The 72,089-nt window shown below is 41.5% G+C and overlaps 1 protein-coding gene across 1 annotated transcript; it reads right to left on the reverse strand.

Annotated features, from left to right (window-relative positions):
* Window positions 1-9,286: 9,286 nt before the first annotated feature.
* TCF20 (transcription factor 20) lies at window positions 9,287-52,566 on the reverse strand. The gene is made up of 5 exons (XM_074168365.1): window positions 46,969-52,566; window positions 23,533-23,626; window positions 16,671-16,720; window positions 13,568-13,695; window positions 9,287-9,665 (listed from the first exon to the last, which is right to left on the reverse strand). The coding sequence occupies exons 1-4, from the start codon at window positions 52,564-52,566 to the stop codon at window positions 13,612-13,614; spliced, it is 5,826 nt and encodes a 1,941-aa protein (XP_074024466.1). The 3' UTR covers window positions 9,287-9,665; window positions 13,568-13,611.
* Window positions 52,567-72,089: the final 19,523 nt, after the last annotated feature.

The raw sequence follows: 72,089 nt of genomic DNA on the forward strand, positions 1-72,089 counted from the left end.
CTCAGGCCTCCAGAGAGTATCCACCTGAACACCAGCTTTGCTAGAAAGCAGAAAAAAAAGTAAGTGGGGAAGAAGGGGGGAGTTTCAATCAGAAGCTGCATTGGAATCTCCAGGAAGAAGTAAGGCTTTGAAGACAGAGTCTTCTGATACGTCTTTTCCAAAAGCTTCGCACAGGCAGTGGTCCACGCTCCCCTTTCCTCCTGGCTGTGGAGAGAGGAATCACAGCACAGTTCCCTGCAGGATTGGGATCCAGAATAACCACCGGCAGCTGCTGCAGCTCCCCAGGCTGCTCTGGACAGTCCTGCTAAAGCCCTACAGCTCTGCTGGATTTTGGGATTAAAACCACTGCTAAGTATTTTCAGGGATCCACGCAGCCCGACTGCTCTAACTTCTCATACCACCATGAACTGTTGCATTTATAAGTGGGATGGAGCCAGACTTCTCTAAACCGCACGGCAACAGGGCAAGAGGCAACGGTCATAAGCTGCAGCAGCAGGAATTGTAGAGAGGAACCACTGCTCCAGGAGAATGGCTCAGCACAGGGGTCCAGAGAGGGTGCTGAGCCTCCACCCTGAGTGTGCAAAGTCCTGAGCAACCTAGTCTAGTTCTGAGGTTGGCCTTCACTGAGCCACAGGTTGCACCAGAGACCCTGAGATGTCCCTTCCAGTCTGCTCTTTAACAGGATTTCTCTTTAAAACGTGAATGTGGATCACAGGTAAAATGTTCACGTGTGTCCTTTTCATAACAATCACAGTTGTTGGCCGGGATTCCTGATCATAGACACAATTTGAATTCTTCCTTAACTCTTAATCTACAGCAGGTACACCTTACCTTTGTGAAGGTTTGGGCAAATAAAAAGCAAAGCTGAAGAAGTCTGAAATCAATTATCAATTTACTGATTCTATTAAAAAAAAAAAAGAGAGAAGAAAAAAGAAGAGAAGAATTTCAAGATTTGTGACTTGCCTGGGCGATGAGGACAGGTGATGGGCCAAACACCCAACTGGAGAAGCTGCTGAAGTGTAACAGCACTGAAATAGTTGCTGGTTACGAGGGGAGTGACTTCTGAGTGAGCCTGGGGGTGCTGGGGCTTTCTGTGCCCCAGAAGGGAGACCAGATGCCCCTGGGTCACACCTCAGGGGGAGAAGGAGGGCTGGGAAATGTGAGCTCCTGCATCCCAGATCCTTTGGGCAACAACTCCAAACCACAATCCTCCAGTGACTCCAAGATGAATTATGAAAAATGAGTTACGTGCAAGCAACACAGACGTGCAACACACAAATTACCTGAAAGTAACATAAACGATGGAGAAACGAAACAGAACAGTCTTTACAAAGAGTGCTGTAATCAACGGAAACGAGGATGAAAACATCTCTGCCCGCTTATGCCTGGTATGAACCCTCGAGTGCTTTTTGAATCTTCATGCCACGAGGCTTTTCAAGAACAACCAGGGACACTTGTCTGCTCTGGCAACTACAACAGCCCGAGCTGCAAAGGCTGCAGTAGAAATTAAGCTCAAACACCCGCTGTGAGTTGAGGCAGAAGCAAAAACAAAGGGGAAATAACAGGAGTTAGCAGCTTTTGTGCCCTTTTTGTGTGGCTGTTACAAGCTCATTTCAAGGACGGGTGCTTAGGAAGTTGTGGTTTCAAGGTCCAAAGCCTGCTCACTGCAAGGAAAGATTTCTTTCTTTCATGAATGCTGCCCGTTTGGCTCTGCAGAGGCAGAGTGCCTCCTGGGAGGCTTTGAATTGCCGCATTTAAGTTGCCAAAGTGCCCCCTGAACTCAGGACAGACCTCCGCTGCGGTTTCTACCACTCCCACCCAAGGTCAATGACCATAAACATTTTTCCCTCAGCGATTGAACACTTGTACTCAGCTATTTCCAGACATACGTCTACGCTTCCAGATTAAAAAAAGTACATGTATTCTTAAAACCCGCCAATCAGTATATCCTTAATGCACCTACGTGAAGAAAAAGCTGGGTCAGAGGGCTGTGGCAAATGGCCAGATGAAAAGGCTGCTCAGACAAGCCCCAGACCGGTCTTTTCTCTTGCATTGTAAAAGACAAGAAAGGAAAGTTCCCCCAGGCCCTTCACTGAACACTTGACTGGGCGCTGGGAAGGGATGTCTGGGTTTTTGATCACCTACTCTCAAAGTCCAAGTAACTCCAACAAATGCTTAAAAATATGGGGTGAATTTCTTTCTCTGCAGAAACGGTAAATACAGAGTTCTGGTGTCAACCTGTCTGAAGCAGCTCTTTTAATTGGCTCAAATGAAACCCTAAAAATCGAACATCAGCCTTCAATGTTCCACAGTTTCTGTGGGTTGCTGTTGACTGGAGATAGAAAACCAAGATAAACTATGTGCGATTTGAAGAGGAACAAGCCAACCCAGGTGACTTGGCCAACGCTGCCTTTTTTAAGCACAACAGAGATCATCCTGTATTTGGAACCACCATTTAGATGCCAAAAGGTTGTTCTACGTTAAAGAATTATTTCAGGGCTTGTTCTTGTTTAGTATAATAAATGGCACAGGAGGAGCTTGGTATGGTACCTACCTAGACTGTTCTTCCAACAGTCTTCCAACTCACACATGCGCAACTTCACACAGAAAAGGTCAGCAGGAACAGCCACTGCCACCTCCACCAGTGAGGACTTCAGGTGCCTTTCTGGTGGTCTCAGGTCTCCTCCGTTCATGTCTTAGCATTCCCTAAAAGGAGCCCCAAGAATAAACCTTCTGTGACTTTTTCTACTGGCCTGTTACTTCTCCATGGCTCTTTCACAGCATCAGGCCACTTGTAAAAGGTGTTCTCACCTCCTCATATTTTTGAGAGGAACTTTGGGCCACAAAGCTGCACTGCTGGCCCTTAGCTCAGGGATGACTCCATCAAATGTGGGTGTTGGGTGCTGTTTGAGACCAATGTTTGAGGCCAATTCTCCAATGCAGAATTCATCCCAGTTAGTGGCAGCTCACAGACACTGTTGCCAATTATTAGGGATTGGAATTAGTCCTAGCGATTTCCACTTCTAATTTCTTCATCTTCTAAGACTACAACAATTCTGTGCAGTCCAAAAGATGCACCTTCTCTCCCTCTTTGTCTGAAGCAACAAACCACAAAGTCCACGTTTGCTCAGTCCATCTTTCATATTCGTCATAAAGAACGCTTACATTTTTGCTGTAACAGCATCTTTTCCAAGTCTTTTGTGTTCCCGTGGCAACATGCTGCTGCTGCTGTTTTTAATAAAAATGCGTTTTGTGGCTGAAGCAGGCCACGATGACCGCAGCAGCCACCAATGCCCTCTTTAAGGCTGCAAATGCCCACTTCCATCTCAGGGCTCTGGAAACTGTTTCTTCTCCTGGCACATTTTCCTGCCCGGCGAAGCCAAGAACGTTTCATACTTGGAGCAGAACCGAACACAATGCTGGAAATCTGCTTAGAGTCTGCAAAATTGGTGCATTTTGTATGGCCTCTGCTTTTGGTTGCTGGAAATGTCTTCCTCAGGGGCATTGCTTATTTTTTTTTGCAGAGTGAAGCTCTTTGTTCTGGTTATACACACGGTCCTTTCTTGCCTCTTCAAGATCTACTTCCACTTGCCAATTCCTAATTTCATCATCCAACACTGAACAAGAATTTGTCTGCTTTTCTGTATTTCTTTTCTTCCAACTATAAATGGGAACTGTGAGACTTGTCTTACTCGTAAGGTATTTCGACACCAGCTGATTAAAAGGTGCATGAGAAGAAGTAGATACTGTTATGCCCCATAATCCAGGTCAAATATCTATTCATGGTTATTCCAAAAGTCCCCAAAATAATGTCCTCAAAATAATCTACAATTTGTAAGAATCTAATGATTCGATTTCTCTTCTGAGGGGGAAATGCAGCTCAGGTGCAGGAACTCAGGTGGAAGTCCAATTACATTTTCCTAATAGAAATGCTATAAAATGTACAGACTTCTTTTTTCATGAAACCATTAGATGTGGTGATGCTTCTTTAATTAATTGGTTTCAGCTCATGGGACTCTCGCTATACAATGCAGACTTATCTTTACAACACTAGACTTTAGTGTAAATGCAGAGCATCTCCCAGCTCCTGCCCTGAAAATTTCTCTGCTGTTTTTCACTGCTCCCCACTAAAAGACGTGTCCCTGAAAATAAATAATTTCAATAGAAGTCAGAAAACCATTGTTGTGGTATACCTCAAAGCCAGGGAGCACTGATCTCCAAACCCACTGCGACCTCCAAGTTGGGTTGTTAGCAGGTCTAGCTGCAACCCAAAAGCCACCAATGTAATGCAGGTGGTGTCTGCATGTGACCTGCAGGTGTTCGTATTCAGCAGTACGTGTGTGCAGGTTTTATGGCGCAGAGAATCCAGGTTCCCCAGCCAGAACGGAACATTTCCTTCACAGGAGGTTTGCTATGAGCCAAAACAGTACTCTTCTTTTTCAAATCATTTGGATGGCAGGTAAGCCTCTCTAGAGCTGCCAAGAAACATCAGCATTTCTAACGCTAGCCAGGTAAGGTCAAAAACCTGAAACCATGGCATTAAAACTGAGTTAAGCAATAAATTACAAGAAACCTCTAGAGGACAAGGAGGAAAGGGAAGCGATCCTGGCTCTCAATACAGCCCTATGAAAGAAGCCACCAAACAAGCAACGCTTTCCCTCTAATTCAGGCTCCCTTTTGTAGAGGTATCAACTAGGATATAGGTCTCAATAAATTCCTACAAAAAGACTCTGTGAGCAAGCACCCTGTTCACTTTACAGCTGGATGACAGAGTGAGTCTTTTTGGATCCAACCGAAAGTACAGGCAGAGCCAAAAATTAAATACTCACAAATTGAGATAATGACAGCAACTCTTTCATCGACCTTTACGCTTTAAGGAAAACCTCATTCTATCCTTTACAGCTTTACCTAAGAATTTCTAGCTGAATAGCACAGGTCAGTTTGGGAGCTATTGATAGCACAGGGTACCCGTATGGAGGGGATTTTTCATTTGCCAGACTCTCCTTGGCGTGCAGCAACACCACCGAGAAAGCGCCGGAGAGTTACTGGCTTCCCACAATTCTCTAATAATCACTTTTGCTCTCTATCTTTATTGACTAAATTCTGTCTCACAATATACTGCAGTAGCTCTATCTTAAAAAACCAAACAAACCAACCCCTCAGAAAACTAAATATTTCTGTTTTGTTAGAAATATTCCACAGCCAAACAAGAGTCTCATCACGTTTCACAACAGAGATTTCTAACCCAAAACTAAGATTGTAACTACACTTTCAATTTCTCATAGGAAAGTCAGTAGAGCCACAAAACATTGGCCACATCTTTGTATTTTCTAGACCTTTAACTGAACCTGGATTATCTGTCTTCTGTTTTCACACAACTTTTAATCACTAAAAAAAAAAAAAAAATAATCCAGACCAATGATGACTTATTTGTCCTCGACCATCCAGATATCCTGCTTCCCTTCCAAAGGTCTGATATTTAAACTCAATTTTCTATGTCTTTAGATAGAGGACAGCTTCTTCCAGTCATTCTGATAAGCCAGGGACTAGGTCAGACAAACCGATTCCATGTCCCTCTACCAAGTATTTCTACCCACAACCACTGCACTTAAGATACCCTAGGTAATTCCTGATGTACTAACACTGTTATTAGGCATGATAATTTGGAAAGTTTATATGTAACTCAGCCCCAAAATGTTCTTCTTGCAACTGTATAATTAAAGGTAGTATCTTTCCTCATGTATATTCTTATGCACATTACAGTTCATACTGCACATTAAACAGTCAAAATAGCAGAGCTGTCATTTAGTTGCCTGTATCTTGACAAGCTACTATTTAAAAAAAAACAAACGCATGTCTCACCAAAAATGTTGTTCTTCAGCTTGCCATTAGCTGGACTCCGTGAACTAGATGTACGTTTTTTGGCAGATACTCTGCCTTGAATCCCTTAATTTTTTTAATTTTTTTTTTTTTTTTTAAATTTTAGTACCGTTATACATAATCGGTTTGTCTTGTTCTAAGACCAATTCAAAGCGTTCAAGAAATCACAACCCCGGGTAAGATCCCCACCCATACCTATGTGATGCACAGATTAGCGAGGCTGCCACCACCTTCTGCAGAGGCAGCTAAGACTGCTTTCTCCTGTGCTGCACAACCTTGCAGCAAGCTCCACAGCACTCTATCCCTTGGATTTCCAAGTGTAGATTTCACCTACAATAAAATTCCATGATGAATATATTGATCAGCAGCTCCTGGTATTGAGATGCACTTGCTGTACGTATCCCAGGGCCTCCATTGGTTCCTGCAGGAGGAGTTCCTTTATCCTCATCTCCAGCTGAACATGGATCAGCTCATATCGATAGACATCCTTTGCACGTTGAATCCATTGTATATCCTTTATGGAAAAACATTCTCTTTGACTTCGTTCATTGGTGTTGACTCACTCAGGTTAGTTGTTCCCTTTTCAATGGCAACCCACACTTTGGGAATTCTGTTAAACCATCACGTACATTTCCCGGGAAGCAGGTGCAAGTCTCTTTCCTTTCAGAGATCCTGATGGGAGTCAGACAGTGTGGAGAAACGCTTTGAAAATGAGCTGCATTATCCAAACTCTCATTAGTTCATTCCTCATCCCAACAGGTAATTCCCAAGTGGCTGGCAGGCCACTCATTTTCTTCTTGACACGCTATCCATGTTTTAATGTTCTGCCGCAGGCCATTTCTGCTCCACAAATTCTAAATTAGACACAATTTCCAAACCTTTTCTTTCTTTCAAGTTTTGGGCATCCATGGTATCAAGCTGTTAATTGATTTTGCAGGATGGAGCTGGTAAACATTTTGTACAACGGCTTTCAGAATCCACTCAGGCACTTTATATCTTATGAGCCAAAAGAAATTGTTATTTCCAACTGGATTTTATGACTGCTCCGGATCATTTCCAGGTTGTCCCAAGAAGCCATTACACGTTGTTTTAGATTCCTCCTGGCTTGAGTTTAGAGACTCGCGGTACCTCTGGTTTCTGTAAAGACTTGACCAACAAAGATGACCAACTTGTGAGACCTCTCTCAAATAGACAGCACACTCCTTACCTCTGACAACAGCGCTGACGAGGGGCCAAGCGGCAGCTGATTTGAAGGGTTTTAAGCACCCCCCACCAAGAAATATTCCTCATGGAATCAAGTGTGGAGCCATTTATTTATTTGCTCTACATGACTCCCACTAGTTTCCAACCACGGTGCACAAGGAGCAATGGAATCTCCATAACAATTGCCTCAAGCACCCACAAAACCTCCGAGACTCCCTCCCAGCTTCCCAAAAACCTTCTCCCTCTGCTGCGTGACACCACGCTGATGAGCCAAAAGTACCAAATTCAGCAGTTTCACCACAGGGTCCTCTGCTGTCATAGTACTACAAAGCTGATTCTTCACCAACATAAATCAATGCACTAACAGCAACTCTTTTTTTTTTTTTTTTTTTTTCAGAACAGGTAGAATAGAACAGACACTAGGAAAAAAAAAAAACAATTTTTATTCAGTTGAAAAGAAGTCATTTACTCAATCACATTAACTATGCTAAAAATGATTTTTTTTTCTGACTACACCAGCAGTTAAATATTTTCAGCACCAATTCAGGACACATTAGTGACATTTATCACAACAGGTCTATTTCTTAATGTAGAAGGACATACTAACTTCAGTAGCTGCTACTGGGAAAGGAGTAAGCAGAAGACTGCCCTTTCTTTCCAAATACTTATCAGTGAGAGTAGCAACTTCTAGAAATAAATAACTGCCAAATTATCTCCCAAATCTTTAAATCCATCTTTTAAAAATAGAGTTAAAATAGATATCTTAATATGAGCTATCATAGATTTTATTTTTTTTATGTGCTGAATACTCCAAAATGCGAGTAGTTGAGCAAGCATCCAGTACATAACTTTTTAAAATAGTTCTTCCCTCCCCACAATACCAACCCCAGTTGCTTTTGTTTTTTTGTTTTGTTTTTTTTTATCCAAGTCATGCTGGTTAGATCCCTATCTCTAGTGACTTCCCAGTAAACACCACGCTGTTTGATATCGCTAGGATACGCTACCATCCTATGAGTGAAAGAAGTCAGTGACCTGGCGAAATACCACCGACTCACACGAACAGAGAATTCATCCAGTCATTGGCTCGTTGTCTCTGAACATCAAACAAATCCTAAGCTTTAAATTTTAAAAGCTTTTGTGGTCTTCCTCTTGCTGGGCCAGTTCAGAAGGTCATCACTGAAGGCAGAACTGATGAAGGCAAAGGAACCAAAAAAGTAGCAGATAGTACTGTCTCTCTGTCCTTTTAAACAAATCAAGTTCGCACAAAACAAAAGGAGACAAGGTTAAAATGAAGTTTATTAGTTTTTTTGGTTTTTTTAAGCTTTTTTTATATAAAACTGTTTGTGAAACAGCTATTTTATTCCCATGGCAGAGTGACCCCTGAAAGATGCACTAACCCCTTTCTTAAGGCCTTAACAAGAAAAAAATTATGATTTTTTTTTTTGTTGTTGTTGTTCCTTAAACCCAAATGTTTTAAAATTACACAATTTACAAAAAAAACCTACCCCAAATAACCATATAGTGTAGGCTGTTACACTGACATTCTCTCTTCCTTCCTTAGGAAAAGCAAAACGTAAAATTAAAAAAAAAAAAAAAAAAGCTAAGTGGATTTTCCTGATCAGTTTGAAGATCCATTGACTCCACCAACATTCAGACTTCCTTCCCAGTTTCCCTATCTGGCAGGTAAACCATCTCTCCCTCTCACCTGCCTTCAAAACTGAAGGCAGCTTCCTGGAATGATCTGGGGGGGGGGGATGGGGGGTGTTGTTGCCACAAAGGGCAGAGACTCCTTTCCCCTGCATGGTACAGATGTTCCCACACGAACAAGGACGTGGCCAGCAGCAGCTACCTCTTACTTCATGAGTCTCAGGACCTAAGAGTCTTCAGATGTTTTTGAAGCTCCCACTACTAATATATAGTGTTTCTCAAAAACAATAACCTCCCCACCCCACCATATGGACACTCCATCACCTGCAACCATCCAAGCCTTCCTCCTGCACCCTAAAACCAATTTCTCATTCTTTTGTTTGTCTTTTAAAATTGAACTTCCTTGGATGTTGTGAGAAAGAAAGCAAGGGGAAGGGAGACAAGTCCTGTTTGGAGTACTCCCAGTTCCGCTGTTCTTTCCCGCAAAATGTTAGGCTCCGTGGGCCTTGCTTTGATTTTGGATTGAGTATTTACTTTAGCTACAGTTTTCTTTTTTAATTTATATGGGTTTTTGTTAATTTTAGTCAAAAGCATCAAAAGGGATATAGCGCACCTTTCATTTAAAACAAAGTCTTTCGAGACTAAAAAATAGATCTTTATATATATATATATTTATCCCTCCCTCTTTAATTCCCCCCACCTGTTTCCTTTTCCCCCTCCCCTTCCCACTGTCACTATGGAGATTGTGTCCATGGAAACAGCTGGTTCAGACTCCTTGGTCAGATTCTGTGATGTCATCAGTCTTGAGTGTGATGTAAGAATTTATGAAGGAAGTGCTGGCATTGGCAGGCACGTCGAGAGGGGGCATGGCTGCACAGTGGGAGAGATTCCATTCAGTCACGAATGTCCACCGCTTTTTATCTCAACAGCCTAACCTGGAAAACAAAGCGAAACAGTAACATCGGAATGGCTCCTTCCCTCTGTCTGCCAACAAGCCCCGCCTCCTCCAGCTTCGGAATAACCCGCTCAGCAGCCGGCCACAGCACTAACACCAAGAGCTCTTTAGTTTTGTGGACTGAAAACGGATGGAAGCCCGACGGTGAGTAGTTCATAAGAGCAACTCCATGTGATAAAAAGTACTAGTTAAACAACCAGCAGAAGATGAAATAAACCCAGCTACAGAGGAGGTCCAGGATGACAGCATGACCTGTGCCATGACAAGGGCACGGCACTCTTACAGAACAGCTACCTCCAGCAGCCAGAAAGGAGCTCATTTACCTTTTACCTCACGTTCACTCCTCATCTTGACTATGAAAACTGGAAACAGAGAGGACCAAGCACATTCAAATGCGATGACAGCTTCTGGGATGCCACACTCACTGCCCCTCAGGGACTGGACCCAAGTCCTTTCACACACTACCATCCACCAGTAGTTTCCAGTAAGTATGTAGCAGATAGTGAAACCGGTATCAAAATTACAGGATTCCAACTGCAGGAACCAAATCTGGGAAATTACTAGATTTCACAAGCTAAAGGTAAAGCTGCAATTAAACTAATTGGAGGGCAGGTAATATTTCTTTCTGTTGCTTTTTGTTCTAATTGCCAGATTACGGTGGTGGCGACAGTTCACGGAAGGACTAAGCTCATGATGTCTTTCAACATCCAAGTGCTTGGCATGCTTGTTCTCCCTGTCCAGAAATTCTCTAAGGTGAGAGAATGAACTTCAGGCGTTTGCTAAGTTGGTGGAGGCTCAGTTCAAAAAAGAAACTGCAAAGTTCAAATTTCATTTCTCTAAGCTACCGTTCTCATTCTTAATCTGCACAGCCGAGAAAGCAAAGCTTGAAACAATCTATTTCTTTCTTCCCTCTCCCATAACACAAGCAAGCCCAGAAGCAATTTGTTTATTTAGTAAGGTTACTTACTTTGATATAACTTAGATAAATCCCTCCCCACCGGCTAGTGAGCTTGGGAAAAGGAAAAAAGCTCACAATGTAAGCAACGCATATGGAGAACAGTTAACGGCACTAGAGGTGCACCTGGGAACGAAGGAACGCCCATGTTCATTCATAGCTGGCAATTAAACTCCAGGAACCCTAAGTGTGATACAGAAGTCACTGCTGTTCCCATTATCAGCACACCAATTAGATTACATCCCAGCAAGGCTACCTCTTGGCTGCAACTACCCTCTCACCCAGGGGTGCCAGGCTAAGAGCGAAGACGGAGTGTATGAAAAACAGACGGGTAAGCCCTGGGGCTACAGCTGGAAGGGGAAAGGAGGGAGGTTCCTAGAGAGTTCAGGCAGCTGACCTCGGCAGTACTCATTACGGTGCAACTGCGAGCCCTCGCTGAAGGAGTGTCAAGGCCGCGTTGCTGTCTCTGGCTCCCGTACAACTGCAGCTTGCCCATGCCTGGAACGGGTCCAGAGCATTAGGCACTGGCTCCAGGAGGAAACGGGCTCACCGCGCAGAGAGAGTCCTTCGCCACTCCTGGACAGGATCCAGAGCACCAGACTCACTCCCACAGTCACTCTCCAGATCTGGATTTGATCCAAATGTTCTAGAGGCAACTGGCTCAGGGAGAGAGAAGCAACAGAGACAGAATACACCGACTTGCCTGGACGTTATCCAACAGGCAGGATTTTTCTTAACTTGCTGGGCCCAGGAGTAAACCAGGACTACACTAGCCCAATAATCTGACAGCTGAGGGCCCATTCTATCTTAACACTAAGGCCAGCAGAAGGGCTGCTCCTGTACTACCAGCACTGCTACAGAATTCCTCTAAACTTCTTTAATTACCACAGTAACACAGCAATTTTCTTCTTTTTTTTTTTTTTTTTTTTTTTTTCTTTTTTAAGTAATTGGATCTTTTAGATTTGCATGTGTTTTATTTCGGGATTCAAGGTCATGCTGGAGAACTTCATCTTTAAGACATTCTCAGAAACCAAATGGGGAGGGCTAAATAGGACCTTCAGATAACTACTTGAGGGAAAAGTGGATTTGGAAATAAATGATGCCTTAGAGAAATGTCTAGAGCACACAGTAAACATGGTGCAGAGACTCCACAGCCTGCAAGGTCTTAAGCTAATGCATTCCTAGGATATATTAAAAAAAAAAAGAGTTAGCATTGGACAATAATGCAGAAAACAAAGCTATGTAAAGGTCTCTGGGACGTAGTAATGTTCACTAGCACCTTAAAGAAATGGCCCAAAAAATCGTCACTGAGAAGACTTCTCTAGTGTGAAACAGTTGTAACACAGCCCTGTCTGTGAGACTATCATCCTGTTTTAACATTATGAATTATATTGCCTTTTACGCTTTAAGGAAAAGAGAAAAGCTTAAAAGAATCCCAATGATATTTACCATGGAAGGAAAAAAGTTACTCAAATAATGAACTTTAAATACTGTTTGCATGGTAACTGTTTTAACAACTCCAAAGCCAAGAAAGAATGCTTAAAAATGAAAAATCACAGAACACAGCAGAGCTACAGCAAGTCAGGAGTCAGTCTATGAAGTGTTCATATGAAACACTACCTGTCTTCTGCTACTGCACTAAAAACCAGAATTGTCCGATTAATCTCGCATCCTTCACAGAAAACACCATTAAAAGCACTTCACAATTACTTAACTCAAGAAACAGGTAAGATTTCAAAGTAAGGGAGGTGCCTGGGGAGCAAGGGAACGACGGTGCGGGACAGGGATTGTTATAATCAGCTCAGAGAACAGACATGGAAGAGCAACTTTACCTGCATAATTGCAAGAAAGAGAAGCAACTAGCTGGAGTAAGAAATGCAACTCAGCAGCGAAATGAAGGCAAGAGACCTTCTTAGGCTGCAGTTTATGGGAAAGGGTGCAAATAAGTATTAACTTGAAACCAAACACTTATTTCATTTAGACCTCCCTGTTGCCAGCGAACGGCAATGCACTCGGTGGAAACGAAATAAATCCCAATCTCATCGCATTCCCTGGGTGCCAACTCCCACCCCTGGGCTACTACCTCCTTGTGCCTGGATATTTGCCCAGCCACACAGTGAACCAGATGAGGAAAACAACCCAACTCAGATGCTAACATGAGAAAAAGTAGTTTCAGACAAATCGAATTCCCCACCCAGGCACAAGAGCACAACTGCTGCTTCCCACAGCACTGCTCACGCCAACTCACAGAAACTACAGCCCACCCTGGATTCAGAGCCAGGGACCAGAGTAAACACTACAAACTTAGGCAACTGTGGCCACTTGTAGATATAGTTCCACCTTCTATCACTCATCTCTGTTTGCAAAATAGAGGAAAATGCTGGTCTGAAAGAAATGTAATGGGCTCCTGATAAGATTAATTTATTTGTCCCTGTATTTACATTTCCAGAAAAAAGCGGAATGAAGATTACAATAATCTTGAACTCATCAGTATTATTAATTCTTCCTTACATATACAATTTAAGAGACTTTGATGAATTTATTTATTTATATGGAAGCTTACTATTACTCTGAGACTTATGGAAAAAACCTTTCAGATCTTATGGATGTGATGATGGCAATATGAAAGGAGATTTCTGCCACTGGTTTAGCTGGGAGAATAATAAGGCAGTTGTAAACAGTTAACGAGCTTTGCCTCTCACCGCTAAACAGAAGGAACTGCTGCAGAAATACAAGAAAAGTCAAGTCACTAGCCTAAACAGAGTGGTAGCAGGGAAAAAACAACAACCAAAACCAACTAAACAGTTACTGCAAATTTTCTGAATGTACACCAGAGCACCTTGACTTCTCACAGAAACGGTGAAGGCACTGGAGGTAAGGAGCCACAGAAAGCGGCTGGTGGAAACTGGGAACTCTCCCCAACTCACCTGTGCTTGCTTTTATTTCCATTCCCAGGAGTACACTTCCCCCCTCACCCCCGTTCCGACTGCTCTGTGCTGAGGCTGCCTTTCACCATCTTGTTCTGCAAGGAGGGAAGAGAGCAAGGAAGGAGGGGCTGACAAACCAGCAAGCCAAAAGGAGGAGGAGGAAAAAGAAAATGAGGGAGAAAGGGAAGACAGGGGTAGGGAAAGTGAACATACAGAAAGTGAGAGAGAGAAAAAGAAGTCAGTATTGGAACCAGACATAGATTTTTCAGACAGAGTTTTCCCTGTGACAAAAGCAGGCAATTCCACAAAAGTAAAGAGTTTGGGATATGAAAGCCTGGTTAATTTTAAGAAACACAGAATTTAACACAAAAAGGTAGAACAAGCTGAGAAACCGCTTAAAATCGTTGCACAGATGGCTTAAGACAATCTAAGACAGCAGTGCCACCAAAAGGTGAGGTATCCCATCCCCTTTATATCCGCTTCAGTGCCTCGGCATCCTTATCACTTCTGCTGCAATAGCACTGGCTGTGATGCAGACACACAGCTATAGTTGGATTTGCGAGAGGAAGCTAACCCTTCAAAAGATGATTAGTTTTCAGACAGCGTTTTCCCTGTGATAAAAGCTGCTATTTTGCAAAAGTAGCACATTCAGGACATGGATGGTTGAAGCATCAATGCTGACAGAAGGAAATGGGAAAGCTCACTGGGGAGCACAGGCAAAGGCAGGACCAGTCCCTCTGGACTCAGCCTGCTTATGCCTGAAGTGTCAAGCGCAGTTAATGAGGCAAGAAGCACCTTTGCTCTCCAGGAGCCACTTATTATGATGAGGTGTATTTACCGATGTGAGGCATGGACTGAAAAAGGATAAGAGGCACTATAATGGGGGAGTTACACACTGCTAGAGGATTTATACAGTTAGTTCTTCCAACCATTAACTACAGAACAGAAGAATGAGGTATTAGACAGCCACTAATTAGCTACTAATGTTAAACTGGTGTTATGTAAAAGCATAGGTTTTAAATGGTCTAATCTAAAGTCTTTCTTCCTCTCAATTGCTCATGTTCATATCATGCAAAAAATTGATGCAATTTGTTCTCCAGTCATTCTAGAGCAACGGTTTTCAACCTTCCTGTTCCTGCCTCGCAAACTGGCTGGAACTCGCCTTTCCAGCCACGGCAATGGAAGGAGCAAGATGATCCTATAATTCTGCCTTGCAGAAGGATTTGGAACAAACCAGTAATGATCACTGAACCACAGGGCAAGGGCAGAGTCACAGCCAAGCAAATAAAACTCTGCTTGACTTCAAATAAATGATTCATTAGCTTTACTAAGCAAAAGCCAGCAAACTTCAGTGTCAGAGAATGGCTGCTGGCATTGAATTTCCATTTTCGACGCAACACAGAAAATGATCTGCAGTGGGATAGTTTTGAATAAAACTCAAAATTTTATTGCCTCACGAAGCACCTTTATCAACTTAATTGGCAGTTTTCCCCCTCTCGTCCTCCAAGATTACTTTAGAAACCAATGTGCCTGCTCAGTATCTTCTCCAGGAGGCTGGATTCTGTAAAATGGTTGTTTCTTTTCATAGTTTGAGCACCATCACTGCACGTACTCACACACAGCAGCAGTGACCCAAGCCAGCTATGAAAAGCTTTGACACTATGTTTCCTGTAATACTTCAGGCAGTGGGGCAGCAAAAATTAAACAGGCTTCAAAGATGTAACCTTCCTATTCTCTTTAGTCAAATATCCAAAGTTGCATTCCACAATAAGGGGAGCTCATCCTTCCCATTTTTGTTTGACAAGATCTGCAGGTTCGTGTAGCATTAATGTATCAATTTAAGCTTGCTGTACATTTCCAATATTATTCCACAATTGTGCAGAGTAATTTATTTTCTTTTATGATGAAAAGTAGGCCAGTTCTGGATAACAGCCTGAATGCCCCCAGAATCTTCCAGCACATTTTAAATACGTGTGTATAAATACATCATATTGTGATAGAACATCCAGAAAGGAACATGAGACTAATTCTTGTATGTTTACAAAAGACAGATTAAAGATAATCTGTGAAGACAAAAGACCACCAGATGTCAGTCTAATTCTAGGCAGAGAAGAGATATGCAGACAAGGACTAAATGGAGACTAATCCCTGCTAGAAAGCAACACAATTCTTCCCTATTTATCATTTCCTTTCCAGCATATGCCACCCACACTCTTGCACAATTCCTGGTGTATCCAACTGGCCACAAGAATAGCCATTTTTCTGGATACTTCTGAGCATTTAGAACCGGTGGACTGGTATCCACAGCCTCCCAGAGATGTATCCTCCCTTATGAGTTGGGAGGGATATTCCCAGCACTGTATCACGTTGCTTGTATGTACCCTCTGCCTCGTCTCCTCCTTCCATACAGACAGAGCAACAGCAGCCCAGCTCTGAGCACCACTGTGTCTGAAGGCTCCAGGGACACTCCGTTAAGGATGTCCAAACCCTAGGCAGAAGCAGCATGCTGAATCCACCACCAAAAACTCAAAATGATGATGGGTCCTCTGAAGAATTCAAAGATCTACTGAACAACTGAACAGATAGATTTATTGAAGGCTGAGTGGCAGGACTCAGTCTAGTTACTACCACTAAACTAGAACAAGGTGTTTCAAGTTAATCACTACACTGGTTCATCACGTAGTCGAAATGTTTCCAAAAACAGGTTGAAACTTTTCCCTGAGCCATTTTAATTCCTCCTTCCATCCTCAGTAAATCCAACGAGAAAAACCACTGCCTGTTTCAATGTAGCACTCAGAAACAGTGAGCAGTGTACTGATTCTATCACAGAAGACAGGAAATGAAGGTGGGCTTTCTAAAGAGTCATCCAGGATCTAAAGAACTGAATAGATAGGGCAAAAAGCTGATTTACCTTCTTAAACTCTCTGTATTCTTCTCAAGTCGATGTTTGCCCCCAGAATATACCACAAGCACACATCACAGAAGAATTCATCTAAGAGCATCTCTGACTACAGATGTTATCCAGGTATAAAATTACTAATCCAAATTCAGATACCAGAAGAGGGCAGCAAAAAACAGGTCTAATCCAAGAGAGGATTCTTACCTTGTGCTTGGGGCACCTCACTGAGAAGTTCTCTTCGTTTAGTAAACAATCTACAGAAAGAGAAGACAGCAATTTATTAGTTTTTTAATAAAACCCAACTTGAATAATACATCACGTGTTCATCTTGCCTCACGGGTATATCTTCCGCTCAAAGATCTCTTATAGGAATACTATCTTATTAGCAGGTTCATCCCTTCCACCCAAAAAGTTTTAGCAAATAATATTACTAAACAGCCCAAGTGACAATGTTGCCTGGATTACCGAGCCAAGTCCAAGCATCTCCAGTCTCCCCGATCTGCTGTAGAGAATGGGAATCACGACAGCAAGTCTACAAATCCTGTATCCCAACCCCCTTCAGCTATTCCAGCTTCCTTGCTACAGCACAAGGAAGGGGAATGCATTCATCCAATCTGAACAGACGGTCCCTGCTTTATATTTCATAGGAAAATTGTTGCCTTTCATCCTTACCCCAAGGCCCTGCCAACATCAGGGGGAGAAGGGGTGTGTGTCTCTAGGTATGGGTGTATATGACAGTTTATTTGCAATCCCAAATCCTGGTGATCAGTTTACATTTTGACACTACAGTAGTCAGGTCACTCATGTTGCTCTTGAATCTGCTTCCATGACTTGTATATGTGAAGCTTCTATGATCTAAGAAATAGTTTAATTAATGATTTAAACCTATTACAGGAAGTGGGGCACCAATGTAGAAGTGCTTATTTAGGAACAAATTAAGCAATACTGTTGTTTGAAGAGCATTTCTTTACTGGCACTGCCAGTGTAAGTGTTGCTTCCTCTCTCACCCTCCCTCCCAGAGGATGCCGCTATGGTATGCTGAGTCTACAGCTCCAGGAACTGCAGTGCTATGCCCACTCCAGGAGCACCACCGTCCAGCTCTGTGCCTTCCAGATACCCTGTATTTCACCCTCACAGCCAAGCGAACAAGCAGCACTCTCCCAAGAGAATTCAGCTGCCTCCCTTGGGCACCCTGAACTGCAGGGCCAGCTCTCAACCTGCCCAAACTCCTGACTTTGTTCTTTCCAATTGCCTCATGCACCGAAGGCAGGCTGTCCGAGCACCATCAACACCCTCAGTGTGACCAACCCCGTGAGAATTCAGCAAGGTGCTAGTGACCTCCTGCCTGCTCCAACCTACTCAAACAGCTAGCAAGTAAAGATGCACAATGGTAAATAGAATGTGCTAATTTAAAACGCTCTTAAGTATTAGCATAACCAGTGCTACCTGCTGTTTCAATCTGCTGGAAGAGTTTAGCAGACAGCAGGAGACTGCAACTAAAGCTTGAGGGAAAAGCTTTCTAGACACCCAAGCTTTGGCAGAGCATCCCTCTGCTATGAAACGCTTATGTTTCAACATGAACGCCTCTGGCCCAAATGAAAGGGAAACAGCATGCAATAGGCTAAGTTACTTGAGAGATTTTAGCAAAGGGGAGTAAAACCCTTAATCCTGCCACAGATAACAATTTCAAATGCAGTATTAGCAAATAACAGGAAATAAATAAAGTGTTGTCTCATTATAAATGTAAAATTCCTTCCCTTAGAGTACAGCATGAATTATCACTGCATAATACAGCAATCATCAAAAATATACAGAGCAATCATCAAAAACGTAAACAGTATGGTAGACCAGGATGGAGATTTCTTCTTTCTTGGAAACCCAACATGGGTAACGAATGCACTTCTCTAGCTCGTACATCAGAAAGGAAGATTGTACAAGGATCAGGAAGAACTGTCAGAAACCTCGTACTTCATGTCTGATCTGCACATGGAGCTCAGCTTCTTACTAGGGTTGGTATTTGTGTTGCAAATACTAATATCGGATAAAATTAATAGCTATTTTTTTGTTTCTCTTAAGGAAAAACTATGAAAAATTTCGTCAGCTTGCTGTAGAAAATCAGCTGAATACCAATAAGGCAAAACTTGTTCATCATTACAAAGCTGGCCTGGATTTCAGTTAGCAGTTCCAAGTATTTTATATCACAGATTACAATCCATCATGAAGTCACTAGACACATAGCTATGATCAGTTCATTGTGGCAGAAAGGGAAAAAGAACCGAGCCTCGTCCTTGTTTGTGCAGATTTTTCTCCATAAAGAAGTCAAGGAAAACCTAAAACATTTTTAATAGAAGCAATTATTCTTCTGTAAGCTTCACACTTTGTCTCACCCTCTGTGTTCTGCTTGTTACTCATCTTTAATGATACTTGTGAAGACACAGGATTTCTGTTCTCTGAAAATTAATTTCATTTTGCTGCTAGTCTTTTCCTCATTCACAGTCAAAAATCTTTTGTATGTGAAACTGCCTACAACATGTTGTAGGGGACAAGTGTGCTCCAACAATCAGGATCTAACTCCAGGTGGGGAGGAACAAGCAGAGGGAGCGGATACAAAATTTCAGAAAACAAAGATCCTGTTTCCATGGAGACGTCCCTAAGACTAAGTTATCTTGAGACATCAGAGGCTCTTCATAAATTTGGACAGACGAAAGCCAAACACAGACAATGTTAACCACAGTCATTTCCATATAAAAATTACTTAAGTGGCACTACTGATCTTGATTTTTATGCAAATAGCTAGGAGGAGTTCAGCTCTCTTGCATCCTATATTGCCAAAGATTACTTTGTATGAAAAGAGATAAAAAGGAAGGCTGGATTAGGCTCTATAAAAGCATCCATATGTAGGAACTGGCAGCTTACGAAGCCACGTGCCTTGCATAGCAGCCAATTAGCAACAGCGGTGCAAAACCTGGCTCCTCACCAGGGTGGGACTGGAAGCCGGCCATCGGTGCAGAAGCCAGAGCCCAGGTCACACCGCAGGGCCAGCCTTCAGCACTGCAAGTAACTGAAGTTGTTTTGAGATATTTCACCCTCCAGACCTTTAAAACTAAAACCGTACTGCCTTTCAAATGAGGCACAGTAACTGACATGGTACCAACTACTAATCCACACCAATCCAAAGGTAAAACCATGCTCACAATGCAACTGCCCAGGAGTATGACTTTGTCTCGGCTAAGGCATGGTCACTTCAGGGATGCTACAGTAACTCAGTAAAAGAACAAGTGTTTATGACTCAACATACTCTACAAAAACACTCCAGCAAGGCTTTTTTTACACCCATCTTTTTTAAAGGTACAGTACTAATCATCATATTCCAAAAGTCTGAGGGCCCTTATAAATGTGAGAGAAATTTCCGAGGATTCAGAACTGATCTGTCCCAGATCCTCAATAAAGCAAGGCAGCACCATCCTATGAAGCAGTATAGACTCATAGAATTGTCTAGATTGGAAGGCACCTTTAATGGTCACCTTCAAATGAAACTACCACAGAGCTCAAGGAAACTTAGAAATATCCACATTCGATTCACTACAGGAAGGACAGCAGCACTGCATAACCATAAAAAGGGTTTACAGGCAGACAGCAAGCTGAGGAAAGAGAAGAGAAAAGAATGCTGATTTGCTTCTCAAGGAAGCCTACATTTTCTGCTTGGGCATAAACGAAAAATCAAGTCCTGTTCCATTAGCTTGCTTATTTCCTTTATACAGATTTATTGGAAGAGCGGCTACAGATTAAGACAGCTTGATTACATCCACAGATAAAAGCAATTGCAAGCAGGGTCTTTTACTGTCATACCATCAAGCTGAAATTTTGAATACTGAGGTTCTACTTCAAGCTCGGCTCTTTTATTTGTTTTGGTTGAAAACTTCAGCTAAAGCAGCCTAACAATTTCCTTAAAACTCTTCCTTGGAAAAAAGTTATTCTGCCCATGTTAAACATGCCAGCAAATATTTTCTGAAAAGTTCCCATATACCCTGATTTTCACTAGGACCTGATTTTTAGCCAAGGTATGGTCTTGAGAGCTTACCACAAAATCAGCAAATATAACTCTGAAAGGAGGAATGTGAATTTTAATCTGCACATCCTCAGGACAGGCTTTTTAGATTTTAGTTGCTAGATCCTTTGAAATTTCCACCAAAAATACTTCCATTTGGAGGTGAGCACGTCTTTCCTATAAATGAACCTCTGGCCTCAGATTTAAGCACTGGACCCAAAAGCACTGAAGCTGTTAGGGGACATTTCTAAGGCTCAGGGAGCCTGAAGGAAGAAGGTGACCATTTCAAAACTGCAAAATGGGAAGCACTGGTCCAGAAGGCAGAAGTGAAAATGTGGGATAAGGCACAGAAAGGTGAGTCACAGAACTGTAATTGGTTGGAGGGGACCTTCGGAGATCATCTAGTCCAAGTCCCCTGCCAAAGCAGGTTCACCTACAACAGGTTGCACAGGAATGCATCCAGGCAGGTTTTCAGTAGGCTCCACAGCCTCTCTGGGCAGCCTAAAGATCAAGGGCAATATACAACAGGAACTAGCAGGGTTGAGTGTAACACGGAGATAAGTAAGGAGAATCAAACAGGATTAAGAAGCTCCAAGGTGAAAAACGGAGCTAGGAGAAAGAAAGGAGAAGAGGAGGTGATCTAAGAGCAGAGAGGAGGAAGCCAGAATGACAGCTAGAAAACTGGGCAAAGGAAAAGCTGGGAAGGAGTAGGGAGAATTGGGTCTTACAAAGAAACTGGGATAAGAAATTTGAGAAGAGGAATCAGAGACCAACTAGATAAAGAGTCTGTGGCTGGTATGAAGAGCTGGAAGAATGGAGAACATATCAGACACATACAGAATGAACAGGAAGGAACAGAAAGGAAAATGTATAAAGAAACAAAGAAAAATCTTTGTTCTCGCTAAATCATACTCTACCCTGAGTGAAATCAGAGATTCACCAGTTATACCATCATTCTGCTACTATTTAAATGTGTTTGTGAAACTCACAAAGTACCCCATCTCCATGCAGCTCTAGCCCACTAAGTGGCTTGCAATTTATTACTGCTGTATTACTCAAAGGAGGGAAATTAGCTTGGAATGTGCACTCTGACAGATGGCCACATGACAACGTGATGTCTCTTAAGAAAATTAAAAGAGAATGAAGTAAGAATAGCCTTGCAACTTGAACACAAAAAGCTACTCTAAAAAAACCTCAAAGGTTGCAAAGTCAAGACAAATGTGAGGAAAAGCCAAATTTAATGTAGCCCGCTTTGACACATTATATGGTAGACATATTACATTTAATATGGACTAAACAGTATTATTATATACTGGTTTTTGTACAGGACACTGCCTCTTCCATGCATAACACAGAACTTCTCTTGGGAATCAGTCATGATTGTTCAGTAAATTTGTCATCTGGAGGATCCTACCGCATTTACTGAAGTGGAGTAGAGTTAATGAGGAAGATATATCTGAAGAAAAAGGACAATATCTTAATTTTTATACCTGTGTTTAGAACATAGAAAATGTTACATACTGTACCTAGTAAGATGAGAATTCAAATTAACCACCCCAAACTATTGGGAACATTCCCTATAATTTCTTTTGGTTTTTCATGGTATTGAAAAGGGCAGGTCAGAAAGCCAGAAACAAATTACTAAATGCAATATGAACACAAATCTGATTATTCTGTCTCTCAAATGTACTGTTAATAAAAAGTTTGTTAATGTTCATGAAACTCTTAGGCATGACAGAGATGAACACTGCAGAAAATTCCACAGTTCCACTTTCAGAACTGAGATGGAATCACATGCAGTAAATAAAATACAGAATCAGTGAGGGCAACATACGCTCATGAATGAGTACCTTTTCATCCTACAGACTGAGGTAGGGCCTTATGGAAAAGATGTCCGTCTTTAATAAGGCAATTACTATCTTTTAAGATACATTCATAAGAGACCAAAATTAAACTTACATGGACATCCTTATTTCTGCCGATTTTTCAAGTGTGCCACTTTTGCAACCTGAATAATATTTCTGTAACACCTTATTTCATGTAAAATTAAGGATTCTCCATCTATACTGTGGTACTAGTAGTATTTCACTACAATATTAATTTCATGAAAAACATTTCTATTAGAATAAAACGTGGTGCTCCAACAGGGTGGGATTTCAGTGAGAGGTGCAATGCAGTCATTCAGAAATTAACATTCCCACTTCAAATACTCTAACGTTTGAAAAACAGCATAAAATGGGTGGTGAAACAAGTGGACTGCTGTGGAAGCAGGGTAACAAACAGGAAGCTTGCAATTAGTTGCCAGGCAAGAGTTGTAATCTTGAATCCTTACCTGCTTGTTATTAGACTGTTTTGTATGACAGGAGAACTGAAAGAGTGGGACACTATTCGTTCTGAGCTGGGATTTTTTACCCAAGAATATCCATGAAAAACTTTCACTATTGTACAACACCAACTCACAACCCCAGGCTTACAGCTGGAGATAATACCATCTAAACCATTTGCTTGTCCAATGATGAAAACTGGACCTACTCAAGAGACTGGCTGAAATGCTTCTAAAGAGGGAGAAGGAAGGTTGTGCTGCAAGTGGTGCTGATGATTGTACAAACACTTTGCACTTGAAATCATTACTATGACTGTCCATAGGAGCATAACCCTGAAAGAGGAAACACCTTTCTGGTTACTTGCAACCTTTTAACAAAAGTTTTCTATTTTTTTGCAAGAAAAGAGCAGTCAGTTCTCATATTGCAGCCAAATTTCAGTCAGTGTAGCTGCATTCCCCAAAATCAGGCTTTTTTTGCACTTTCAGGTAGATTCTTTTTCATCACAAGTTCCATCTTGTCCCTACGCATTATTGTACACGGTTTACCTGATGCCATTCCTCACCATTTGTATTATTGTACCTTCATAATAGGTGAGAAACTGAGAGGGAGTAAATTTGTAAAGTAGCTTGGAATTATTTAGTGTCGTGTGTTTTGAATAAACATGAAATATAGTTAGTGTGTCATTTGTTCTTACCTGCATCGATGGCACATGGGTAATGGTATCGGAAGGAGCAGCCTTTGTTGTAGCAGCCTAAGGTGGCTCCCGGTTCCTGGCAATGGGAACATTTCTGAAAGGGAAACCAAGAAATAGCAATGAAGACTGCAATCACACTTCCAAATATCTGTATTTTCCTTGGAATTTTATCCTGCACAAATTTCTGAAGTATCACCATGTTAGACTGTATCTTTCCACACTATACAAAGACAGGCCTTTTGAATAGGCAACAACACAAGCTCTTTCAAACAACAAACTTCTCAGCTGTGCTAACCAGGCAAGTGATACCAAATGTTCAAACCAACCATTCAGAAAGAACTTGAAATACTTCTCAAATCCATTGCACTGGCCTATATTTCAGTACGTGACAATGACATCAGTGTTAAAATTGGAGGAAAAGAGCTTTTTTGAATCTACAGCAGCTTTAAAATGAGAATTAATATGACAGAGAATGATTTAGAAGACACCATTAGCGTAAAAGTAATTTGGTTACATCATTTTCATTATCACTAGCAGTCCAAGAGATCAAGCCAAGTTGAACATTTTTTCACAGGTGATCAAAAAAGGCTTACTGGGAGCAGGAGAAGATGCCATCAAGGGAAAATACCTCACCATCACAGAAATGGCAGATCTCCAAAAGAAACGCCTGCAGTGTTACAAAGATGCTCATACATTTATTTTCAAAGTAGTAAGACTCATCTGATGACCACATTCAATTTTCAGTTCTTAAGTCCTATTACCTCAACTGGTCAATGATTTATTTAACCATATGATCAGACAAATGGGAATGCAGCAGAATGAAAGCCACTCATCCATTCACTTCATCCTGAATGACTTAAGGAACAACCTAAGGAAGCAGGCCTATAGTGCATCTCATTCAGACAGCAACTTTATTACCTGAATGTATACAATAAGTGATTTTCACTAACTAATCTAACATTCTGATGAAAGCCATTTCTGACAGGCTGACATTTTTCCCTTCTAAAAAGAAAATAAGCCACATACGGCAAAAACCAACAAATGCCAAGAGACCACTACTATTTAAAAATTAAAACTCAAATAGCCTACTAACAGAAAAAGAAAAGATGACCTATGATAACTTTTGAGTTATACTTAATAAACACTAGATTTTTGGTTTTGCTAATAAACACAACCGACATCACAATAAGGCCTCTTATAACCGGTACAATTCACCTTGAGTTTAGGCTGTAAGAAGTTGCCATTGGTCACTGACTGCACACAGGGAGATGATGACAATGATCTAAAAAACTCTTTTTCTATTGGAAAAGCTGGTGTCAAACTACATGTGCTCTATTAACACTATCAGCAAGCTACACCTGTACAGCACAGAGAACAGATGTGCTAGAAGCAGCAGCAGCGCACCTGGCACTGGACAAAAGCATGATTTTTTTTTTTTTTTTTACTGTATGGGGAGGCTCATATGCCAAGATGGCCACATCAGCTGGACCACACTTCTTCACATCCCTGAACAACATACGTGTGGCAGTGGAGGTCTGCAGAATAGATGTGGCCAAAGATAACAGCCACAGCAAAGTTCTGTGCTCTGCACAGTAAACAGTTTTGGTTAGAATATTTCAAAAAACACTAAGACTACACAACACTCATTGCTCTTCCTACTGTTCTATGCTATGCAGAGATGACTGTAGTTTGTATTTAAATGACTGAATGAGGATGAAAGCAAAACTAGCTCTAGCCATAAACCAGGTGGCCCTCCCCAAATCAAAGCAGATGCAACTCACAAAAAAGCTTGTGAGATGTCAGTTCTCATGACATCTACAACTGCAGTTCTTGATTACTGCCTTCTATTTTCGGTTATGCCAAAGCATCCTAAGCCTCATCTTCAGCGCTCCCTATTAAATTGTGTCTATCTTCTAAGCCGTGATAGTGTATCATGACAAAGTATTGTAGTATTTATGATGCAAGGAAAGCGTCCCTGAGGCCTAGAGACACCCAAGCAGCTTATTTTTGCCTGTCAGAACACGAATGCTAGTTTCCAAAGGTAAAAAAATCTAAACCAATATTTAAACGCACACCAAAATGTATAGATCTCTAGCGAAACTGCAATCTAATTCATTCTCTCATGGGAGTAAAACCAAGTTTCATGTATAGAAAATGTCTTTTCCTGGCTATGAAGTCAAGCCTAGAAGAATATTATGTACTGGCAGTAGTCCCAGATTCACCTATGCCAAGTATTCACAAAGCGCAGCTTGAGGAGTTCTGAACCACAGCTCTTTACCTGTATGCTTTATTCTCCCTCTCAGATGTGGCTGACTGAGATTAATTATTCTAACAGGACAGAACCCAAATTGACTATTCCTTTTGAACACAGAAATTAATTTCTAGTTTTGTTCCTCAGAGGCATTCTGTCCTCCCCACTTTATCTCGTCTTTGAAGTACCATCACACTGTTGCAACAGAAGAGGTCATTCTTCCCTGGAACACTGCGTCCTGTACAGAACAGTCAATAAGAGCATAAGAACTACAGCAGCAGAGATTAAACTGCAGCTGTGTTAAATATTTCTTAACACTAAAAAGACATGTCTTAAAAGAGTGTGCTGTGCAATACAACTGAAAACAAGATGACCCCTAGCAAAATTTTTGATACTTTTCCAAATGTTAATTTAGTCTTTGAACTTACTCTTTGTTGCATCTAGTTCATCTTGCTATTCTGAAACTTGCAGCGGAAACACGACAGGCATTTTGAGGAATTCTAAGTGTGCCTGTAGCGCTCAGCTGAGAATGGGTACTGAATACTTTCAAATTGGTTGTAGTTAGGACCGATTAGACAGGAAAAGTGGGTAGTTAAGATGCCAGAGCATGAGCATCAAGCCTTCATTTCCCTTTTTTTAAATCTGCCAGACCAACTAGATTATTACCAAGGTTACCTGCAGCTACGCCCACAACAGCAATTCCCCAGTGGACTACAATACTATTGACTGCTCAAGGCAGAGATCATCTGCTGCTGCTGGCTCCCCTGCTGCTGAACAAGTCTCCATTCTGGCAGATGCTTTTGCTTTTCACAAGCCACTGACAGTCTAATGGCCCCATTTCTTCTACCTCCTGGGACCCCCGACCATCTGCTTCTTTCAGGGGAAGCTGGGGGAGCCACATACACAATAACTACTCTTTTCTTTCGAGTTCTTCCTTCTTGACACACCACAGAGTGACTGAACAAAGCAGACACCCTACAAAGGTGTATGGTTCTGAAACAACTTACTAGTCTATCATTTAATCTTTGAAAGAGACTATCACCATATACTGCCATGTGGTTTCCAAATACATCCAGGTGTTTCTAGAAAGACAGAACAAAGTGATTAAAAATAATTTCTGGACAGTCCCAGTCTTCTTTCGCAAGACATCACTGCTGTGCCTTAAAATATTAAAAGATGCATAGCTCCTGCCAGTACTTTTTGTGGCTTTGGTCAGAATCCTTATCCTTATGCACTTATGTTTCAAAACAAAAAGAAAATAAAAAATGTACACTACAACTAGAAAACATTCTAAAACCAAAATAAAATCACCAACTTCACACAGGAAATGTGTGAGTTGGGCTTAATAACCAGTCATCGTTCTCTTTGGTCCATGAGCAAATTTTCACCCAAACTCCACCATCCTGCAGCCGTTCACCAGCAGATGGTAGCAGCCTGCTTGTCACTTGTAAAGGAATTACAGCGTTCTTAGCCAGGGAAACAGCACTCAAGCTCTCATGGGAAGAGAAATTCCTCTTGCTCAGTAAGCAGCCTGCTTAACCTCCCCTGCTTGAAAGAGCTGAAGGCTGGTACTTGGAGTGTGCTCCCAATGGGAGGTGCCAATGGATAGTAATCATTGCCAGGCATCTAATCAACTCCTGGCTTAAATTAAAAAAGAAAAAAAAAGGTAAAAAAAAAAAAAGAAGAAGAAAAAAAAGACCACACAGCCAAGATTGATTCGGAGGTCCTATCTCCACAATTCATCTCTGGCCACAAGGCACATATATCTCACTTAGAATAGGCTGGAGAGACTGAAAAGTGCCATTTAGAAGAGACACTCCATCCCTTGAACTAAATTATCAATAGTATTAAAGCCAGATACATTGTCTCTACCTCTCCATGCTATTAGCAGCCCATTTCTCCTTCACTACAGCTCATCATTCTCTGTCTACCAAAATGAAGTAACATCCAACCTGGAAGTGTGAACAGTTGGGGGTACAGCTACCTCAGCGGCAGCAGAGCTGCTCTGATTCATTCAAAATACTAAACCATCCACTAGCTATATTTCTTCTGCTTTAAGGTGGTCAGTTTTTTTCCTCTGCAATTTGTACTCCTCCATTACTACAAGAGAGAGCACACTGCTCTAAATGTAATAAATAGGGGTGGGGTTTTGGGGTACCTTTTTTTGCCTCCCTCCGATTTGTACCCAGCTCCACACAGGTGTCAGAACACAAACAGGTCCTGAGCTACCTACCTCCCTCCTCCTGACCAAGCACAAGCTCTTGGGCTCGTGAAAAGAAGTGCCCCAAGCTGCTCAAGTAAAACACAAACTATTCTCTTTGGCTCTGCACTGACAGAGATAATGTCTTTGTCTAGGAGCACTGGAATCCCACAGGAGACAGGGTTTTGCTGGTGGGAGGATGGGAGCTGCTGGACTGGCCCTTCCAACATATTCTGGGCAGCAGCAGAAACTGTTGCTTAGAAGCAGAAATTAATTGCTTCTGCCTAACACTAATGTAAGATGTTTTCAGATGATTCCTCCACTATCTTTCTTGTGGAATAATTACCAAAGCAGTTTAAGCAAGGACATTCACAACAGATGCAACTATATCATATTTTCTACTGTCTATAATCCAAAGAGTCTTTTCTTGCTGATCGGTTGCTTCGTTCAGTTTGCTCACCTGCGCCCCACACTCAGGCCTCATTCTAACTTCCTCTCTTCCAAGCACCAGTTTTTCCTTTGCTCTCTGTTTTCTTCCCTTTTCCTTTGCTTTGCTTTCTAGGTATCTCCTTGTTTATCCCCTTCTTGCATACCAGTGTCAAGAATGCATAAACGGAATAAAATGGAAAGCAACAACCGAAGGTTACTAAAAAAGAAAAAGCAAGCAAAAAAAGAAATATACGTGGCATTAATTATACAGGTACACGTCTTCACTTTACATGTTATATGCATTTTTCATACTCTCTCCTTCGTCTGTTTAGATTACAAGCTTTTAGGAAAATAATTGCTTCTGTATAATTGCACTGCACAAATGCAGATGTAAGATAATGAGGATTTCAGAGTCAGCTGCAATATTAGGAAGGAGGGCCTTCTGACTATTTCTGATTAAACAGTTGGCAGGCTAGGCAGAGGCTCGGATTTAATATCCAGGCAAAAGGGCAACAGAAGCAGCAGGCAGCCGCATTCTCTTTCCTGGAAAGCGGGATACAGAGAGAACTTATTCCAACAAGCTACAAGGAACAAAAAAAAAAATATTTGTATTGTTTGCTGTAGAGAAAGGAATATGGGATTTTGCAAAACATAATTGAAATGAAAAAAAGAGAGGGTGGGCTGACATTTTTAGGAAATAGGAGAGGAAAACAGCACTTTCACTCTGATGTGCAGATACTGGTTAATGAAAAATTTTGCTTATGTGACTGGGGCTAGAGATAACCAGTACTGAAGGATACAGAATTATTAGTTTCCATTTCCTGTCAAACAATTTAAGTTCTCCAAAACCCAGGCACAGAATACCAGAAAAAAGAAACCACACAATTAAAAAGATAAAAATCCTTTAAACTTGCATTATGAAAAGGTATCTCTTGCCAATGATGATATACTCCTGTAGCAAGCAAATCAAGAAATAATGCAGGAAAATAGTCACTGAAGTAAAATTGGGTAGCTATCTTCAATTCAAGAAACTGAGGACGAATTTAAATTCCAAGATCTCAGCAAACAGACAAATCAATGATCTGGAAGATGCTATACTAATAAAGCTGCACTAGGAAACACAGTAAAAAGTCAGAACTGCAGTGCTGCACGGGCTGCTGAAGCACAAAGGAAAGCTGCAGCTCAAAATGGATGGCATGGGAAAAAAAAACAGAAGAAATACAAGAACTGAAAAATGTCTTAAAGGAAAATCTTATTCAATACATACAAAACTGACTAAAGTACAAGAGAAGCACTTGAAATGAAGAACAGAACATTCTATTTCCCTCAACTCAAAGGAAAAAGAGGAAGTAACAAGAACGGAAATAAATGGTTAGTTTTGACAAGGAATGGTTTGCCAGCAAAAATTTCTAAGGTCCTACTGCAGCCACTTAAGCTATTCAACTAGTATGTACTAGTAGAGACTCTCAAAAAGGGGGAATGTGTGTGAACAAAAAGGTGTGAAAACTTGCAAAGTCTGCAAAATTATCCAAAGTAGTCAGATCTCAAATTGATGGTAAAGAGCTGAAAAAAGATCTTACAATCTCTCATCTCAAAATGGAGATGAAAATTAATGTTATTAAGTACGAAGCGATGCACATGGGGAAAATATTTTCACCTATGCATATACATGATGACAGACTCTAAATTAGCTTTTACTGCTCATGGGAAGGTTATTAGTAGTCATCCTGGACAGAAACATCATGCAATCCCTGCAACCACACAAAAAGACAGCCAGAACATAAGTTACTAGAAAAAAGAACCAATAATGAACCCAAATCTTCATTATGTATCACTCTTGTAGTACCCTGATATCTTGAATGTTGTGTGTGGTTCTGGTCACCCTATCAATAAAGGAATACAACAGATCAGAAAAAAACCCACCACCAACGGACAGAACACAGAAATAACTAGGAACATAAAGAGCTTCCATATAAGAAAAGACTTTTCCGAAAGAGGTAACTGAAGGGGGATTGAGATCTACAAAAATCAAACATGGTGTGCATAACTGGATGATTCTTAGACCTTTCCAAATAGGGGTTCAAATAATGGGTTTAAATTTAAAATAAATCCTTTTTTTTTTTTTTTTTCCACACAACAAATAATTAAACTGGCACTGGCCAAAAGATAAGTGAGTTCAAAAACAGACTAGACAAATTCATCAAGGACAGGTATGGCTCTGTCTGTTGAACACAGCGATCCAAAAGACACTACTCTAAAGCCCTGACTGATGAAAGCAGTGAGAAAATACCCAAGTAGCACTCTCTACGTATCTGATTTATCACACATCTCTGAAGATAACTGCTCCTGACTGTTGCTGGAGACAGGACACCACAACAAAACACATTTTTGCACCTGCCTGGAATGGCAGTTCTTTTGCAGACCAAGAGATTTGATTGTGAAATTCCACAGTGAACAACAAAAAAACCCCCATGATTATTAGAAAGAATGCAGGCACCCAGAAATTACACTGTTAGGTTACAAGTTTTTAAGACTCCTCAGTCTTACCTCCGTGAGAGGAAGGCTAAGCTAAACTGTAACATTATATAAAAGGGTTGAAATTTGATCTAAGCAATAAATTCATGTTCACAGCTCCATACAAGCCTAAGTGTTTCGTTCGCTCGGTGGAGTGATCAAAGGCTTAAATGTGCATGAACATACTCTAGGAGACGAGGCTGGTGAAAAGCTGGGAAAGTCATGGAGGAGAATGAACCCTCCCCGCCTCTCAAACAATGGAAGGAGAAAAAAAAATAATGAAATAAGGACTGAGCATAACTGAACCAGAATAGAGGTCAGGTACTTCAAAAGTAAACTGATGGTTAACTAAAACAGATTTAGCAAAACTGACCAAAAATAGTATTTTAAATGGTAATGAAAAAAAGCATGTTTAATTTCAAATTAAGCAGGCTAAGTACATGCCTTTGTAGCCATTTTATATTTTAAAAGGAATATTAAAATAATACACAGACTACCAAGTCCAAGACGACAAGAAATGCGTAAGTCTTGTTTCCTTTGATGACAAAGAGCCACCGCGAATGAGAGAAACATTTCAGACAACCGCTTACAAGTATAGGGATTTGAATTTGCTAAAGCATGCAAGTCTAGCAGAAAAAATTATGCAGTTTATGTTATCTTGGCTATTCATTTGGGGAATTAAACGTGCAACAATAAGTGCAATTTAGTTACGAAAAGGTCTGAAAGATAGAAGAGCAGACTTGAAAGAGGAAATAGAAATTCAAATTTTCAAGCACTGATTATGTGATAGGGGGACACAGAGTTGTGGGAACAGCAGAGTCAGCAAGAGAGAGCATTTACTCCAGTTGGGATTTTCTGCCAGTACTAGATTTCTTTCCTGACTATCTTGGGTACTGATTACAGGAAATATCCAAATATACTGTGAATGTCTATTTAGCACAAGGCCTACCAAGTGCAGTATAAAACAAAAGCTTGTCGTTGTCTTAAAACAAAGCAACATCACCTCCATAAGGGAAGGAGTTTTAGAATAAAATAATTACAAAAATCCCTCCCCTGTAAAGCAATACCTTTGAATACCAATGACTGGAGTGACATTAAAAAAAAAAACCACAAAGAAACCCGAACTGATATAAACAAGAAAATGCAATAAACTCCAGGAATTTGTTTTCAAGAGGCAAACTGCATGACAGAACCAGTTTTTCTCTAGTCAAAAAAAAGGAGATGATGCTTAGTATTTACGAAGGGCCAAAAGGGCCCTTAAAAGGGCCAAAGAAAAAAAGGTCTAGTTCATTAAGGACACAATCACTATGTTATTAAGGCAGCAGATTCAACAGAAACAAAGCCTTTGTAAAGGCTTAAAAATAAGGAAATGCTTTTGAGCAAGGCAAACTACAAACGGAAAAGATTTTGACGAGGTATTAAATACCTATGCACCTGGCAGGAAGAAGGGTACAGCACAAATCCGCCCCTGCCAACAACTCGAAGACTTGTAACACTGGACAGAAATAAACCATTTGTCATTATTTGTAATAATCTGCGCGAGCCCTCATCATAAGCAGAGCCCCACTGTGCAAGACACTTCGGCAATACAGAACAAAGCGTTGGTGGATGGCAAGGGATGAAATAGAGATGGTGAGACTGAGCCAGCAGCGTTGGGCAGAGTCCATCACAGCAGCAGGCTAAGCATATCCAATTGTTCAGCAGAAATCCCAGACAAGGAGGGCTTTGAAGAAATGCACGAAGGAAAACAAAGGTAAACGTCCAGGTTTCAAAAGTGAGGCGCTTCATTTAGGAAATGATAAAATTTGACAGGAGGCACTGATTGGAAGTAGATCATAAGTTCTTGGATCTGAAAGAAGAAGCAGGATGAAGGCAGACAGAATAATGACAAGTAGCTTAAATTTGAAGCATAAGAAAAGAGGAAGTTGGCAGATAACTGTGAAAGAAGCAGGTACGTGAAAATGATAGCTTAGAAAAAGTTCATTTGTAACAATATTCCAAATGGACATTCACTCATTAATAAGAATACCAATTCTTAATTTAAGATCTAAAGAGTTGCTCCTATTGCACAGTCAAAATATATTCCACTGCAAGTAAGGATAGGTGAAAAAGGTACAATGCTTTTCTTACTGGAAAATGAACAACCTGCCTCTCTAGAATAAGGGTAGCAAATAAAAATGCTACTCAATACTGTTAAAGAGAGAATGATGAGAAGACAACAGCTCCTCCAGAAGGCTGCTGAAGCAGTAGTTGGCCACAGAGCTATACTAAACAGTAGCAAAGTGCACACAAGTTTTCCTGAGGTCACTGGTGGCTGCTGCTGCCACACAGGAAAAGCAGCTGAAGATGAGCAACAACAGCAGGTCAAATGAATCCAAGAGAAGAGGCAAAGGTGCAATCCTTGCGGTAGGAGAACTGCCTGAGAGTCAGTACATCTCTCTTTAGTGATAAGCTGTCAAGTAATACATCAGCATTAAAAAAAATAAAAAGAAGATACAAACTCATGAACTACAGCAATAAATAGTCAGTCACAGTTGAGGAAAACGAAAACAAATTAGTAACACAGATTGATGAAATTACCTCAGACGCAGAGGAGGAGCTCCATGTAAAATAGTGTTTGCTGGCCAAAAATCTGAATGTGTTTAAAGAGGCGTAAGTTATTTCACTATTCAATAATCATCAGGAAAAAACCTACAAACCGTAATGATATATGTGCTGCTTAAACTGCCCATTATAGTAATAGCTACTTTTTGTGAATTCTAAACTGAATTTATTCAAAAATATCTAGGGTCAGTAGGCTTGCCAGAGACATACAACACAGGAAAAGAAAACTTCATATGAGCTAGCAGCAGTTTAGAAGTGGCAGCAAGTATAAATAGCAGCAGAAGTCCAAGGCCGGATGGCATTCCAGCTGGATATTACAAAGCAGCTGAGGTAGTGTCAGTAGTTTCCTTAAAGGACAGACATAGTGTTGTTCTCCTGGGGAAACCACCTCCTCTGTCTAAGGATTTAGGAGCTCTGTGGTTCTCCCCAGATCTGAAGGGGGAAAAAACCCAAAATAATTAAGATCTTTGAGGCTCAGAACACTGCTGAATTGTGGTAAAGGCAGTAATATTATGTATTTGCAAGCCCCATCTTCAGTTTTATAAATCTAGATCAATTTATACTAAGATAAAAAGGACTGGTATGAGCCATAGACTACCAGAAATATCACTGTGCAAGATCAAAGAGAAATTTCAATCTTGTTTCATCTGAGGCAGAAATGGAAGGATACAGGCATTTCTGTTTTGTTTTTCATTAATTTTACACAGGCACACCCTCTTCTCACTTCTTATTCCTCCATCTTCTGAAGTGTAAGTCAGCAGTAAAGTCTTCTTTGTTAGCTTCAGAGACTCAGAATGGAAAATTCTTCTTTTGGCAATACCCTTCAAGCTATTTGTCCAGAAAACTGAATTTATTGGTAACTATTCAAAACTCCTTTTCCCCAGGAACTGCCTCTGCAGATTTCTGCTTAGAGAAATAGTACCATGTGGCATCACTAAAGAATCCTTATTCTCCCCAATGATAACATGTGACACTTCAGAGGAGGAATAATTAAATTTAAGTATAGGAATTAAGGCTGCATTAAAACCTCATAAAATAGTTTTATGTATCTATAATGTGGGTATTGGAATTTTTCTAATCTAACCTAAACAATTTCCTAAAATTAGCATCTAAAAACAAATGTTGGTTTTCTGGAAAGCATTGGTTATGCATTGTGTCAACCCTGAAATTTTAGTGATTAAATTCTACCTGAAGAGTTATTCCCACAGAAAACATTTAACAATTAAATCTAATAAAGAATTCACATATGGTACCAGTACATGCAAGTTGGGATCTTCAGCATTTTAACTTTCTACAAGAGAAAGCTAACATCAGGTGAACACATAACAAACCATTTTTATAATCTTCTGTGGACCTGACTCTAAATGATATAAACAAGCGTTAAACTTAGCCTCCTCCCATTACACCTATGCAGCTGAAACATGTAACCTTGTATCAGCTCCTTAACCTTCCAATTTAATTAAAAGCACCTGACAATTTAAACACATACTGTACTTTCAATTTTCAAAGCACCCTACAAATTTGTCTTAATGGTCACAAAATAAGCGGTTTTAAAGCCTGCTTTGCAGAATAATTAACTGACTCATCAAAGGCCATGTCGGGAATTTTTGACAGTGCAGACACAAAGTCTGAAAAGTTCACCACTTTCAAACCTGAACTCAAGTACATGAAGTTACCTTTCCCTCCCATCCACACCCCTTCTTTTTTCCCCCCCTTTTAAGTTTCACATTGAGCAGCAGTGTCCTTTAGAGAAAGTCTCCATTTCAGAGATTCATGCCAGGACACCCTCCTCCCTTCTCCCCTCCCTTAGTACTAAGTCTTTTATGAAGCTGGGCAGTCTCCTTTAATCATCAATAACTTTCTGAAACTTAGCAAGTGTGAGTTCTCAGTAAGAATAAAGGAGTCAGAGGTGCAAGAAAAGCTGCAATTAACAGCAGCATAGTGCAAAGTACCAACAAACCCACATTTTGTGAAACGATAAGCCATGAGAAAAAGACAAACATACAGCTGAGTTGGAACTAAGGGACCTAAGCATAAAGGAAAAGGAAACATGCAAGGAGCTGGAAACAGGACAAAAAAAAAAATCTTTAGCAAGTGAAGACTACACAACCAGTTTTTAATAACCTTTAATATTTTCCCAAAACCAAGAAAAGCTTAGGGGACAGACAAGGAGATGGCTGAGATAAGACTTGAAGTGTATCTATGCTATGATGGGTTGTGCAACGAGACCTCAGGAAGACATATGCAATCCATTTTTACCTCTGGCGGCTCAGGTAGTGACAAACAGTGCAGCTGCAGCACGCAGAGCCCTGGGTGGCCTTCGCCACTCACCACGGTCTGCGTGTCTCTAATAGGGTTGCTATTTTATCCAAAGTCCTACGCTGTTATGTCTACTCCTACCAGCACTTCGGCAAGTCTGAAGATAGTTTAAGCAGATCTCCATGATTAAAGTCAGACCCTGAGCACTGCTAGAATATCTCAAAAGAAACTGCAGCTATTTTAGTCCTTTCAACTGAAGAGAAATGCCTACTTTCTTTAGGTTACTCTGGTTAGCAAATTAGGCCAGAGGAAGGGAGGGAGCATCCAATCCCTAGTGTTTCTAGATCATGGAATAATAGTAATAATAAAGAAAACCCCCTACCTTTTCATATGTCTAGACAAGTGGATGGTTGCACTTGACATCAGTAATAAATGCTGCAATGCTATATACATTTGAGAACCACCTTAGACAAATTCTAAAATGTACCTTTTATTTAATTCACTCATTTGTGTAATTAATAATATCGTTCTGGAAAAGCTGTCTATCTGAAGTCATGGTCTTGACTAGTCTGCTCACTTCCAGACCATTTTAAGACATCAGTCTGTACTTGCGCAACCTGCTGGGCCCCCCTCCAGTTCCCAGCTGGGGCATTTCCCCTCTGCCAGTACTGACACTAAGAGTCAAGAAAGTTGGTCCAGCCAAAAAACTAGCTTGATAAAAATGAAGCGGGGGGGGGGGGGCGTGGAAATTTGCTGGCCAGAGCAGCTGCCTGACTTGGTTCAGTCACAGAGCACTAGTCCTGGCAGAAGAATGCCTTCTACCAACCCTAACTTAGCCTAGATAAAATTACCACCATACTTCAGCTTCACAACAGACTCCTCAGTGGAGCAGAAGTGGTTTACAATGGACACTCTTTGCTCTTTTGTACTTTTAACAGCAAATGAGCCTTGACCTTTTGTTATACTCCTACCTCACTCTACCCTCACCTTAGTCCACTTCCCCCAGCCCTGGCCCTGCACTCATCTTTCCCCTAATCTATCCCACTGTGGCACACAGCTATCAAGGACTGCTATCACAGTAAAAATGGGAATGTCATCAAGTTCAGAGGGGGGTTCTGAAAAAAGAGTTTTAGTTGTGGCAAGGAACGGGGTACGACTATGAAAACCATCATTACTGTGAGATGGTTTTTGGAACCTTCAAAGGGCCCTTTAAGGAAGATGAGTATTTTTGATAGCTTCCTACATGAGGGCTAATCCACAGCCAGCCTCCGTGCCCTGCGTTCAGGCCACTTGCTCCAGTTCCCACTCCTATCTCCCCTCCTGGCTCAATGCAGGAACGTGCTGTTGAGGGCAACTAACATCAGAAACCCCATCCCCACATTCCCCAAACAACTTTGTGCCCACATCTCCAGCTCCGTACCTTCTCAACATGACTCAAGCCACTTACACTCGCCCATAGCTTTAGCAATACAAGACTGCTGTTAAATGCTAATTGCTTACTAATGAAAACTAATCACCATGCAATTAAACTTTAATCACTAAGCAGCTGGCTGAGATCCAATCCGTAACAATGAAGGTTCATTAATAACTTTTTTCCAAAGTGCTCTATCTGTGAAGACTATCCTATACTTCACACAGAGCACAGCTAAGTGTATGAAATCGTTTGAAAAATGTTTTCTCTGCCAAGAAAGAAAGAAAAACTACCCAGAACACAACAGTGTAAGCGTAGCATAGTTTAGACTAGCTGAAAAGAATGGTTTTAAGATTCAGGGAACCCAAACTCTGTTCCTAGCTGCTTCTGTAACCTCAGACAAAGTGTGTAGCACAGACAGAACCTCTTCTCTCCAATTCTTGTATCTGCAGAGCAACAGTCTTAATTTTGCTGTAGTTTCTAAAATTATTACATGAATACTCATCATACTTCAGTTTTATTTTTACTCATCTTTCTAAATCTAGGGAAATTAATCTAACCTCTTTCAGAACATATTTCTCTAATTAAAAAAAAAAAAGAATGGGGTTATATAACAAGGTTTATAATGGGCAGATAGACGAAAATTTACTTTCAAAGGAAAAAAGTTTAAAAGCACTATGCTTATGAACTTGGTTTGCATTGCACCGTTTGAAGAGCTTTCTTTTATTATGAATAGTAGAACATTAGTAAAGTTGAAGCATTATTTTTGCTTATTCAGTGATGAAAGGATTCAGGATAACATTTTAAAATAAAATGGAGAAACTGTCATATTTTTTTATTTAAAGGAGTCTTACAAAAGATAGAATGTAATTCTAATAATCCACACAGTATTATATAGCAGCAAGTCATGAATCCTTACCTCCAGAAACTAACCTCTTATCAAACCGAACAAGCAAATAAAGATAAAGTAATAATTTTTTCCAAAATCAGGGAAAGTATTTAACATTTGCATTTTTGCCTAGTTGTAATCAAATGCAGGCCATCTTAAACACAGACGCGTGGAGAAGAATGAACTTCTGAAGTTCTTGAATGTCCTTCAACACTTATTTGTTCATAGCATTCTTCTAATGAAGTGACTAACATCTGGAATTAGTCTAAGTTAAAAAAGTTAGTTCAGTTTAAGTTAACAAAACACAAACAGCGCACCAACCCTCCTCCCGAATTTTGGGGCATCTTAACCACCTTTTTCCCAGCATATCTTAAAAAGACTCAAGCTAAAATGACAAATAGATGGATTGTATTCACTCGTTATTGAGAATTAGCAAGAGTTTGGCATCTCTACAGTAACAAGCAACTTAAATCTTACAAAAAGGATTGTGCGAGTTTGTGGATAACCAGACAAAAAGCTCTAAAGCTTTGTTTAGAAATCTCCTGCACGGAGAAGGCCCCATTCACACTTGGAAGAGTTTCTTAGCAATTAAAATTACTTAAATGTATTTTTAAATGAAAACTGTACATAGATTTCAAGGATCCCTGATGCTTTATATAAAGGCCACAACTGTGGAATGAGCAAGCTCCTTTTTACATACAAGTTTCCAGTGCTCCTGGCTACAACTAATGTCAGTGGTTAAACATCCTATTCTTTCCCAACGCTCCATTGTCAGTAAATCTATTTTTCGCTTTCCTCACTCCACATGCTAGACAAACAGTAAAATATAAAACCACATGCAAGCGCAGACATAATGCCCGTAGTTTGGGATAAAATAATGGCAAAGGAGTCTGCTAATAGAGATGCACGGAAATTACTTCCCCTTCATCTTCTCTCTGCCCCCACACAAAAAGTCAATACTGACAAAAGTCTTTCCTCTTCTCCCAATATCATCTTTATGTTTGAGACCTCAACTAAACTATTTCCTGCCATCTACAATCCATGATCACCAATATGCTGCACCAGTTTTACCCCATTTTCTACTCACAGGAAAGCCAGCTTCATTTCACATATGTAAATTAACAGTTTCCAATCACTCAAGATACTAAAGATATGTATCAGAAACGTAGATGTGGATCCTGCCTGCTCACCTTCTTGGTGTCTGAGGCTTGTGATACCAATATACGGAGCTGCTGTGAGCTACAAAGTGCTGTAGCACTAGTCATTCACACTTCTAGGTCCCTACCAGCGGAACACAATGAACTGAGATACAACAGGGGCTCCCTATCAGGTTCTCATCTTTATGGTGGCACGTTCTTATAGCCCAGGAGTCATGACAGCACAGAGAGTCTCAGTAGCACAGCAGATGGCAATGCCTTTCTGAGAAAACCAAATCTGAAGTTCATTATTCAGCCTGCCTTTCAGAATTTCTTCTCCACCCAAAATTTCATGCTCCCTTATTTTTGTAACACTGTGGAAGAATGTTGGAGATGCTACCATTTCCTGAGGAATGAAAGCGAATGTCAACTAATTGTACTAAGGACTGTTTTCAAGAAAGAAAGAGCGAGCATATTTCCAGCTCAGGCAACTAGGTGTTTGGACACAGTCCATCAATGAAAACCAAGAACTCAACCACTTTAAGGGGAATTGTAGAAGGTGCCTTGAGATTCTGCAGCATTCCTCACTTGAGGGGTTAAAGCATACTAAAAGCTGTTGCCCAAGATAAAATCATTCTCAATACACCCTTTTTTCAACCACTGCTAACAGGCAGGTTTTAAATTCATTACTGGTTTCCCTGTCCCCACCGTGAAAAATTAACAAGCTCCATTGTCACTTTGTCACTTCTTCCTACTCTGGAAATTCTTCCCTACTATTACAGGTCTGGGTATAAGAGACTCAGGTTTTCCTTCCTGTGTTTGTCAGACATGTCGTCTTTGAAGCAGCAGATTATTATTTCAGCTGAACCCTGACCTGATGCGGAACTTCACTTGAGGAGCTTTTCAGAGGGGGGGGAAAAAAAAAAAAAAAAAAAAAAAAAAAGTCAGGTTCTGCTGTTTTTCTTCTCTAAAAAGGATAATAATGAATAAAAGGTCAGCACTCATCTTCCAACATTTAGAAACAGTAGGACTGTGGGCCTAAAACACTTTCAAGAGCTGGTGTCACCCAGGCACAATTTTGTGTCATGGCTAACTTGATCTAATGGTTATAATTACCAGTGGAAAGGGCCCTCCCTGTGAGATGCAGCAAACATGGTTGAGAGAGTAAGCAGATTCAGATGGCTGATCTGGCACAAAGATCCCCCACTCCAGACTAGTCTTCTTATGGATTAGCTAGCTAAAAATCAACCCACTGTGCAAATGCAGAGTCGGTAGAGCCAGCACAAGGGAAATAGTGGGAGCAAGCAGCTTGTAAAGAGGATAAAATAGCATCACCCCTCTTGACAGCAGCTCACTCCTAACCTGGCTTAGCGATAACAAAGCACACCTGCGCCAAATGAGACATTCAGAACAAACTGACACCATCAGACTCATGGTGCTACACTACTCAGGTTTCTGGGGCTAGAAACTGCTTTGCTTTGTTTCACCAGAGGTAGTTAACCTTCCACAATTTTCTCAGTTCATACCGAGTCCCTAGCTTAGGCATTTGATTAGGCACACAGTTAGGAACCTTTTAAAAGCAATTACTTACAGCATGTAGGAGCATTTTTGTTAGGCTTTGATTTCCCAAGTCTGAGAATACACATAGCTTAATTCCTAGTGATCCCTCTAGGCACCTTTCTCTACCCAATTTACAACTAGGATCCAGAGCGGTAAACAAAAGGGTTCTACGAAAGCAACAGAATAAACAAAATATTATGGATAGGCAATCCTTATTTCCTCTGTAGTACAAACTTCCACAGATAAGATACTCTGGGAGATCAACTCACAGGAGTCCTAGGTGGTGAAGGACAGCTTTTCTGCACGAAACCAGAAGTTGTTCTCTGTGAAATCTGGATAGCGTTATGTAAACCTGCCTCCAGCCCTACAAACTAACAAAGACACACTCAACATGAGCCAGAAGGCTGCCACTGGCCCAACAGTAATGAAAAATTCAAATCTCTAAATATCCATCTGCAAAGAGATACGCATTTAGGTTCTGAACTTCTGTGAGCCTGTATGTAGTTTTTAAGAACTTTCTCCAAAGTCAGTCTGACCTTCTGAGCTGGCTTGTTAACAGTCCTAAAGCAGGCAGATTTCTCTTCTTCAGGTAAGCAGCAGGCTTTGAAAGATAATCCATGGAGTCTCGAACAGACAAAATTCCAGACTGGTGAGAGAAAGCCCAGAATCTCCTTCTGCTACACTGTAGATGATGGGCAGATTTTACCCTTCAGTGCTTGTTACTCTGGAGTTCTCCTCCCTGAAACCCAAGATGATCCTTTCAGTAAGAAGCAACAAAGAAAACAGGTTCCAAGGACTTCTTTCCATGTATAAGGATTAAAAGATTTCTCAAGCTGGGAACGAAGCAGAGATTGATGAGAAAAGCATTAAATACTTTAGACCTTTTAAAAGAGATTTTTAAAAGGGGGATAAACAAGTTTTCCTTTCACAGAGTACTGTCAGCAGAAACAACAGGTAGATTTACCTTCCACAAGGTCAATTCTGATGGGGGAGGGGAAGGGAGAAGAAAAAACCCCAAACCCTAAAATCTCCAGAAGTAATACCTGTGGCTAGGCCAGAGCCTCTGCCTTAGGGAAAAAAAAAAACCCACACCAAAAAAAACATTTTATAAAAAAATTCCCAAGAAACAGCATAGTACCTCCCAGTGAACAGCTTTTTAGAAAACAATTGTAGAACTATCTTCTTGGATCCTGCAACTCAACACAAAGAATGTTCTCTGCATTGTTCTTCTCTTCACTTGCAGCTTCTTAAATTTAATACTGAGAATCAAGACCATCAATTCTTTTGAAAATGAGATCTGCTGACAACTACCAAAGTGACTTCATAATTTTGCCAGTTTCAAAGGTAACCAAGATTTCATCTTGCATGAAAATGAGTTTCTCATGAATAGGAAAACAATGAGAAGATAAACAAGGTAGGAAACTGTTTCCTTAAAGGTATTTACAGCAAACTGTATGCAACTGTTGGTTTTCCAAATCTGTAAGTGCAAAGTAGTGATTGACATGACTGGAAGAAGAGATACCAAAAAATTTCCAAAGGAAGAATATGGATATATTTTCAAACCTGCTGCAGGAATACCTGCTTTAGTAAGATTCCTAGTATCATAAGGCAAAAGATCTTATGCCAAATCGCTTACAATCTGCTTTACCTAGTCCAAAAACATAGCCACCTTCAATATTTGCAAGAAAGCATTCTGTAGGGAACAGGATCATCCAGCAATAGGGAGATGGCATTTTTTCAGTTCAAGATTTCATTAGCCTTGGAACAAACCTGTCCAACTGCAAGAAGGCCAGTTAGCATCCTTATTATGGTTTAACAAGCAGTTTAAGAGAGAAAGACAGACTACTTGGCAGGCAGGTCCATCTGCTGGGGTATCTACTTTGAACCTCAAAATAAAGAGAAGGATTAGGCCATTCTGCATCTGAAGCAGCGCAATTCATCTGATTGGCTATTCACATTCTCAGAACCAAGAACGCCTCTAGAACGACCAGAACAAGAGGAATACCTTTTTGCCTTTGAGAAAGGCAGATTCTAGCCCTTTGGAAACCAGCTGGATTGCTGCTTCGAAGATAATACATTCACATTTTCAGTCTAGGGTGAAATCGAACTTTAAGGAAAGCTCAAATCTCAGGAGAGGCACTTCACAGTTTGGTAAACCTTTTTAAGATAATACCTTCTAATCTCAAATTCTTCCAGAGCATCTGGTACAAGTCAATCTTTGAGCAACCTCACATACGTCCTAGGCCTTCCTTGAGATTGACTATGGGGCTCTTCTCAAAAAACTGCAGTAGGACAGACATTTATTCACATAAGGAACGCAAAACTTAACATAGCAAGAAAAATGCTTCAAATTCCTTTCTGATTCTGGAATGCAAACAAGAAATAGGCATTTGGAAAAAAATATATCTATAATAAAGCTTCTATGTGAGAAAACACAGGTGAGCTTGTGTGAGAAAAAGAAATGAAGGGCAGGTTACTTATGCCACTACCTCTACATCCTGGTTTGATGGTTTATGGCCTTTGATTAGAAGTTTAAGTTTTTCATTTCTATACTAGGATGCCGTATAAGCAACATCAACAGAGCCAGATCTTTACAGAAAATATTTCATGTCATTTAATGGTACGGATTTGGTTTAAATTTGGTGTACATTTGCCCTTTGTGGTTATTACAAACAGTTTATGTAGATTTTGAATTATGGCAGTATTTCACTTGCACAGAGTGTGTTACATACATGAATTATTCACCTGCAGGCTAACAATCCTTCATATGCCATAAACTAATGTCTTTCCTTCCCTTAGACCAAATTTAAGACCTATATTCCTGTATGCATGTGCACGTATCTGTCTACTCTCTCCAGCTAGCAAGCAGCTACATGGTTTGCACATCTGCTTTTCCAGGACACTAGCACTGATGAACTGCATGTCAGAGTGAACAAAACCAAAATGCACTTGCAAAGCAAAGAAGAGGTAAAGAAAGAGCATATACAACAAGCACAGGAAATCAGCTGTCTGAGCGAGAAGGCTATCCCTCAGGCATCAGGGCAAAAGAGTCTAGTTCAACAGAGCCTTTCCACCGCCTGGGGATGGCTCCTGGCAGGTACGCCTCTGAACACCCTGACTGCCATCTTTGTGCTGCACATAACCCTCTCCTAACTGAACAGGGGGAGATATACTGCTTCCAGTGAAGAATACAGCACTACAATTTGCTACAACAGGATAAAAAGGTTGAGAGCAAAATAATGTTAGGAAAACATGTTCCATTATTTGTGATAGAGGTGAAAGAGAAAGATGGATTATTTTTATGGATATAATGCAGAAGAGCCCAGCGTTCAGCTAGGACACCTGTTACTGTGTTTGTAGAAGATGTAAAAAGACAAAGCACAAACAAGAAAATGGTCCCTGCCTCTGAAAGCTCAGTCTCATAACTAGATTAAAAACGGACCCAGACAGAATAGTGGAGAGTACTGCAAGGCTACGTATTACTTCTAATACACAGAAAGTAAGCAGTATTTCTTACAGCCTTAAATAGGAAGGAATAGGAAGAAATAATTTTAAAATCAAATGAGGAGATTGTGAATCTGAGTGACAAGAAAGCCAAAACAAGATGGCAGACGATGGATTAAAGATGATGTAGATTAAAGTCCAAGTTTTGAAGTGAGAGTCTGAGAACTCACCATGAATTCAAGAACAATTTTTAAGTTTGTGACAGAAGAACATGAACATGGAGCAAAAGGAAGCTCTACAAGACTCTGGAAAAAAGTGACCAGGTTACCAAAAGCTCCCTGGCATTCCAGGATAAAGAAAAGAAAAGCACAAGCAGAACTTCAGCGAACCCCTCACAAAAAAGGAGTAATGAACAACAGTCTCTGCAGAAAATAGTGGAAAAAAAGGCCATAATCAAAAGAGGACACAGACTGGAAACAACGGTGGAACAACACTTCAAGAGCAGCACAGCTGATAGTGACAGATGTAGCCGACAGGGAAAGGAAAATGAAGTACTGGATCTGAACCTTAGCTAGGAAGAGATCACTGTAAACACTCATTACAATTGTAGCAGAGCACAACTGAAGCCACAATGGAGAACAAGAGCCCCGGACAATGCACTCAAAGAATTTTGAAATGAAAAAACGGAAAGGAAATTAAGAGGTAGTAGCAAAGGCAAGAGAGGCCAAAAGAATTCTGTACACTTCTTTTAAAAAAAAAAAAAAAAAAAAAAGGGAAACACGTCTACAGGTACTATGAGGGAAAAGAAAAGCTAGGAGTTGAGCAACTGATTAAAGGAAAGAGGCAGAGAGAAAGGATATAAGGTTCAAGGGAGATAAGGGGATATTCTTGTATGGTACCATAAAAGCAGATGAAAGGGTTAAGAAGAGGAGAAAAAAAAAATATCTATTTGTGATAAGGAGATGATCATAACAGTTGGAGGTAAGTGATAAAGGGTAGGCCAAGTGTATTCAGTCAGAAAGTCATCAAGATCCCATGCAGAGAAAGAACTAGATGCCAAACAACGTGCAAAACCCACATAAAAATGTTGTGGACAACCTGCTACTATTTGTCAAGTTTGATTAGAGCCTATCAGCCTAGCATGTTTCTGCCGGGCATATCCCCTTTGCAGGTACAGGAACACAAAAAGGATCGCTGGAGGCCAACTCAAGTGGTTCAAGAACACACAGAGAAGGCATTTGCTATTGGGAGAACAAGGATCATAAATGAAAGACACATCCTGAAAACAGGAAAAAGGGAAAAATCAGGCTGGTCTGATCCAATTTCAAAATACTGGCAAACTACAAGACACATGAAAACACAGCCACGTTGCAAGTAGAATCCAAGCAGTGGTGGAGATCCCCAAAGAAACCTTGCAATTATCAGAGATAAGAAATTCAGCAGTTGCACCAGAACAAGCGCGCAGGCATGGCTCGATGAAAACCAAATGAAATTAACTGACTTTGTTTAATGAGAGGCTAGAAAAAAGAATGCAGGCCAAATCAAGTTAGGGCAAAGAAGCATGTAATTACTGTCAAAGAACAGGGAGTGAAAATGCGGAACAAGCCAGGAATCAAACCTGAAGAGAAAAGCTCATGGGGAGAAAACGAGCATGCTGTATGTAACAATACAGAGCAAAGAGAAGGTAAAAACTGGATCCCAACGCTGTTTAGAAAAGGAAGAATCTGAAGGCAACAGGAAAAAGTAGTTTAGTGCCTCTTCCATGGTCTGGCCCAGGACAGAAAGCATATGCAAAAGGTAATAAAGGGATGCAGCATACTGATGATGGCAAAGAAAGCCACACTAATTGTGGTTTTAAAGTGTCAGCTTACGTCTCAGAAAATCAAGACTAGCAAGGGTCTCCATCCACAACCAGGTGGTTGCAAATAAAGTTCTCCTTCGTACCTGCTTTAGTTTTACATATTTATTCTCACTCATTGAATACTCGCACTTTGGGGCAAGTCAATTATCAGTACGACTTGTGGCATAATTCGTATTGAATTCATCAATACTAAAACCATCCATGTTTCACTTAAAGCTTACAGACCTCTGTACGATTCTACTCTACCTTTCTTTTTTTGTAAGGACTGCAAATTCTCCTAGTTTTGTAGTATGTATTACAGTCACAATAACCTAAGTTGGAAGGGACCCCTGCTGAAAGCAGAGCCAACTTTGATGCTTCAGAGCTTAAGTGGATTGCTTAAGTGTGTGCAGTCACATTTGTGCATCTCCAAGAACAGATATTCCACAGCTACTCTGTCATTCCCGCCTCCCTCAATCCAATGTTTGACCACCCTCACTGTGAAACTTTTTGCTTAATATTGAATTGGAATTTTCTTTGTTGCAGTTTGTGTCTGCTGTCATTTGTCCTTTCACTGTATGACTCCAAGAAAAGCTCTAGAGAATATTAAATATCTAGTAGAATAGGATAAGGAGAAGAAAAAAAAATAAATCCCTGTAGTCACGACAAAGTCTTTGGACATTCAAAACTTTTAATAGGTAATAAGCATCCAGCTTTTTGATGCCTGAAAGATCTGTCTGATCAGGTGTGGCAGAGATCTAAATGAGGCCATCAGAAGGATACCACTAGAAATTTAAGACGAAAGATGATTGCTTAAGACATGAGAGAGGAACAAGGAAAAATGGCATTCCGAATGATATACACACTGCAAATGAAAACAAATCATTTTGTATACTCACCATCTCTCTTGCAATCTCCACAGCTTCCTGCAGCCCATAGAGCCTGCCACAGACCAGGTAGATCCCATTGGCCCAGAGAATACAACCCTCATGGACCCAAAATTCATTGCTGTCAAGAGGTAGTTCAGGAATTTGTAACTCCAGCTCAGTGCCACCTTCTGAAGTGGGCATAGAGGGTTTTGAGTCCAAAGGAGTCTTTTCACCACCACTGCCACCGTCAGTGGTTGCTTTTTTACAAGAAGCTCCCCTTGAAAGTGACCGAGAGGCTCCACTACAGTCCTCAGAGCGGTGCCGCCTCTTAAAGCGGGGATGAGCAGCTAGGCTTCTTTGTTCCTTCTGTTGTTGCTGTTCCTCCTCCTCTTCTGTATCTGTCTTGGAACCATTAGAAGCACTTTTGTGCCGTACCTTGACCTTGCTCTGCATTTCTGTGGCCCTCTTTGGAGGTGGGTTCTTGGGCAAGGTGGCCGCATAATCCTGGGGGTAGAAAGGACCAAAGAGGTCACCCATATTACGATAGCTGGCCCATTTGCCACACAGGCAGCAAACCAGATGCCCTAGGACAGAAGACTCTGTTACTACAGGGCCCTGCAGCATGAAAGTTGAGGTCGGCAGCACTTTGCTCTCCGCATTGCTAGGAGGGGGTGTTGAAGACCGCTGTCCTTTCCGACCCCTCACCAATTTGTTCTGCTCCTCTTCCTCCGCGTTAATGATTGTGCACACAGCACCTAATTCACACTTGTTTACCACATGAATATAAGGGAAAAAGGACTTGTTCTTGGAGTCAGTTTTATCTACAGACTGGGTAGCATATTTAAGCTTGATCTCTGGTTCTTGAGGCTCCACAATTGGAGCAGCCCGTCTAGGCTTCCGCTTCCGTGGCTGTGCTGCAGGTTTTCTCCTCTCCCTCCTTTGCCTCTTCGGCTTAGGCTCACCACCACCTACCCCTTCTGAAGACTGGGAAGGTACTGGTGGGGGTGGCGGGGGCGGTGGCAGTTGCTGCTGCTGTTGCTGCTGCTGCTTCTTCTGCTTGTTCACACTCCCAATTGGCCTCCCCTTTTTCTTTCCAGAGGGAAAATATCCCTTTGGAGGGAAACCATCTGGCTTGGGTGAAATGTTTGTCACATCTCCATCTTTTTCCTCAGACTTTGGATTTGGTTCAGAAGTAAACACACTGGAAGGGGAAATTGTTTTTGAGTCAGAAAAGGTCAGAGTTCCAGCTCCGCTTACAGATCCATCAGACCTTCCCTGACCACCTGACTTCTGAGAAGGTGGTGCTGCTGCACTGGGTCCTGCTCCTTCTTTACCAACACTGGCAGTTTCAGGGACCTCTTTCTTGGTTTTATCATCCTCACTGCTTTGCCACTCTTCTGAAGATCTTGGAACAGTTATTTCACCAGTTGTATCCTGGCTTGCTGGCCCCACTTGATCTGACATCTCTCCTTTTCTCTTCTCAGCCTCTGGTCCATGTCCAGCCACATTTCCTCCTTCAGGTCCACTTTTAAGGGACAGGATGTCATCCAGAGTGACAGTATCTGCACCACTTTCAGCACTGTTGGCAGAAACACTTCTCCTAATATTGGGAGATGTAATTTTTTGAACAATAGCTTCCAGTTTTAATCCTCGCCCCTTTCTTGGGGGCAATATTTTGGTCTTAGCCGGGCTTGTGAGGGAAACAGCAGGGCAATTCCTATTATCAGGACTTGGCAGGTCCTTGAAGGAATCTCCCTTTCCAACTGACTTGCCAACATCTTGGCTTTGAGATGAATGGGCATAGGAGTTGTACGTTTTATCACCTCCTTCTTTTGCTGAAGTCATGAGTCGCCCTTTATCTTCACTGCCACTGTTCTTCATATCCTGTGGCTGTCTTTTGGTAGGGATAGGTGAGATGAAAGAACGGACTCTCCTCCTCATAATTAACGGATTTTGAGGAGACTGGTCTTCCTGGCCAGGGAGCCTGAGCATGGCATTACTAGGCTTGGGCAAATCTGCAGATTCTTCCCGTCGATGCCCATCACTTTCTTGAGGGCAAAATCTTTTTTGGTTGACTGCTCCAAGAGGGCCGCTGCTTTTGGCAGGAGAAGTTTGCCGAGAGAGGTCCCAACCAGATTCGTGATGCTGCAACTTCTGGTTGCTGTGTTTCAGTTCAGTGCATTTGCTCTGAGTACTGTCACTTCCCATAACGCAGCGCCCAGCTTCCTGGCTTCCAGTATCGTGGTAAGAGCTACCTTGAAGGTACATCATTCCATCCTTGTCATTTTTTAAGGGACTCCTTACTCTATCCAGAAACTGCTGCTGTCTTGGGCTCTTCCTTGCTCCTTCCTGCCTGTGCTGAGCTGCAGCAATCACACCCTGAGCAGTGCTGCTTGCCCAATCTTTGTATTCTTCTTGCTGTTGCTGGTATATCTGTCTCTTGTAATGATACTGGGAATTTAAACTCTGGTTAGGGTCACCGAAAGCATGAGGCCTAGCATTTGTGTGATATGCTGAAGCCAAAGATGGGCCTTCTGAATTCTGAGGGTAAGCAGAATGCAAGGAACCCCTGTTAACTCTTTCAGATAGTGTCATGTGTGGGTTCATGTGATGCAGATCTGTCCCTGGGCCTCTGCTTCTGCCTGGTGACATTTTCAGCTTATCAGCAAGATCCTGAAATTGAGAAGGTGATTTACCCCTGCTGCTTCCAGTTCTGCCAGGTGCTCGTCTCATCTGTGTTGGCCTGCTGTCCTGCTGGGGAATGTAGTCTGGAGCAGCATCGGAAACTGCAGCTCCAGGGCTGGCATTGCCTCGGAAAGATTCATGCTTTATGCCAGCAGGATGACAATGGTCTCCTGTTTTCTTATTATTGAGACTAGCGGAGCTCTTTGACTGTTCAAAATCTTCTTCTTTTATTTGCCCACTGTGAGCTTTCATCTTTGTTTCCATGGATACTAAACCACCAGGGAGTATTACTGACTGGCTCAAGCCAGGGGCAAGACGTTCACTCCTTCCACTTCTGGCCTCAGGACCCATATGCCCCATTGGGTGAGGGCCAGGATCTCTGACAAGTTGCCTTAATGGAGATATGTCACAGATCACTGATCTCCTCTCTGAGAGCGCTCCCCCTTCATGGGCAGAAGACTGAGACTCCACATCAAACTTTCTAGCGATAGGATAATCAGCTAAATTTATCTGTTTCATGTCAGGAGCTGCGCTGCTAGACTTCCTATCCCAGGGACCCCAATGAGGGCCTTCCAGGAGAGACCCCATGCTTTTATTTAAGAGGCCTCTATTGGTCAATTCATTGGTTTGACTAATTAAGATATTGGGCCTCATGGCTCCCTCCAAACTCCCAGCCATCCCAGAATGCTCCTGTGCGTTTCTCGAATACCTTCTGTCTGGATGATGGTGGTACCCCTGTAAAACCTCCTGTAGGAGGCTAGGAAACTTCTCATTCCGACCTTTGCGCTCACTGTGCCCTGGAAAATCACCTTTGTCTTGACCAGAAGGATACTGTGGAAAGCCACCAATATTTCTCTGTATACCAGCTGCTATGTTATCCTTGTAACTGTATCTTAAACTGCCAGGAGATTTGGAAGGTTCTGTTCTTGCAGGAAAATTTGGCCCAACAACTGCATGACCAGGCTGGCTGTTCCCCTCTCCATTATGGTTAGTGTTATCTCCACTTTTGCTCCCTTTACTTCCTCCTTGAGTTTCTGGCTGTGCCCCTGCATGCCCAGTTTCTTTCGCTCCACTAGCACTAGCTGGTGCCTGAGCAGCTGTGGAAGCATCATCTTGTGCAGGTTTATCTTGTCCACCTGACTTTTCTACTCTTCCTGTCATGGCTTCCCGGGAGACAATCACCCCAACTCCCTTTTCATTCACTTTTGGGGCATTCTCCACAGCCACCACAGCTTCCTTCCCGTCAGGGGAGGCCACATCCTCCCTAGCTGCAGGGCTGCTGCTGAGTTTTGATGGCTCATTCTGAGAGCCTTGTGCTGGTGAGGAATTGGATCTCTCCAGGTTACCCCCTTTGTAAGTGGTGTCTGAGCTGGTGCTCTGGCCACTCAGCTGTCTCACCCTTTCCCCATGATCCTCTGAACTACTGGAACAGCCACCATCAAGGGACTCTGCCAGGGGAGACTTAAGCTGCTCCTCTGCCTGGGAGGAGCCTTCTGAGTTGGTGCAGCTGTCAGCCTTCTTTGAAGAGGATGATCTTTTGGAACTTTTTTTCTGAGGTGCCAAGGCATCCGAGAGCAACATGTGCTGGACTGTGTTCGGCAGATTGGCTACTTGAGAACTTAGAGCACTCAGGCTGCTCAGCCCTGGATCCGTGAGCCTTTTTTCCTGCAGTCCTTCCAGCCCAAAACCCTTGAATCCCCCTGTGTGAGCATTGGGGCTTGGCATCATAGATGGTGTAGGACTAAGCTGAGGCATCATCTGCAGGATTCGGTTTCTAGAACCCATGGACATGTTGCCTTGCCCACACTGGAGATTTTCTCCACCTGGCATGAGCGGAGAAGGGGTAGAGCTGCAGCTTGGAGACTGAACCACAGATGCAGCAGGAGATGGATTAGAGATTGGACTGAAGTTTTGGTGGAACTGCATTGGTGACCTTACAGGAACTTCAGTCTGGCTGTACTGTCCCACTTGACTTTGAAGAGAGAGCTTGGTGGCAGCATTTGAATACTGCATTACATGCTGAGGTGGGTGCTGTTGCTGCTGCCCTTGCTGCCCACTTTGGGGCAGCTTAGACTGCTCAAAGCTTTTCATCGGTTGAGTCTGAAAGCTGTAGTTTGATTGGGTCCCATACGCCTGTGCATTGGAACCCACAGCATGGCCTTCATACTGCGACCCAGAATTCACACTGTAGCTTCCATCATAATTCTGTCCTGACTGGCCAAAACGCTGTGGGGAAGGGAAAGAGGAGGAGGAGGACGACGAAGGTGGCTGATAGTGTTGGCTGAACTGACCCACTCGTAACTGGTACCCAGAAGCAGAGGAAGGCAGGGTGGATGGACGCTGCATTGGCTGCAAGTGTGAGGTGCTAGAAGCAGACTGGCTGGAAGCCTGGGGTAAAGGCTGATGAGATTGATAGATCTGCTGCCTCAGCTGCTGCACCTGCTGCTGCTGGCTAGAAGCCTGCTGCTGATACTGGGCACTCCCTGGAGAAAAAGGACCAGTATAATCCTGTTGATAGTGGGATACACCCCCAAGGGTCGAGTGTTGTGTTTGAAACTGGCCCACATGTCCCTCACTCCCATACTGACTCCCAAAGCTACTCCCTTGAGGGGGCCCATAGCTCTGTACTGGTCCAGAAGGCCTGCGCTGAGGTGGCTGCTGCCCTCCTGACGCCACTGTATCTTTGTTGGCAGCCATATAGTAAAACTCTCCTGCTTCTTTTCTGAAACCTTGGTAGCTCTGATGGCCAGAGCTCTCACCAGGCATCGCTGTAGAGGCTCCTGTTGCTCCACGACGTCCACTGCCAGCACCTCCTCCAAAGCTCTGGAACATCTGGGCCTGCTGGCGGGGGCTGAACTCTTCCAGTCGGGATGATCCGTGCACTTCCTGCGGGTAGCTCTGCTGGTTTCCGTGGTAACTACTTTGCTCCCGAAAGGACTGCATGCTGTTCAGCAGCAGAGCAGCAGCTCGAAAGCCCTCCTAAAAGGTGAGAAAAAGAAAGAAGGAAAAAAAAAAAGGTATAGCATCTGCATCTCCCAGTCACACCAATACCACTGCTCAATTTCACTGTTTTAACAGCAACTAAAATTTAGTATTTGTTTCCTACTTTCTAGTGCATCAATGTGTATCCCCTCTCCTTGCAGCTTTCTAACATTCTAGGTAGTGCCAAGAGGAATCACTGACTTCCAAGAAAATACAGGTTGGTAGCGTACTACCAGTTGGAGTGCATTTGTGGCATTAATAGTTCCCCGTTTACTGACTGGGTCTGCCTATGTGCCCCTGAAGAAACAAACTTTGAGCAAAAGGGTCTACAACTTCATTCCTTAGGACTTTTATGTTACCTTGAATGAAACTGAACTGAAAACATTTGTCAACCAGAATATACATTTTGAAATACCATGTATGATCACTTCCATTTACATAGTCAACTCTGAAGTAAAGGCACTTCAGGAAGGCTCTCCTATGTACTTCAATCCATCATTCACTGTGTGGAATCATGACTCATCCTCAAGGACTAGACCATAGCTGCAAAATTGTTTGGGGATCCTGGCTAGTCCCTCTGTAAAAGCCTGACACATCACTAGACACATTAAGAAAAGTATGGTTATGAAAAAGTATATGCATATATACTTTTTTTTATTTAAATAAACAAAATCTATAAACAGATGACAAAAGCATTTCATTTCTGAAATACCTTGTGGTTTTCTCTTCCTGAGAACAAACTGGATAGAGCCACCTGGAGAGACTCCTTCCTTTAAATAAATCTTAAGACAATGCTCATACTTTTCCAGGAAACAAAACCCTGGCTCCTCAGACTGGAGACTTCCTGGAAGACCTGCCTGCATTATGTGTTCTCATTTAGCCATGTTTTGTGCCATGTGTTTTGTTGCCACATTCTACTGAACCCACTTAAAATCAAAGTCTTAGTTTTGCACTTGAAAGTTTTATTCAAATAGAAGATCACCAGAGTCCCAAGAAAACAGGCATACAAATGAGGAGATGCAGGTGATATCTGGCATCACGCTCTTTTCCCATCTGCATCTCAAGATTAGTTTTTTTAATTAATATGTATATTATATACAGGAGGCTCTAACTCCACCATTCGGGTCTTTCAGAAGGCATTCAGAAAGGTTATATTTGGGTTTCTACTACCTGTTTGTGCATACCAGCTACAGAACACATGCAAAAAAAACTCCACTGCAATGCATGTCCCCACAATCCTGCTCTGCTAACTCAAAGGCATCTTTGTGTTGCGGTCCTGGTTCATGCAGCTTGATGTCCACGAGTATGTTACTGAAACACTTACTAGAATCAGAAGGGAACTTTCAAATTGTTGATACTTCCTAAAGTTGACTTACAGGAAAATCAACTTTACGGCTATTTTGATTATATACTCTAATATTTTAAGTGTCATACTATACGAGATGTCTGCTGTTTTGCTAAACTTCCACTTTTTTAGCATTTTGAAGACTACATAAGTCACATGAATAACACTTCTATGAATGCCACACCGTGCCGATCTGTTCAGTTTGGGCTTCTTATGGATAACCCTTCCCCTTTCCTGAATTATTCCCTTTGATGTTTTATCAATTTGAAGCTCCTGTCCTCAAAATTGGGATACCTAGTGCAAGTTTTTCTCCCTTTTGTATGACTTCTTGTTAAGGTGAAAAATAGCCCAAAAAAAAAAAAAAGCAGGAAAGAAAACATACATAGGAATAGAAGGAATTTATCAAACTAAAAGTAGGAAAACATCTACTGTAACCAGCAGATGTTAGAAAGCAGTTCCTCTAGACAAGCAGTTTGGGGCTCTGCAATAACCAACATTCATGTGATATGGACACTTGCGTGCATGCCCTGGCAGTCCCGTGCTTTGCATCTTCTTCTCATGAAAACAACATTTCCATCCTTGTCACAGGCTCAGGATCTCTACAGAATCTCAGACTAATTTTTAAATGTGACTTTAATAAAGCATAGTCTGAACAAGGTCTCAGGAAGCCTCTCATGCATTACATCACACCAAAAAGTTTCATCAATGATGACAATCATTCTTCTGTAATAATACTTAATACTAACAAAGGCTTGAAAACTGCTAACATTAACAATGCTAGGAAACAAGATTCTTAAGACTTCCTCACAATTAAAAAAGAATCATTTTCATTACATAATGAAAGAAAACCAGCACAAGATGCTGTAAAATACCTTTAGGAATACAGATCCAGTAAAGGTTAATCTGAGGCACAAATTCACATCCTCCATAATCTTATGCAATCACATAATATTTATTTAGTCCAGAAGATACATATGCTGACTCAAAACAGGGAGAACATGTTTTTCTCCTTCAATTATATATTTTTTTTTAATCTTGGATATTACCCGGACAAATAAAAGTTTTCATCAGGAGAACTTAAATTGCTGGTGCCCTAAGCAAATGCTTTCTGTTTTCATGTCTCCTACAAAACATTTTTAATATCTCACAAGGAGCTTGAGTAACAAAACCAGTAGAGTAGCAGCCGAAAAAAAAGGCATTTCATTAATAACAGGAGTAATAAAAGATAGGAGGTGCTTCAATCCATTACATCATTGATAACTTACGACATAGAGCACACTTCCTGTAATTAAGGTACTATAAATATAGGACTATTACAATTACTATTGTAATAATCTTTCTTAATAATAACAGCACTGTAAAGTGCTTAGATCTAAGTGCTATGTTCTCAGCAAAACTGCCAAGAATAATTCCACGGGGCAAACCTTGTTAATAAAAATACATTCAGACAGATGAGGCCTTCAAAGTCTACCTAGATCCACAGGCAAAAAAAAAAAAAGATTAAATTTTTACTGGAAGCCTTTAAAGAAAACATTTTCAGCTGGCATATACTGCTCCACATGCAGGAACTCAAGACAACGATACACCAGCTGCCGACTAGAGACTACAATACAATCATATAAAACTCCATTATGGTGGCACATACCCATAATCCCATCCCCAGCAGAAGGGGCCAAGTTCCACCTCCAAAGAAGTGCTCCATTAACAGCCAGAATTTACACAGAATTTAGTGTTTTCCAACACAGACAACAAAAACACCCAAAGCCTTTATTCAAAGGGAAGGTAAGATTCTGGCACAGCTTTCACTACTCCAGTGTCACACCTACACTCTCACTACGTGTAGATCCAGCTCTCTCAATAGAGCTCTGTGATTCTCCTCAAGTATTTATAGCCTGAAGCCATAGAGCCATCTAAGCATATCCGTCTAGAGATTACGTTCACTAGGCTAAGCAGTTTCACTCTGCTCCAACACGTGTTTCTTCCCCAATAGCCCAGTAAACAAAATTTGCCTTCAACCTGGTAGGAACAAAGGAAGCATATTCCAAGCTTGTGTGGCTGATAAATAAACAGCCTCACTTATGAAATCACTGCACATAAGTCATGAATGAAAAGAAGCAGTAGGTCCTCTTACCCATATCTCGGACTTATTTATGAAATATCTGAAATTACTTCAACCTACCTTCTCTGTGCGAACTTAATTTTTAAGCACGTCTGCAATGCCGATTTTGTTGTTTAATCATCTGAAACAGTCTTATAGAACAACTTTGTTAACATAGGAGTTCCTCAAAATACGGAGCTACTGCATTTGGATCCTACTGTGAGCAAGATTACTAAATGGTAGTCAACAGCGTGTAAGCATCTTTCAACAGTTCCTGCATGTATATGCGACTGCCCCCAACCACTGCTGATTAACAGGGTTTATCAGTCTTCCCACACCAAAATTGCTGTGAGAAATGATCTTCTGCAACATACTGTGCTGTTTTTTAAATCCATGTAAATCTTTAAAACTTTTTTGTCCCAATTATCGAAGACTGGACAAATACAGGACAGCTGCCCAGATCTTCCCACAAAACACTGATGCCAGCATAGTAGCGCATCACTACAGACAGACAGCTCAAAAAAAGTGAGCTAAAAAACAAAATACTGTGAGGATATGCTTAATTCTTAATGATAAGCCTATAAAGAAGCAAACAAAACCAGCATCACTTAATTCTGTAGGAGGTAAGTGAGGTCTTTCTGCTTCGTTAAATTTTCTTTAGATTTGGGTTGACTACTGCGACCCATCTGTGCAGAGAAGTCTCAGGCAGCAGTCAAATGCAATATATTTTCAGTGATCTGTCAAAGACCTCTCACTTCCTAGCATACTTATCAGGAAAGAAAGTGTAGTTACAGGCAGGTGACAAACAGCATTTTCCATAGTCAAAAAATGTACACGAACAAGCAGGTTTTTTTTAAAGAGTGCCCAGGCTTCTGATTAAAGTAGACTTATTTGCTAAATGCTGTGCAAATAACAGACACACACACTCATCTTTGTAGTGATTTCTAGTCATAACCCAGACAAAAAGCAAAAATTACCATTTTTGTCCTTCCTCACTGTATCTTTTTAAAGTAGCAGAGCACACCCACAACCAAAAAAACCCCACCAAGCCAGTACTTGAGTATGAGCAACTCAGCGGCATAATTTGTAAGTAAACAATCCCCAGGATCTGAATTAAGCCTGAAATATAGGAAAAAGATTTCCGTGTACTGAGTATCATTTCCATTGTCAAAGTCAAGTTGCTAGCCCTCCTTTCTGCAGGTACACAGTTACTATTTGCACACTCTAGAAATGGCTGGGAATAGACTGATCTCATTTTAGTTTTGGGGGAACATTACCCTGTCTGCTGCTTTTAAGAAAGCAAATCAGTTATGCCACAAGTAAATGAACTGAAGGATCAAACCTAAGACTGCATTTAGCAAAGTAACAGATCTAACTTATTTCTCCTACATTTGATGTCTTTTAAAAAGAAAAGGGAAACCAGTTTTAGTTTTCAAGCTTAGGTGTGATACAGAAGTAAACCAAGACAGACAGCACCTCAAAAGGTCACCAGTTTGTACAAGCAATAACAGTCACAGCTCACGTCTTTCAAAAAGTTGTGGTTACCCTGAACTGCAAACAGATTTTCTTCATACCTCTCTATAAAGCTGTTTCAGATACTGCTCTATTAAAAGTTACTTTTGCATACTACAAATAAACAGAATGATCTAAGGCATGGGAAAAACTGGTACTGTCACAGAATCACAGAATCTTCTAGGCTGGAAGGGACCTTCAAGATCATCTTGTCCAACCATCAACCTAACTGACAAAAATAAACACCCACAAAACAACAAAATGCAACACCATCACTAAACCATGTCTCCCAGCACCACGTCAACCTGTCTTTTGAACACTTCCAGGGATGGTGCCTCAACCACCTCCCTGGGCAGCCCATTCCAATGCCTGATAACCCTTTCAGTGAAAAAAATTTGCCTAATATCCAGCCTGAACCTCCCCTGGTGCAACCTGAGGCCGTTTCCTCTAGTCCTGTCGCCTGTGACTTGGGAGAAGAGACCGACCCCCGCCTCTCTACACCCTCCTTTCAGGTAGTTGTAGAGAGCAATAAGGTCTCCCCTCAGCCTCCTTTTCTCCAGGCTGAATAACCCTAGTTCCCTCAGCCTCTCCTCATAAGACTTGTGCTCCAGACCCCTCACCAGCCTTGTTGCTCTTCTCTGGACCCGTTCCAGCACCTCGATGTCTTTTTTGTGGTAGGGGGCCCAAAACTGGACACAGTACTCGAGGTGGGGCCTCACCGGTGCCGAGTACAAGGGGACGATCACCTCCCGAGTCCTACTCACCACGCTGTTCCTGATACAGGCCAGGATGCTGTTGGCCTTCTTGGCCACCTGGCACACTGCTGGCTCATGTTCAGCCAGCTGTCCACCAACACCCCCAGGTCCTTTTCTGCCAGGCAGCTCTCCAGCCACTCTGTCCCAAGCCTGTAGCGCTGCCTGGGGTTGTTGTGACCCAAGTGGAGGACCCGGCACTTCACCTTGTTGAACCTCATCCCGTTGGTCTCAGCCTATCGATACAACCTGTCCAGATCCCTCTGCAAAGCCTTTCTACCCTCCAGCAGATCAACACTCCCAACCCAACTTAGTGTCATCTGCGAACTTACTGAGGGTGCACTCGATCCCCTCGTCCAGATCATTGATAAAGATGTTAAAGAGAACAGGTCCCAGTACCGAGCCCTGGGGGGACACCACTCGTGACCGGACGCCAACTGGATTTAACTCCATTTACCACCACCCTCTGGGCCCGGCCCTCCAGCCAGTTTTTAACCCAGCGGAGGGTACTCCCATCCAAGCCATGGGCAGCCAGTTTCTCCAGGAAGATACTGTGGGAGACTGTATCAAAGGCTTTACTAAAGTCCAGGTAAACAACATCCACAGCCTTTCCCTCATCCACCAAGCGGGTCACTTTGTCATAGAAGGAGATCAGGTTTATCAAGCAGGACCTGCCCCTCGTGAACCCGTGCTGGCTGGGCCTGATCACCTGGGTGTCCTTCATGCGCTGCATAATGGCACTCAGGATGATCTGTTCCATGACCTTCCCAGGGACCAAGGTCAGACTGACAGGCCTGTAGTTCCCTGGATCATCCTTCCGACCCTTCTTGTGGATGGGCACCACATTTGCTAGACGCCAGTCGGCTGGGACCTCCCCAGTTTGCCAGGACTGCTGGTAAATGATGGAGAGTGGCTCAGCAAGCACTTCCGCCAGCTCCCTCAGTACCCTCGGGTGGATCTCATCTGGTCCCATAGACTTGTTTGTATCTAGGTGTTGGAGCAGGTCCCTCACCACCTCCCTTTGGATTACAGGGGCTTCATTCTGCTCCCCGCCCCTGTCTGCTAGTTCAGGGGTCTGGAGACTTAGGGAACCTCCTACTCTACTACTAAAGACTGAGGCAAAGAAGGTATTCAGGACTTCAGCCTTCTCCTCATCCTTTGTCACTACATTACCTCCCTTATCCAATAGAGGATTGAGGTTCTCCCGAGTCCTCTGCTATTAATATATTTATAGAAGTTGTTTTTATTGTTTTTAACATCCAAGTCCAGGTTGAGTTCTAGCTGGGCTCTGGCCTTTCTAATCTTTTCCCTACATAACTTTACTATATCTTTGTAATCTTCCTGAGTGGCCTGCCCCTTTTTCCAAAGGCCATAAACTCTCCTTTTTTCCCTAAGCTGTGACCCTATCTCTTTGTTCAGCCAGGCTGGCCTTTTCCCCCGACGGCTCACCTTACAGCGCACAGGGACGGCCTGCACCTGGGCTTTTAAGACTGCCTCCTTGAAAAACACCCACCCAGCCTTCCTGAACATCTTAGCCCTTCAGGGCTGCCTCCCATGGGACTTTTCCAACCAGTGATCTGAACTGTCTTATTCACCACTGTGCTTCTAGAGAAAACTGCATTCAGATCTGGCTCTCACCAACACATGATAATTTATTCTATCAAAGAAACCTCACTACACCACTCAAAGTTTAAACAGAATACAATTATTTTTCACTGAGAGTGCCAGAACCTGTTGAAGGAGGTAAACTGAAGCAGATAAAGTATCTTGGAAAGCATATAAAAATTGAAGTTAAAATCAGAATACTATGTTACTAAAAGCTAAATTTTACATTCTAATAAATAATCACAACATGATGTCTTAGGCATGTTTAAGAACTACATATGGGTGGGTTTAAGTGTCTAGTAATAAAGCATATAAGCAACATGTCTTGCAAATCAGTGCTAATACTGATTTTGACCAAAAAAAGATGAATTTTGTCCTGTCCAGTGAAAAGTTTCATCAAAAGATTTCTCAAATGAGTTAAAAGCCTGGCCAAATGGATTGTAACTAGTTTCCATCATCTCACAGAGACACTATGCCTTCTTTATCATAATGTCTGTACAGCTTTTTAGAAAGTCAGTATGTATGAGCTTAAATCCAAACAACTAAGGAAATGTTTCTCACAGAACGGGTGAAGAACAGATGAGCGCGGCAGAAGGAACACAGTGAGCTTTGTCAGTTGAGAGAGGGGAATGCTCTGGGGATTATTGGGATAGATAAGATCTACATTCACTTCTTATTTCATATATTTCCTTAAGTGGCCACAGAAAATTTTACTAAGCCTGAGTCATTGCATCTTGCTATCTCACAGGGGAGACGTGAACAGACATATTCAGGGTATTCAACTGCTATAATAAAAGGCACTATATAAACAAACAAAAACAACAACATAATCAGAATTTTGCACGTGTCTATTATTTGACAGCTGATTTCTTCCCCTACCCTCAAAATATTTTTCTGAATTTTTTTTTTAAATATTTAGATAACACCAAACTAAAAAGACCCAACCAGGTTCTTTTTGTGTCTGCAAGTCTCCCTTACCACATGAAGAGAACTAAAATACCGTCTTCAGTTTAGCTCTGCACTTTGAGTGTACTGTTAAATTCATATTGCTAAACATGAAGAAAGAAGAAGTTTGACAAGAACAAAATTCTGTTGTAACCTAATATTAAAGTTGAGGTGCTATGAAAACATGCATTTCTAGAAATATAACTAATGATCAAAGTTCAGCAGAATTTTATCTGATTTTATTATGTCATTGGTTCTTGGTCTCAAATCGACAGCACAGATGCACTTAGATAACTGAGCAATTGGTTCGTGGATTTAAAATAGCTATTTATCTAAATTTTTAATGGATACTGCTACCTATGCAAATCAGTCAGATTCCATTTTATGTCAAATATTAAAACAAAAATGTTGGTTTCACATATAGGGTCAGTTCTCTATGCAGTAGCTTAAGAGATCCTGCCTCCTCCATGGTGTTAACACAGCCACTCATGCAGCAAGTCAGATCAGGGAACTGATATGGTCAAGAAACAATTCTGCAAGAGAGAAAAGCCATTTCTGAACCAACAGATCCACTCACTGTATCATCACACAAACATCTGTACCAGCAAAACGGACACAGCAGGAACTGCTTAAGTGGCATGGCTACTGAAGTGCACTTGAAATCAGAAATTCATATTTAAAAGGCTCTTCATCTTTACACAACAGTCAAACAACCCTTCCCACCATCAAAATGAAAGTTAATACTGAACCCTTGGCTCTTAATTTCTTTTCTCCAAGCTGCAGATCAGCTCATCCTAACCCAATTCACTAGCCCTCCCAAGAGTTTGGCACCTCATTTTATGCCTCTTATTGCAAATTCACCTGTGTTCATAGCTCCAATGTCTCCATACAGTCAAATATCATGTCTGCTTCCACAGTCCAACAAAATCCAAGCAACCATTTCAAGGACAGCTCCTGATCTGCTCTTCACCTCCTCAAACATGTGAGACAGTAGGTTCAGCAAATGCACCACAGCTCTCACCGAACCTTCACCTTTCAGTTACAAAATTGAAGGCAGTGAAAAGAAGTCAATTACTAATTGCAAGAGGAAAGCATAAAAGATTGAGCAATGCTGCCAGGTTCTACCTGTCCAAGCTTCCACTTCCACTACAGAAATGAATCCGGTACCACAAATACTCAGAACTATGCAGCAGTAAAAAAAAAATTAATAAAAGAATCTAATGCATTATTTTCAATTGACTTTTATAAATTGTTCATACTACTAAGTACTAGCCCCTGCCTTTAAAGTCTTAAATGCATTATCTCTTCAAATTATGAAAAGTTGCTAAAATGAATACTTGGGTCATATTTATTATTACCTGTAATACATGTCTGTCTTTTCTATTCAATGTAGTCTATACAATTAAGTCTTTTTATTTTGTTTTACAATGCCTTGTGCAATGAGCCTGTAACTAAGACTCCTGGGAACTCCTCAAAGCAAATGAAGTAAATTAACACAAAATCTCTATCAGTTATGTGCAAGTATTATTACAATACAGGTTACGCACTGTTTACAAAAATTAAATCCATTGATTAGGATAAAATAATTGTTGAGGATAATACCACCTAGTTACATTATATGCAATAACATTAAGACCAGGTAGAAATATAACCTTGATCTACTTTAACTAACAAATTAAAGAATTACCATCTAACTGCAGAAAAGCTGTACTCAAATTTATGTCCTCCAAACTTCTTACAGGCAATTTTTGTTCCTCTAAGACCACACAAGAAATTTAGCTATGCGCTATACCACTCTCAAGTTTCACTAGCCAAGGTTATCATTCTTCCTATCAATTTAGCACTTCATCCCCCTAAAGTGACACAGATTTAAGAACAATTTGGGTGTGGAAGGTCTGCAAATAATCCTGCTATGGAAAACTCATGACAAAAATACAGGCAAGGCCCTATGATGTTTACTGATAAAATGTTACAGGAAAATAAGGTTCCTCTCTAACAGAAGAAAGAAGTGGTTGAACTTCCCTCAAAAAAAAATAATTTCCAAGCATTTTTAAGATTTTCACACTAAAAAAAACCCTACAACTTTTCTTTCCCTGACATCTTTCCATGTCTCCTACAACCTTTAAACATCACTTTGCTCATTCCTCCACCTTCTGGGTTCCACAGCATCTGCCTCATGCTGGAGCCAAAAGCTGAAGCAGATCCATTCCTACAATTCAAATGTTGTCTCCTAAAAGAGACTGACAGGGAGAGACTAAGACTACAGCCATAGTTACAGGGAGACAGGAGAAACGGTTCAAATTAATACAAAATAACTGCATACATTTAAATGATTCAACAAAAAGATAACTTCAGCAGCAGCACTATTTTAAGGAGTTCCTCCCAACTTCTGCATTTCCATCCCACCGCAGAACTGTAGGTTTTCTTTGGATTTTTCAGATTGGATTAGTTTCTTGAATCATGTCATTGTGCATCCCCACTGTAGTTACACTGGTGTAATCAACAAACATATGACAGAGAGCAGGCAGCATACTGCAGCGTTGGAGCACAGAGTCAAGAACTCCTTGAGTATGAACTTTCTGAAATTCCTCTATCACTAAGCCTTAGTCTCAAGCACTTAACTTGGGCAACTCTCACCAGCTTCCCCATGGAGTAAATGAAAGCCTTCCAGAAGGTCTCTTTCCATGTCAATTTTATAAGGTGATTAAACTTCTAATACACCTCAGCTAAATGTCTGAAATTAACAACTCAGGCCACCATAACCAAACAAGATACTGTACCCTGCTACTTCAAATTGCAGATGCTTAACTCTATGCTTCTAAGTTTTGCTGCTCCAGCCAAAGTCACAGTGAATGACAACAGTAGTCAGACCACACCAGACAAAATTAATTCTAACAAGCATAAGCAGTTCACAGAAGCAAACAAGCTACAACTGCAGATCCTCTCACAACTGAGGTCTAAAGCTTTCTCCTCCCCCAGCAGATTTCAGTATCACCACAGTGAGAGTGTCAGGCAGTGTTTGAGGCTGTTGATGGAGACACACTTGGAAAGTTGATGGATGAAGCTTCCACTGTGCTCCATCTTGTATCCTACAGCATATATCCTCAAGAGAGTCAACAATTGAAAGCAGAGGAGGGATGAATTCAACACCAGAGAAGAGAGAACACCTCTATAAATACAGATTAGTGGAGGGTAACAAAGATCCTGCACTCTGAGCATAACTTTTGGAAATGCTAGTTGAGATTCCAAAGTAAGACAGAGGGAGTTTTAAATGGTCCACTACTCTGAGAATCAGCCCCATCATTCTGTTAAACTTGAGTTCCTGCAGTCATTCATCCTGTACTCCGAAGAGAAGACAAAAACCAAACCAGAAGACTCCACTGTTTCTTTCTCCATCCTGCCTGCCTGCAAGAAGGGGCTAAATAAACAGGGACAATTAACATAAATCATACATGATGGATTATATGTAATAATTCTGTAACACTAATGTATTCCTAGAGTTCCGTTACAAAAACATAAGGATGAGATGTTGTTTCTTCTGTTGCTCTAAAATACCCAAACATTCATCATAAACTGAAAAGTTTGCTACCTTGTTTCAGCTAGAAAGATGACAACAAAAACATGTCATTGACTTCTACCTTGAGAACTGTTCCTGATTTAATTCTTTATGTCTGGTTAATCAATTGGGCAAAAGGACCTTACTCCTTCGCTTATTTCAGAAGGGCAATGTACAGATGTAGCTAATAATGAAACATTTCATGAATAAACACAGCCTAACAAAGTCTTTATAAACACCACAGTACCTTAGATAAGCAAGGAAGTTTATTTCCTAATTCCTCCTCCTGTCCACATTTAGGAACTTCCTGACCCTGTTTCTTGTTGAGCTAAGAGATGTGCTTTCTCTGGTGAGCTTGATCCAGATTCACTCAAGTCCTTTTCCACCACCTTTCTCCACCAATTTCGACAGCCTTTTGATTAGGCTGTAGAGTATACACACATTTAACCTCTTCTCCTCCTCCTGCCACTTTCAGCAGCTCTATTGTAATACACACCCCTTTGGTTTCCCACAAATTCCACCTTTCAAACATACAGCAAACTATATTTCTGCAAGCCAAAAAGACACAGAAACAAAATGAACACATAACAAATTTCTATATCCTAGTTGCAGGACACTACCACCATGCAAAAAAACATGTACTCAACTGAGTAATTCTCAAGAAAAGAAACAGTTTTGTCTCTAATAATTGGAATATGAGAAGATACCAAATGCAGAAAAGCACCCCAGAGCAAAAGGGAAAGAGACCAGAAGGCAAGAATCATCACCTTGCTCCTCCAGCTGCAGTAAACATGATGTGGATTCAAGTCAGAAGTGCAGAGATGCAGAATACCACACTGCAGTGGACCTCCCTTGGTCATCACCAAAGCAAATCCCTTGCCACAGCTGGCAGCTAAACAATTCTGTGTCAGTAAAGCTCTCTTTAGACACCAGCTTCTCCAGAAGAATGCTGTGGGAAACAGCGTCAAAGGCTTTACTAAACTCTAGGTAGAACAACATCGGCAAAGCAAGGATGTTTCTCCATTACAATGCAGTGATTTGGAGGGAAGAGGGGTAAGGATAGCACAGTTCAGGTTTTTTTCATGCAAAATAAATAGCATCACTTTGGAGCAACTCTCAATTACGCTCCCGCTACTTCCGCTCTCCAGCAGTACAGAAGAGAATCTGCCACTCAGTGGTGCCCTGTGATACAAAGACAACCTGCTACAACCTTCTGTAAGAATTTTGCCCAACTCATTTAATTCACTGCCTGCTAAGTGTCTGTCATACTTTTCATGACCTACCTAAAAGATCATTTTTATGTAGCAATATGCACAAGGTATGGTCAGGATCAAGAACACCGGATAACCTGATGAGCACATTTCATGCAAATATGTCGGAGAAGGGGAAAAGGCAAACCTCCCCACTTCCACATGCATGGAGACCAGGAAAACACAGTGGCAAACCAAAATGTACACCATATGGCAAAACACTGTTGACTTCACTGTTTTTTTCCCTTGAAGGCAAAATGAGAAACAAAAGGAAAAAACGATAATCTAGAATCATAGAATCATAGAATCATTTAGGTTGGAAAAGACCTTGAAGATAAGTCCAACCGTTAGCCTAACATTGCCAAGTCCACCACTAAACCATGTCCCTAAGTGCCACAAATACAAGTCTACTAAATACCTCCAGGGATGGTGACTTGACCACTTCCCTGGGCAGCCTGTTCCAGCGCTTGATAACCCCTTCAGTGAAGAAATTTTTCCTAACATCCAATCTAAGCCTCCCCCGGCGCAACTTGAGGCCATTTCCCCTTGTCCTATTACTTGCTACTTGGGAAAAGAGACTCACACCTCACTATAACACCCTTTCAGGTAGTTGTAGAGAGCGAAAAGGTCTCCCCTCAACCTCCTTTTCTCCAGATTAAATAACCCCAGGTCCCTCAGCTGCTCCTCACAGACCCTTCATCAGCTTTGTTGCTCTTCTTTGGACACACTCCAGCACCTCAATGTCTTTCTTGCAGTGGGGGGCCCAAAATTCAAGATGTGGCCTCACCAGTACCGAGTACAAGGGAGCTACCACTTCCCTAGTCCTGCTGGCCACATTATCTCTAAATACACACCAGCATGCTACTGGCCTTCTGCCACCTGGGCACACTGCTGGCTCATGTTCAGCCAGCTGTCCACCAACACCCGCAGGTCCTTTACCATCAGGCAGCTCTCCAGCCACTCTTCCCCAAGCCTGTAGCACTGCACGGGGTTGTTGTGACTCAAGTGGAGGACCCAGCACTTGGCCTTGTTGAACCTCATACCATCGTCCTCGGACCATCGATCAGCCTGCCAGGCCTGTCCAGATCCTCCTGTAGAGGCATCCTACCCTCAAGCAGATCAATACTCCCACCCAGTTTGGTATCATCTGCAAACTTACTGAGGGTGCACTCAATCCCCTTGTCCAGGTTATTGATAAATATATTAAACAGAATTAGCCCCAGTACTGAGCCCTGGGGAATAGCATTTGTAACCGGCCACCAACTAGACTTAACTCCGCTCACCACACCTCTTTGGGCTCAGCCACCCAGCCATTTTTACCCAGAAAAGAGTATGCCCATCCCAGCCACGAGCAGCCGTTTCTCCACGAGAATGTTGTAGGGAATGGTGTCAAAGGCTATACTAAAGTCAAGGTAGAAAACATCCACAGCCTTTCCCTCATCCACTAAGCAGGTCACCTTGTCATAGAAGGAGATCAGGTTAGTCAAGCAGGACCTGCCTTTCACAAACCCATGATGACTGGGCCTGAGCACCTGGCTGTCCCATACGTGTCACATGATGGCACTCAAGATGGTCTGCTCCATAACCTCCCCTGGCACCAAGGTCAGACTGACAGGCCTACAGTTCCCTGGATCTTCCTTCTGGCCCTTCTTGTAGATGGGCATCACATTTGGTAACCTCCAGTCAACTGGGACCTTCCAGTTAGCCGGGACTGCTGATAAATGACAGAAAGTGGCTCGGTGAGCACTTTCACCAACTCCCCCAGTGCCCTTGAGTGGATCCCGTCCAGACCCATAGACTTGCGTGCGTTTAAGTGGTGTAACAGGTCACTAACCATTTCCCCTTGGATTATGGGGGCTTCATTCTTCTCCCTGTCTTCCAGCTCAGGGGGTTAGGTACACTGTGAAGAACTGGTCTTACTGTTAAAGACTGAGGCAGAGAAGGCATTAAGTACCTCAGCCTTTTCCTCATCCTTTGTCACTGCTTCTCCCCCACATCCAATAAAGGATGGAGATTCTCCTTAGTGCTCCTTTTGTTGCTTATGTATTTATAGCGACATTTTTTATTGTCTTTTACAGAAGTAACCAGATTTAAGTTCTAGTTGGGTTTTAACCCTTCTAATTTTCTCCCTGCATAACCTCACAACAGTCCTTCCAAGTTGCCTGCCCCTTCTTCCAAAGGTGACACTCTCCTTTTATTCCCCTGAGTTCCAGCCAAAACTCCCTGCTCAGCTAGGCTGGTTGTCTTCCTCACCAGCTTGCCTTTTGGCACATGGGGACAGCCAGCTCCTGTGCCTTTAAGATTTCCCTCTTGAAGAATGTCCAGCCTTCCTGGACTCATTTGCCCTTCAGGATTGCCCCCCAAGGGACCCTGTCAACCAGTCTCCTCAACAGGCCAGAGTCTGTCCTCCAGAAGTCCAAGGTAGAACGTCTCCTGACCCCTCTCCTTACTTCTCCGAGAATCAAAAACTCTATCCATGATCGCTGTGCCCAAGACAGCCTCCAAACATCACATCACACACAAGACCTCTTCTGTTCACAAACAGGTCCAGCAAGGCACCCTCCCCTAGCTGGCTCACTCACCACTTGTGTAAGGAAGTTACCTTCCACACACTCCAGGAACCTCATGGATTGTTCCCACTACACCGCATTGTATGTCCAGCAGATAATATAATGCTGATCACGCAACATTCACTACGTTTATCAGATAACCATTTACATTAACTAAAAAAAAAATAATCACATATAGCGTTACCACTATTCCAGAACTTTTACTCATAGGAAACACCGTTGGACAAATCGAATCTCATGGAAATTCAGGTGTATCCAGGCATTTGACCAAAGGTAACAGCAAACTACAGATATTGAATTGGAAGCTGATTAACAACATTTCATTATGGTGTACAACAGTTTATTCCTTTAAGTTCTGGCAGGTGTGAGCACATATTTTTCTTTCAGCTAGTAAGTTTTCGGTATGTTTTTCATAGTCATTAGCAATGTTGTATATGGACACAAGCCATCTATAGTCGGCTTTGCTAATACAAGTCTCTAGTTCAGTTAAGAGCTACTACCAACAGAGTTTGCAGCACATATTTTTACAAGAAAAGTGATACGAACAATACTTCCAATAAACTGCGTTAAAGCTTCTAGCATAGTAGCTCCCCATACAATTTCTAGCTAAGTACTGAGCTCTTATCAGAACTCATCGGAGGGTTATGACTTGCAATTTACTAGCAATTAGATGACTGAGTTCATACTAGTAAAATACTCCAAAATAAATTATCATATTCCAGCACAGAATACACAATGATTCCATATGCAGTTCATAGTATGCACATAGAAATGCTGCATGCTCACAAAGAAGGGGGAGAAGTAGTTTTCCTAGCTTTTTTGTATTTGTTGCATCACAACGCAGGCAAGAAATAATGGGCTTCTCAAATGGAGAACAGATCAAATCTCAAAGGGCCTCAAGCCAGGGCTTTCAGACAAAGAACCTGGTAACACTTTTTCAGCTCCTCCAATATTATCACCAGTTATAAACATTTTGCTAAAAAGAAGAAACACAAAGAGCACGGGCAAAAGCACATTCATATTCACTGTCACCAGGTCGAGCCGACAAGAGTGTGCTTGTGCTTTCTTCTACCACTTCTTAACTCTGTTTTTGCGAAATCACTAGACAAGAGGCAGGAAAACCCAGGAGTTTTACTGCCACATGAATGCTTTGCTGTATCCAGGTCAAAACTGAATGTTTGACTGCTCGTGCTGTTGTTCACAAATGCAGCACAAACAAGTCCAAGAGTTGGTAAAATGTAATTTGCACTTTTTTTTTTTTTTTGTCTTAAAAGGCAAATAGGCTACATATCACAGACTCTAGAACATACTGAACTGATCTTATCCTCCAACAAGGCTAAACAGAATCCACTTTCGATTACACATCAGCCTCAACTTTTAAGTCTTTGGATTTGGCTTTTCCCCCACCCCTCTGCTCTTCTAAAATGAAAGGAAATCCACATACGCACATAGTGAAGAAAATCATGTTTTTCCGAGTGTCCCAAAACAAACTAATACATAAGTTAGTGGTAAGCAGTGGAAAGGATCAACTGAAGAAATCCAGGAATGGTGTAGCTACACACTGGTGTGACACAGATGCATTAGCAGTGCTGTACATGGCTATAAGAGAATCTTCCATTTTTCCAGTCAGTCAAGACTGAAGTCTAGTCAAGAACTATAAGGCAGGGGACCCAGGTCAGAAGAATAAACAGTACCAACTTTTTTTTTGTTTTTAACAAGAGTTTGATAGAAATAGAATCGCACATTAGAGTCCCATTACCAGAATGGTAATAGCCTCTCCTGTATGATTTTTAGAGAAGTGCAACCCTCTGCCTACATTGTGTTTGTGTTCTCTATCACTAATACTAAACAGTTTTCTAAAATATAATAAAAAAAATCTACATAGCATATCGACACTACTAGAAGTGGTTAAGACTACCTTTATTTTTTATTTTAGAAGTCCAAAAGCTAAACTAAAAATTGAAAGGTTTTTCTGAGAGAGATCTCACCAAAAAGCAGTCAAGAAAAAACACCTTTTTCTATCAGACTGCAGATTAATCACTTGAATGGAAAGTTGGTTGGTCTCAGTCCAGTCTCTACCAACAAATCAGCACATTAGTTGGCTCTTCAGAAACTGTTGTACATAATCTTTCCTGTCTCAGAGGCCAATCGCAGGATTAAGTAACACAAATTCTCACATAGCCAGTTAAGGTACACATTGAAGTCTGAGAAGCTAGCGCTGCCAAAAACATTTCTGAATCTTTGAAAGTTATAAGAACTCAGGTTCCAAAAACATTAGTCTAATACCCTTCATAAGTATAAAATATAATTGAACAGGATATGAACAAATAAACATATGTTTTAATTAAAAAGCTACCCCACCCAAACGGAGATCTAGCATACCCTGTGTCAAAAGGCAAGATATGCATAAGCCAGCTATAAACTCTTAAATATACCCTTATCTCAAATTAAAGGGAAACCAAGCAAGCAACATGAAATTATTCAAGTTTATTATATATTTTGCCGTCATTCCAGATAGCAACCTACCAAGCTGATAGAATAGCACCAGGGATTGTGCAGTACAATCCTTATGAAGGGACCCTTCTAAGAGCAGCATTACTGCCATTTTGCTGTGCTTCATGGGTGGTTTAGTTAAACATGACCTAAAAAGGAAGGGAGAAACGGGGTATGCAATGATTTTCTTTTTAACATTGCACCAAGAGCCCAAAAGGACTTCTTTGCACACATTTCCACAACAAGGGTAGGGGTGGGGGGAAAGAAACCCCAAACCCTACACATTTCACTCTTTTTCCTACAGACTTTATACACATATCAATCACAGACAGAACCACATTAAGAACGTTTTTACTTAAGCTGCTTTAAGACTTAAAATTTAATTCAAGTATCCTTTAAAATGTAGTAAAAAAGAGGTTAGTATCTCCCCAGTTCTTCAGTTGAACGTTAAGGAAACTTTTTCTGACAATAAAAAGGTCTCCTTCACAACTAACAGACAAGTTTTCTGTTTCATTTGAACAACACTCAGATCTCATTTATGCATTATAAAAGCAGATTTACTCCTTTAATAAAAACTCACCTCAAGCCTTCTTTATGAACCATTAGTAACTAAAAAAAGGACCAAGAAATCCCATAATTCCTGACCTCCTGTTAAAGACACTCGCAACCAAGCTGCTGCTAGTGCATATAGGGAACCGTGCTCAACCTGCAAAGGTATATTAAAAGTATACATTTCAGAAAAAATGCAGGTTTCATCAATCCCAAAGCCCCTGAAACCTGATTTAGAGATCAAAGCCCAAATTGTGTCAAAACACATACTATTCTACTAGAAAGGACACTAACAGATTTAAAGCTAAGAAGTCTGAAGCATACCAAACTTGCAAGAAGGCCCCAAAACCTCCCTTACACGTTTAAGCCTATTAACACAAAGCCCAAAAGCTATCAGCTTGTCTGAGGTCATTCCCAAAACTATAAGCAATAAATTATGTGCAGCAGCAAGTCATATTTTTGATACAAAAGGCTTTGTCATGCTCCCACTCATAAAACATAGTAGTTTGCTTGCTAATTTAACCAGAAAACACAAAATTTCGTACCATTTCGTGTACCAGCAATTTACAGAAATGAGAAAACACTACTGTCCTCATAACATTAACAAAGTTTAAGACATAGATGACTAAACTAATAAATAAATCTTTCTTCTTCTTATCAATTCTTCCTGCAGCATGCTAACACAGCTTTTTTATATGCCAACTGAACCTAACGTAGAGACAACAGATGAAAAAATACAGCTTCAAACAACTCAAGTCAAAGTGAACTAATATGGAACCCTATTTAAAGGGGTACATTTAAGAAAAGGA

The sequence above is a fragment of the Numenius arquata genome, chromosome 2 (genome assembly GCF_964106895.1).
Source record: "Numenius arquata chromosome 2, bNumArq3.hap1.1, whole genome shotgun sequence".
Classification (NCBI taxonomy): domain Eukaryota; kingdom Metazoa; phylum Chordata; class Aves; order Charadriiformes; family Scolopacidae; genus Numenius; species Numenius arquata.

Excerpts from the sequence above, each read along its gene's own strand:
- TCF20 (XM_074168365.1), bottom strand. The coding sequence starts at position 52,566 with ATGCAGTCCTTTCGGGAGCAAAGTAGTTACCACGGAAACCAGCAGAGC. Across the intron at positions 23,627-46,968 it reads TGGAGATTGCAAGAGAGATG|AAATGTTCCCATTGCCAGGA; the intron begins GTGAGTATACAA and ends TTTCCCTTTCAG. Across the intron at positions 13,696-16,670 it reads TGAGGTGCCCCAAGCACAAG|CCCCTCCTTCCTTGCTCTCT; the intron begins GTAAGAATCCTC and ends CTGGTTTGTCAG.